The sequence below is a fragment of the Lathamus discolor genome, chromosome 1, assembly GCF_037157495.1.
Source record: "Lathamus discolor isolate bLatDis1 chromosome 1, bLatDis1.hap1, whole genome shotgun sequence".
Classification (NCBI taxonomy): Eukaryota; Metazoa; Chordata; class Aves; order Psittaciformes; family Psittacidae; genus Lathamus; species Lathamus discolor.
Genome location: NC_088884.1, coordinates 139,160,525 through 139,228,625, shown reverse-complemented (window position 1 = coordinate 139,228,625; position 68,101 = coordinate 139,160,525). Strand labels below are relative to the sequence as shown.

Genomic DNA, 68,101 nt, shown 5'->3' with positions numbered 1-68,101 from the left:
GGCTTTTAGATTCAAGTGGAGTTCTTTGGTGGATAAAAATGTAGCTGCTGCTTTAAATATGTGTCTTATGAAGAGAAAGTTGGGTACTGAATAATGAATTCTGCCCAAGCCTTTGTCGGACTTTTCCGTATAAATTTCTGATGAATTGGTAGTGCTGCGCTAAAGAAATAGATTAGAAACTGACTGATCCCTTCACAATAGTGACCTCAATTTTGTAGATGCTAAGAATCACAAATCAATCAAACAGTCTTCCTCTTTTTGTTAGAGACAAACATTTTATTTTACTTCTGATTTGTATTTATTTCTTCCCAAGGACCTCTTTAGATTCTAACACCAAATAAGACCATTTTCCCAGAGGTATATTGTGATTTCTCTGCTTGTTAAGAGAAAAAGGTGTAGAGGAGGCATAGCATCAGTTAATTTATTTACAAGTACCTGCTTCTACTGATTAATGTTTGTCTGAATCAGAAGGAATCTGCTTTCAAGTTTTTTCATTAAAAATGTGAAAGCAATTTTGCTAACACCAACTATTCTTTGTCAGGCATGTCACAGCTATTTTACACTCCACAGAAAGCTGAAAACTGTCTTTTTTCTGTCCTTAAATGTAAACCCTGCTGTTGCCCAGCAATGTGATGTTAGCTAGACCTCAGGTCTTCGTATTCCTACAATCCTGGCACTGATATTTGCTAATGACCTTACTCCAAATTTACTGCACTGTAACTCAGAGTAAAATCCAATCTTTTTTGAACTAGCTCCCCTCCCTAAGCACTAGAATGGTGTTTAGGATCATTCTTGGACTTAGGGAGAAAAGTAATTCCCCTTACTGTAAGAACCTGTGGATGGAATTGTACATTCTGTACCAGCTTGGAGGTGAACCTACATGATCAGCACTCCCTATTACTTTAAAATTATAAGCGGGACTGACAGACAGTGTAGATTGTATGGCTTCACCAAAGTTACCAGAATACGCTGATTTACATATAGAGTCATGGAACCATAGAATGGTTTGTGTTGGAATAGGCCTTAAAAGATCATCCAGTTCCAATACCCCTGCCACAGACAGGAACACCTTCCACTGGACCGGGTTGCTCAAAGCCCTGTCCAAGCTGGCCTGGAACACTGCCAGGGATGGGGCAGCCACAGCTTCTCTGTGCAACCTGTTCCAGTGCCTCAGCACCCTCAAAATGAAGAACTTCTTCCTAATGTTTAATATAAATCTCCCTTCTTTCAGCTTGAAGCCATTCCCCTTTGCCCTATCACTACATGACCTTGTAAAAAATCCCTCCCACATTTCTTGTAGGCCCCCTTTAGATACTGGAAGGCTGCTGTAAGGTCTCCCTGATTTTTCTCTGCAGACTGAGAAAGACTGGCAAGAAAAGACTTTGTGTGTTCTTGGCATAGCCTAGCAGCTCACTGGATCCCCTAGATATCTCTTACATCCTCTGAAAAATGAATTATTGTTTTATATGTTGAATTCAGATATATCTTGATCACAGCATCTCTTCGTGCATGCCTAATGGTGCCTGAATGAAATGACCCGGTATGGCAGGGTTACAAGAGTATAATGAGCCATCACCAGTATAAAAATCCTAAGGAGTGGTCCCAGCCTATCCACCAGCCAGACTGATTAGCAAGTGAGAGACAAAAAGAGAGGCAAACCTCCTTTCCTCCTCTGTACAGTTTTCCAAAGTTCACTGACAACCTGTTCAGAAGTTTTAATAATGTTGGGAATTTATTATACTGTGTTTGGTGTACATTTTATGAACAGCTGAAATGGAATCCACCATCACTACCAGGAATGGATATGTTCTCAGTTTTCACAGCAAACAATAAAAGCTCTACCCTAACACCAGTGAATCTAGTGAAAGGATTACTATTGACTTTGATGGGGGATGGACCAGGATTGAAATGAGGTAGAAAATTATTTTCTCTGCTTGCTGTTTATTTGAAATTGATCTAAAGCTGACTTAAAATTAAATAATTAAAATAGTTTATTCAGTCTAATTGCTCTGATGTTATGAAGATATTTGTCTAGGATACAATTAATTGGTATAAAAGAAACATTTTGGACTGACCAAAAATATTCTCTTTCCTTTTCCTTGCTATTTGATTGCAGTTCAAATTCTTTCAGACTGGAATGCAGCTTTACAAAATTCCCCTTGAGAAAAAGGATAAGTGAAATAATACAGGCACTCCTGTGATTAAGGCATTGACCCAGTTCTTTGAGTTTGTATTCAAAAGTATAGAAAATAGCACAATTTCCTTTTCTCCATACTTCTAAGTAATACAAAGCTATGCAATGCTTTTTCAGTGATCCAAGTTAACCAAAACCTGAGACATAGCAGCTTAAGTCAGCTTTTATTCCTGAAATTGAAAACAGCTCAGCCTTGTTGTTTGATTCTTTCTTGTTATCTTATCTACTTTTGCCTATGCCTGCACCAAAACTTCTGTCCAACAGAGATTTATTTTTTTATTATTATTTTTCACAAATGCTGTCCAGATAAGCACATTCTAGGACATTCTGAGGTAAAACAGGGAAAGATTTTCCAGTTCTTCCGAAGTTTTTATGACTGTTGAAACCCTAATTCTCCCTCAGATTTCCAGCAGTCAGGTTGTATTGCTGTTTGCCCAGATGGAATGGGGATTTGTTCTGTCTGCTTTGAACAAATAAGCAGAGTTGTCAGAAAAAAAATTCTCCCAGATAAAACTTTCCACCAGATCTATCAAAAAATCACTTGTGCATCTATTTGCTAAAATAGAGTATGTCCCATCAAGGACAAAGAAGCTACTATAAATAGCCAGTAATAAACAGAATATCAACAGCATATGATGGATTAACTGCTGTAAAGTTGTTGCTGACCATGCACATTGTCTTGTCACACTGGACTGCAGATTAAAAGTATTAGGGCATTCTACTGCAAGAATATTTCTGGAACTCATTGAACTGATTATTACCTGCCAAAACAGACTGACTGACAGACTTACAGTTGTCTGATTATTTTAAACATTACAAACCGCTACTGAAGTAAAGGCCTTCATTGAAAGAGCTCACAGCTACTGAACTAATACCTTGTTGAGGTCACTTGAGCAATTTACCAGGCTCCATCTAACAGGCAGCAGTGTTCTGGATCCAGTTCTGCCAGTCAGGCTGATGCTGCATAGCTGGAACCTATGGCTGTGGACAGTGATTGTGAACTGAAAAGTCAGAAGATCTGCAGGACGTACAGAATTTCACACAAGAAACCAGGACCCATCAAATATTGGGGATGCTGAATAAGAGTCACACAGTAAGCCAGACTTGGAGTCTAGATTTCAGCAATACTGATTTTTGGTAGAGTCAATTTCCTAACAGTTGTTGTGGGACAGAGGAGCAAAGTCTTCCTGCATGCCAGTACACTGTCCAATATACACAGGTGCAAGTGCTGGGTTTAGATCTGGCACAAACACCTCTAGTTCTCTCAGCTGCTTCATACAGGATGCCTCCCTCATGTCAATAAACTGTGCAACACTTTCCCAGTCCTGCTGTAGTTTACATCTCCCATATTTTAAAATGAAGACTCCCAAGCAAGGAATGCAAGTTACCACATTTGTTCATTACCCGTCTTGGCTTTGAGATAACATTTGCATTTTCCACTCTTCAGGTTGCTCCCTGGAGGTTTAAATGAGAATCATCAAAGGTAAAGAGGGACTCTCAAGTCTGGGTTTTTTTTTCCCCTCCCCACACTAAGAAGATGTGGCCACTGGCTAGTTTGGGAAAGGATACTTCACTTAAGTATTTTGTGAGACTTAGCTCCTTGAAAATTACCAGGCACTCAGGTGATGAAGCCTACGTCCTCCTCATGGTATGCTTGTGAAATGTGAAACTATCATTATCCTTGCAGAGATGTTTCATGGCCAAATGCTGAGGGTGGGATTCATCACTAAGCACCTTTGGGATTCAAAGCTCAAATCACTGCCCAGGTTCTCACAGGAAATCCAACAAAGTGCCTAAGTTGAACCTGTGTGGACCAAGTCTTAACCCAGTGTGTTAACCACAATGCCTTTTTTCTCACAGGCTAAACCTTCTTCCCTTAACTCCTTGAAATGCTTAAAAAATGTTGGTAAACACATGTATACAGAATTTATGTATAAACAATATGTGAAGCTTGTAGCTTCACATTATCCAGTTCATTCACATCTGAATGCATGACATCACATGTATTGGGATTTACAGACACACAGGGTATTATTACTGTTGCCATGCATTGTATTTGCATTATGACCTTCCTTAAATGTGCAGCATTATTTTGTTAAGCAGAATGTAAATACCACTGGCACAGCTAGAAAACATTGACATATCCCAAGTACACCAAGTATGCAAACTGTGCAGTAAAGCACACAAAGCCTAACAAGCTCATTAGTACCATACTGCAGTGATTATAGAGCAGAACACCTTCTGTGGTGCACCAGTCAGGCTACAGAGAAGGAAAGCTTTGCAATGTCTTAATGCAGTGTTGTCATCAATTGTGTACTGCTACAGCAGTCATATTTCACTGGCATAAGCTGTTCTGGGAAAGAAGCCCTATTCTCTGCTTGCACCTTGCATAGGTATCATTCTTGAATAGCCATTAGGCGTTACATAATTATATGAGTATGAGTAGAATAATTAGAAACATAAAAATTATGATCTTTGGTCGGGTCAAATCCCCATCCAGCTCAATATCCCTTTTCTGACAGTAGCCAGAAGTATATTTTTAAGAAAAAAAACATGGGAAACCAGTCAAGTATAGAGTGACTCTTTCCTGGGTATGGCCTTTGAGTTTCCAGCAATCAGCAGTATGTAGGTGAAATCTGAAACTAGACTCTGCAGGTGTCCTTTAGCAGTTTGATTTGCATCATAGTCTCTTTTGTAACTTAATGACTCAAAACCAGATAACCAACAGTCTATTGTTAGTGTACCTTTAACATCCGTGCTAGTACACACATATAAATACACACACAAAACAACCATAGGCCGTCTAGTATATGTGACCAACCCTTCAAAGAAAGGTGCAGATCTTTAGCATAACCATTTGAAAGATCTGACAGAAAGGTTAAAGTTTTAAAGGAAAGTCACCTTGTCATATCATGGTGTCAGAATTCTCTCAGACCTTCTTGGAGGCAAAGGATGTTCTAAATGGTCTCTCAGCATTCTTTCCTGAACTGACTTTTTATGTTTCTATGATTATTCAGCTGCTATAACAGAAAGTTCAGTTTTAGTCTGAAATTGGAAAATGTCTTTCATTCTGTTTGATCAAGGAACACATGTAATATTTCAATGGTGGAACCAGAGGAAAGACCTGTAAGGGCTGTGGTCATATGGGGACCATAGCTCTTTGGTAAGCCATAGCTATAGCACAGGAGCTGAACTGCTGCACATGCATACATATCCTGGCTACAAGCAACAGAGGTGTAATCTATCTTAGCAAAAACATCTCTACATTATTCGCCAAACACAGGTTGTGGCTCTGGTGGACAATTACATGGGAATCCTTGCTGCACTGCAGGGTATTCTTGGCAACTGACCATAGCAACTGATCTGAGCCTCCTTTGCAGCAGGACCCAAACAAGTATCAGACCGGTGTACTGGAAAGAGAGAATATAATATATAGGCAGTGATAGTGCTGGAGAAAACTGCAAAGTGCCCTGTGAAATGTATCACTTCAATGTCTGCCCTCAGAAATTCATGTCTCCAGGGTGAACTTCTCTTATGAGAAGTGGTCCATTTTACAAGGCAGGAAGCATTAGGTATGCTCATATCTCAGTCAAAGGATTTCCTACGCAGTGCCAACAGTTATTCAGCAGCACTCATTATGCAGGTGAGATATATCGCAGTGCTGCTACTCTGCAACACTCTGCAAATCTCTATGCACCACGTGCACAATGTCTGAAATATAAGCAAATTTATGCTGCACTCATCCTTTTTGTGGTTATTAGTGTCATTTAGTATCATCTTCCTCCAGCAAATTGACTCACCAAGCAAAATGCACAACTGCACTTTAAAGTGGATCACATTATCACACCTACTTCTTCTGAAGAGCCAAGTTCCATTACTACTTTTCACAAGGAATAACTGCCTAAACTATTTCATATTCTGCAGTGCATCAACAGTGTACTTCATCCATTTGGCTAGCAATTCAGAAGAATGATTGAACAGTAATGCATGAGTATCATATTGTTCTACAATGGAGAGATAAAATCTAGTGCTTACCTTACGCCTCTTTAAATGTTATTCTTTTCTGGAGCCTTTTCATTGGGACATGCAGTTGTATCACCCCTAATCATATCTGGGGTGTCAACAAGGTATTTGCATTAAAAATACTATTTTTACTCTTAAAACATATTAGAGGTTTCTCTCTCAACACTACTGTTTGGATGACACGACCCTAACTGCACAGTTAATTTCACAGTCAGCTGTAGACTAAAAGACCTAATTAAGGCCAAGTGATGATAAGATTTTATTTCAGAAACATTTTCACATTGTTCACTAGCACTCCTTCTTCCTCCGCTTGTGCCTTATTTTCTAGAAGGTAGGTGGAGTATCAAAGAAATAAAAATAAGGATGCAGACTGTTAAATGGCAAGATTATGAATAAAATTACAAACTTGAAACTGGAAACCTGGTTTCTGGTTTCAGGGAGAAGAACAACATTTGGCTAATGTTGTTCTCATTACTCAGGAGAGAGGCTAAGGTTCAAACCAACGGCAACCAGCAATCTACTTAGCTGAAAAGCAAAGCCAGAGCCCAGTCAAACTCCATATCAGACATTTAGAGCTAAGAAGCATCAAGTGCTTGAGCTAGACAAGCTGCAGCCACTCAAGGTCCAGGAATGAGGTTTAAATAAACTAAAAAAAACCCAAAGGAATAATGTAGCCAGGGATCACCTTTTGCAGCCACACACTGGGATAGCTTCTTATGCTTGATTGCTATGGCTGTCTCTAACCAGAATTATAAGTGGTCATCAGTCTCCTGGGAAACTGCCTGGTGGCTTCTTGCACTTTGATTGCTCAGGAGTGCCTGTCAAAAGACTGTCAGGAGAATCACCAAAGTACACTCTCAGGCTTAGATCTCAGTTACTTTCGATAGGACTGACCTTTGTGCCTTTGAAAATCTATCCCTTGTTCTCTGCAAGGCAGCGGCTTCCTATATGGTCTGTCATGTTACAATTGAAAGTGCTTGGTGTTTCTGTGACCTCTTTTCACTCATTACCATTGCACTTAATATTGTGGCAAAATGAGTAATGATTCTTTTTTTGCAATTGCAACTAAAATGCTACCATAGCAGAGGGCATGTGTTGGCCAAGGTCTTTATTATGCAACTGTATGCAGATCACTGTTAATTGCATTGTTCTTCACCATCTTAGTTCAGTGATGCAGCACCAAGGTCACTGGGCATTTTTAAGCTAATGATGAGTCCACAAGTCTAATAAATGTGCTTGGTAATCACAGCAAATGTATCGTCATTGTTGCAGATGTTATTCTTTCTTGGCAAGCACAACTAAAAACCACAACCCTCTGACCTCTTCTAAGAATGCCCCATCAGGAACATCAAGGAGGTGAGATTAAGCAGACAAGTCATGGCCTACAGCTACAAAATCAGTACTTCTAAAAGCACCATTGCAGTTTACTTGGAATAGACATGCAAAAGGCTAAATGAACATGGAATCAGTGAAGGGCAAATTTTGAAAGAGAGCAGATTCTGAAAAAGAGCATATCCATTAGTAATGCCCACACAGGTAGCGATCAATTTCTTATTAGAATGATCTAGGCAGATTGACATTAATTACCCAGTTTAGTTTTGCAGCCATTACACTGCATTAACTCATTATTTGCTGGTGCAGTAGCCTTTTGTTATCTGTCAGGAAACACATTAACCACAGAATGCATCACATGACTGAGCTTTTCCATTATGTGCAGTGATTCTCCATATCAGATGCTGCAATTGCTGATTTCTTTGAAAGCACACACATCACCTCCCAGGCTGCGTCACCAGATTGCTGATGTTACGCCCTCAAAAAGTGGTCATGCAGTGCTCAGAACTTGTTTCAGGTCCAGTGTCCTGTAACCTATGATAGGTGTATATATTTTTATTTTTACATATGTGATTTTTTTTGGCATGAACAAGCCCAAAACAGCCTGATCACTAAATGTGCTTCTGACAATAGAGGAGGAAAAGGAAATTTAAACCAGACACAATTTACTGAATTCTTGCTTCGCTTATATCCATTATTGACATGAATAAAGGTCAGTAATTCAACATTACTCAAAATTCACTTAAGACCATTCACTGAAGAGAAAATGCCAACACGTGAAAATGGCTGTTTAGCAAGAAGCTCAAATAAATGTGGTGGCAAGAGAAGTCTAAGACAAGACACAGAGCTGTCATGTCTCATTCTCAAATAACATAAACAATTCAGTCATTAAATCAGTTTCACTGCTTTTGTGTATAAGCCTTCTGTGCTAAAATCCAGAAAAATATCACACTTTTGTAATGGAGCTGTTTCACCAGGAAGCGTGTCATGTGTCCAGTTCAATGTGTCAGCAGCTTTCAGTCCTCATTTCAATTTACCAACAGTTAAAATACTCAAAGCATGTATTATAACGTTTTAGAGGTGACATGTGACAAGATGACTTTTCATAAATAATGGAACCTTGGTGCTACAAATGTGGCCCTTGGCTTGCCAAGGGGGGCAGGTCTCTGAATGCAACCTGATGTTTTGTCAGCAGCTGCTGTTCAGATAGCCATTTTATTGTCATTGCATACTCCGAACAGTATGCAATGTATGCATACTCCAGTCTCCTCTCACTCAGAATACATTCACTGTCATACCTTCCTGTTCTGTTGCAATAGAACAGCAAAATGTCTAGACCACAGCAGAATGCTGCAAGGTCATTTCTGAAGGTGACCTTGAGTATCTCTGGCACACAACAAGCACAGTGGAAGGCAGGCAAGCACTTGCCACCTATACCTCTCTTAACCCTGCCTGTGTCCAACAATCACCATTTCAAATAACAGGAACTAAATAAGTGCCCATTTTTGTGTATGACTGCACATTCGGAATTGAACTTTCATGTGCATGCTATGAAAAACAGGAAACCAAAGAGAGCTTGTAAACCTTCACTCTCCAAAACCATGACTGTTTTTTTTTTCTTTTTACTTTGAAGCTTATGTTTGAGTCTTATGATTATTTTTTTTTTTTTTAACACTTCAGGGTGGAAAGCATGAATTAAGAATCACTCTGTGACCCATTACTATTTTATACTCCTCTCTTTGGCAAGTTGAAGGTAACAGCTTGCCAGGCTTGTATTTAAACTTTTATAGAATGATGTGAGGTAGTTAAATACAATGGCTCGGGCAAGAGAAAATATAGGAAAGCTGGGTGGTGTTAGGACTGTCCAGAGTCAGAATAAGAGTTTACTACCAAATACGTGATTTGAACTGATCTTATCAAAATAGCATTTATGTTTGAGGAAGTAAGAGTTTGTAATAGTGACCATAATATTTTTAGATTCAGGAAGCACACAGGAATAACATGGCCAAATGCGTCACCATGGTCGTACTGACCTTCAGAAAGGAGAGCTAGGTAAAAATGAAGAATATTGTTTCAAAGAAGTAGAAGAAGGATGGCTGAGAGAGTTAAACCCCACAGGCAGCATAAAGAACCCTGAAGGACACCATACTGGGAGCACATACTGCTTGCTGGAAAACCCTTGCAAACAGGTAAAAGAAATCAGTATGGCTAAACAATAAAGCAAGGAAAGTTACTGGAATTAAAAAGTTAGCATCCAAAATTATGAAGATGCATCTCAGTGTAGAAAGGAAAAAAGTTATAAATTCTGATAGAATAAACATAAAACTGTAATTAGTCTAGCATTTGCTTTGCAAATGTTGTTGCAAAAATTTCAACGTGTTCATTTTCCCTGTAAGTAATTTGACTTGTCTATGACATCAAAAGATAAATTGATGGCTTGATTCATTGGTTCCTCAGCCATTCATATCGCAGATCAGGATGAAAATGGATATAAAATGCTGCAGAATAGAGCCACTTTATACTTTTTTAGTCAGTAGGAATGATAATAAATAGGAAGTGTAGGACAAAAATGTATCTAAATGTTTCCAAACCATCTTTTCTGAAATTCAGAAAAAGTGCAATATGAACCTTTCCCCATTCAGACATGAGAAGGCCACTAGTGCATGATAAATCAAACTGCCTGATTTTGTATAGCCTGGAGTCACTTGACATGTTTCTCTCTGCCTCATTAGTGGCAAATGTACTGCTTGATACGGCAGGGCCAAATCTGTTGCTCTCACAAATGCTGACCTTCCACATTCACACACTTCCTAATTAGGTCCTGCCTAGTTACAGCCACAGTTTGCTCCAGGGTCATGCCTCCAACTTTGCCTCTCTGTGCTGGTGTTCATAGCCTTGCAACAAAGAAATGGGTAAATGCACTATGTATTTATACATATATGCATGTATAAATGAATTGTGATTTTTTAAGGAATTGCCTTATGTCATAGTTTAACCCCAGCTGGCAACTAGGTACCATGCAGCTACTTGCTTATCTTCCTCACCCACATCTGGTGAGATGGAGGGAGGAGAATCAGAAAAAGGTAAAACCCATGGGTTAAGATAAGAACAGTTTAATAATTGAAATAAAGTAAAATATAATTAATAATAGGAAAAAGAGAGAGAGAGGAATAAGACTCAACAAACCCAAGTGATGCACAATGCAATTGTTCACCAACTACTGACTGATACCCAGCCTGACCTGAGCAGTGATCAGTGGCTCCTGGCCAACTGCCCTCAGTTTATATACTTAGCATGATCTATGGTATGGAATATCCCTTTGGCTAATTTGGGTCAGGTGTCCTGTCTGTGCTCCCTCCCAGCTTCTTGTGCCCCTCCTCACTGGCAGACCATGAGACTGAAGTCATTGACTTTGGGTAAGCATTATATGGCAACAACTAAAACATCACTGTGTTATCAGCATTGTTCTCATCCTAAATACAAAACCCAGGATTGTACCAGCTGCTAGGAAGAAAGTTAACTATCTCAGCCAAAACCTGGACAACTAAGTACACATTATATTTTGTTTATTTCTCATGACCCCTAGTCTGAACTAGTTCTGCTGGAGTTCAATAAAATGAATTCCAGTATGGTTTGCATAAGAGTTCTCAAAAAATGAAATATGCCAGCAATGGGAAATATTTTTACCAAAGGCTCTTTCAATTCAGAATCACTAGCTTGAGGACAAACTGATCATCTAATTTGCCTCTGACCTGAAAAGGATCATATTCATCAGGTTTGCCATACTAAGCTTCTGCGTAAGTGCTTGCAGTATCAGAACCCTCTCTCATGGAATCATTGGTCCTCTGTCTAGAGAGACAAATATTTTGTAGGCATTTCATCACAATAATGAATAAATTGGAGGATAATCAATATCATAAAAATATACATCAAGAGGGAAGACACCCTAAACTACTGAGGAAGAAATCTGCATCCATTTACTTGCTTCATATTTCCCTTTATTTCGTCGGTTTCTTTTCCGTAGCCCTTTCTGCAGCTACATTCATTTTCTCTACCACTGTGTACCAGATTTTGTTCTTGTTATGACTGCACACACATCTCCATTTCCTCTTGATGGCTTGGTAGTTCTAATATTATATTTTGAAACATCATCTTGTGCACTCTGTGCTTCATAGCCATTATAAAAATGTTAGGTTCCTGTAAAACTAAAAGCAGTAAATAGATTTTCTGGGGGGCAGATAAAATTGTGGAGATTTGTATTTTGCTTGCTCAAATACAATTCTAACTTGCAGGAAACATTCTTAGGTTTTTTTTTTTTTTTACTTTCTGTGGTGCTTTTCTGCAGTGACAGCAGGTGGTCATTTAGCGGCAATTTTAAAATATAACATTCCTGTAAATTACAAACTATACAATAGAGATTTGGAGAGTAATACATCTGAAAAAAAGCAAACCCAAGATGACATTCCTAGTTTCCTCCCTCTTTTGTAACCTTGGCCAATTCTTCAACATCACAAAGCAGGTCGACTCACTCTTCTGTTAAAAAAAAAGAACAAACCAGCACATAAATTCTGATATTAATTAGTAATCAGATAAGATGACAAGATGGGTTCTTTTAAACAAATAAATGTGTATTTTCACTTGATTTACTAGATCTATAAAATATTTACATAATTGCTTTCCAGTTGCTCTCTAATATACCTATTATATATTAAACACTCTGAACAGATTTTTTTAAATTGTCATTTATTTCATATTTTCAAACTTTTAATACCTTCTCAATACAAATGTTTTTGTTTAAGCTGTAAGACATCCAAAACACCATTACTGCAGTCATGTACCTGTTAACTTGATTTCTTATTTCATTGCCAGCCATTAGGCAAATAAAAGGTAAGTTACATAATCTAATTTTGTTAATGGAACTTAATGCAACTCTAGGCAATCTAAAAATTAGTAAATAACCCCTTGCCCCTCCAAGAACCATAAACAGACTGTAATAAGGTTACCAGAAAATACATCTCAGAAAACTGTTAGAAGTGCAAAAAGTCCATAAAGTAAAGCACATGGATACGCGATAAGAAGCTGCTGTCCTTCCATAGCCAACGCAGAGGTAAAAATTTTGGAGGCTGACAAACTGCACCATCCAATAATAAACAGAGCTAACAAAGTTCCCAGGGTCCCCCTAGGAGAAAAAAATAAAACAACAAAAGAAACATGACAGAGTCCACTTGTTAGTAAATGTAGCATCAAATCTTACCAAACCTGAGTTAGAATCATAGAATAGTTAGGGTTGGAAAGGACCTCCAGATCATCTAGTTCCAACCCCCCTGCCATGGGCAGGGACACCTCACACTAAACCATCCCACACAAGGCTTCATCCAACCTGGCCTTGAACACCACCACGGATGGAGCACTCACAACCCCCCTGGGCAACCGATCCCAGTGCCTCACCACCATAACAGGAAAGAATTTCCTCCTTATATCCAATCTAAACTTCCCCTGTTTAAGTTTGAACCCATTACCCCTTGTCCTCTCACTACAGTCCCTGACGAAGAGTCCCTCCCCAGCATCCCTATAGGTCCCCTTCAGGTACTGGAAGGCTGCTGTGAGGTCTCCACGCAGCCTTCTCTTCTCCAGGCTGAACAGCCCCAACTTCCTCAGCCTAACTTCATACAGGAGGTGCTCCAGTCCCCTGATCATCCTCGTGGCCCTCCTCTGGGCTTGTTCCAGCAGTTCCATGTCCTTTTTATGTTGAGGACAGCAGAACTGCACACAATACTCCAGGTGAGGTCTCACAAGAGCAGAGCAGAGGGGCAGGATCACCTCCTTCGACCTGCTGGTCACACTCCTTTTGATGCAGCCCAGCATACGGTTGGCTTTCTGGGCTGCGAGCGCACACTGCTGGCTCATGTTCATTTTCTCATCGACCAGCACCCCCAAGTCCTTCTCCTCAGGGCCGCTCTGAGTCTCTTCTTTGCCCAGTCTGTAGCTGTGCCTGGGATTGCTCCGACCCAGGTGTAGGACCTTGCAGTTCATGTCTAGGAGCTTGTTACTGGTAAGGTAACAGTCACTGGAAGAACCAAGGACTGACTGACAAATTACCCTACAGACCTACTCTTCCATCAGGCAGCCTGATGACCTGGAGGGGCTGCATTTTTGTAACAGGTGTCCTATGTTTTAAGTGTGCCTTGGATTCTGAGGAGAAGCAATGAGGCTCTTAAAGAATCATACCTCACCTGACCAGGCAGGAAGGTGGTGAGTGCCTTCCAGGAGAAGGCTTAACTGGTCTTTTAAAAAAGGGTGCACAATGAGTAGAAAGTAAGTGATGGAAAAAGAACCACTGGGGAAAAATATTTGGCTCATCCTTGTATCCTTTTCTGCACATTGAAAGGATGGCGGCTTTCCACACTGCCCCTTGGTGACAGCTGGGCACTTCTGAATTTACATTCTGCCACATCTCATATGCCAGGTGGTCTGGGGAACTGATGACTACAGGTCTGTGTTCAAAAGCCAACTAAATTATTCCTGCAGATTATGGAGAGCTCACTATTAAACCTGTAGGAACCGAATCTTGCCAATAAATAATGTTTCACATATGCTTTATTTGTACGCTGTATTTGCAGCCTGCCTCTGTAAAATGCATGAGATCACACACGTAATACACTGCTGAAGCACGTAATGAGATCAGCTCCATTACATTTCTGTCTGTCAATCTCAAGGATTTTGAGAGTGAATGAACCTCTGCCTTGCTAAGGGACTTCCTGGTGCCCCACTCTTCCAAAGTATCAGTGAAACAGAACCGGAAGTGAGAGACAGACTATGTATACTTGCTTAGGTCCATTTATCAGAAATAATCTCCACTAATATTATTATTCTAATTAAATCATGATGAGTAAAGCTCTTCCTATTTAATTGACTTAGCTCACTCAATGCAATCATATCACATAAAATAGTTAATTTCTTGGCAACCCAGATTCCAGGCCAATAAAGTACTTGGTGTTGTCAGCGGTTGGAACTTTGGGGAAGGAAAGAGAAAATTGATTTTAAGGTTACTCAGCACCTCGTTGCAACTTCAGCCCATTAAAGATAAAACATTAAAGACCATGTGATTTAATATCCTTAATTTAAATGTTCTTCAAGTCTATACAGTGGCATTCAGGGAAATTACATTGGGCTCTGTGAACCAAGTTCCTGGCCTCTGTTTCAAGTGAAGATGCTAAGATGATCACCTAAACAGCCAGAAATTCAGAGCTGGTATGGATGGCGTTTTGAGCAGGAACTGATACTGGCAGAAGGCTGTGATGCAACAAGAAAATACTTTGCGATGACAATTTTCAGCTAGTATGATGATTCTTTAGGGAACTATCACAAGCTAGTACAGCTTAAAGCTGTAGCTGCTCTGCCTTGTATTGAAGTCCAATTGTCCCTCATGGGCTGTTCCAGGACTGGCAGTGAGCAGGATGGAAAGGTGTCATAAAATCATATTGCAGCCAAGAGATACCTCTGTGTGCTTATAAATTCAGCCTTGACTTAACAGCATGTTACTGCCAAAAGGAATGGTTTGGCTTTTTCAGAGAGCTTGTGTCTGGCATGTCCATGAGGGTCAAATACTCAGGCAAAAGGCAGATGTCATTCTCACAGTGACCAAGAGGACTTGGGGTGTGCTAATGTGCAACTGAATTGGGGACAAATGTGAGTGGACCCTCTCTACTCTCTCTTCACAACCTGCAGGTGTGGTCAACATCACCAAATGGGTCCTTTGCATCAGGTGGGTTTGAAAATTTTTTTCTCCACTTTTACACTCATTTCCTTCACTGTTTATCTAAGGAAATGTCTTGACCACTCTGTTCAGGGATTTGATAGTAAAGAATTGTGTATTTTTCCAGGAAAAAGAGCCTGCTGATGTTTCTCCCGTAAAGATGACCTAATCAGCTTCGGCTCAGGCATGATATCAGCAAACAAATCTGGTTCCACACAAGTTTGCGTGGGAGAACTGGTTTTCTTTTCAGTACTATTCAACATCCAAAACACTCCCTATTTTGCTATATTCAGTTACAGTGAAAAAACTAATCATAAAATTGAAAATTGCTGGATTAGTATGTATCTTTGTGATAGATGTGTGCATTATATTACAAATATTTTCTATGAAAACAAACATTTAAGTTCTTTATACTTTGGGTTAACATTTAAGTTCTTTATACTTTGAAATAAACAGAAATAACATTTTTGTAAATATTTTTAAAAATCATTAATGTATTTCTGTCTTTATAATTTTAATAAGTTTTAAAATTAAAAATAATGAAATGTATGTTGGATTTTAAAGTTGCCACTTTATTTTAACAGCACATTTGTAATAGCTAACCTGGGTACTTGCTCTGTTCGAGCAGTTTCATATAGTGAATGAGAAAGCACTGCAGAATTCTGTATACAGGCACTTAAGTTATCAATTAATTTCAGAAATAATGGTTTAATTTTGTAAAGGCTTTCACAGTACAGGATTTACAGATTTTCACAAGATGTGATTTCTGTAAATTCAAAGCATTCTACAAATGTATGGCATGTGCTTGGGGATTCCTTGTACAGATAACAGTACCCTGCACAGTTTTAACAGCTGGCTTGTAGTTCACCCCATCTGTCCTATAATTATGTATCTGGACCTTTTATTAGGGTGTATTTTTAAACAGGTTAATCAAGAAAATATGGGAAGTGTAGAACAGAAAATAAATGGCTTCTTGAGTGTTACTACTGTTCATCTCAGCAAGGACAGCTCAGAAACACTTCTATACTTGAAATATGGTCTGGTTAACTCATCAGCTCCATAGAAACACACAGCAAGAACTAACCTTGTTGTGCCAAAATCTTCATCCCAATATATAATTTCCTTTAAAAATAATATATACATATATAAAATTGCTGCTTTTCCAAAGAAAACAAGCAGGGATTTTCTTATTTATCAACTGCCAAGCCCCATCCATTACAGACTGGAGAGTTAAAAATGTGAGTGAACAACAAAGACTAAGGAGGGGAGCCATTATTAAAAATGTGTTAACAACATATAAAAACACTACTGAACGCCTTCAGGCAAGATCTGGAGCTTCCTTGTACTTTGCTGAATGTGAACCAGGAGGTAAACACGGTCTGTATCTCAAAAGGCTTACCAAATGAGGAGGAAGGAGAGGTTTGCATACAAATTTCCTATTCATAGGCATATTACTGAACACCTACCCACAGACACACAGATACATACACCACCACACATTTGTTTTTTTTTCAAAGTTTCCAGTTATTTTCAGGTTTGCAATTACACCACAACTGTACCTCAAGTGTATGACTCTGCTAAATATTAAACGCTTGTTCTAATGCTTCGAATCGTTAAGGGTTGCTTGATTATTTCATTCTGTCACGCAGAAGTTAGTCTACAGAAGGAAAGGAAGCATAAGGATGGGAGCCTGATACTATGAACAAAAAAAGAAACAGGAGAAACAGCTATATAAAACCAAAGTTCAGCAGTTGCTTTTAAAATTGATACCTGAGTTTGGCTGCTGTTGGCTCTGCAAAACAAAAAACACATCTGAGGCTGCTGCAGAAATCAAAGGCACTTTCAATCCAAGTGGTAAGAAGTGGAATTAAGTACTCATATTAAAATGAATATACATCACCCCTCTCAAATACAGTCCAGTTTTGTCCATTTCACTCACACACATGAATAAAATTGTGGTTTTTGTTACAGCTTTGGAAGTCAAAATTCACCACCTACCCATGTTTTGCATAACACTAGCCTTCTGACATACTGTCAGATATATATGTGTATATATATATAATTCCTGGTGCTATAGAATGTTACTTACTGTAGTGGGAAGATGACTGCGGAAGAGGACAGGATCACCATGGGCAACAGACAGTAGCCCAAAACACTTGCAACACAGCCATGCGAGACTCCAGAGGCGCTCATCAGGTTCAGCAGGGCATGCATAGCAAGGCACCCAATGGCACTGATGCCATACACATAGCCAAAATGAACTTTTCCTGCCTGGAATAAATATGAGTAAGCATGAAGTGTCAGAAGTGAGTAAGTGGTAGGAGAAGACAGAATGCAAGCACTAGGTTTGTTATTTTTTCTCATTGACACTCTGTCTGCTTCACCTACATCAGTTCAACTGTAAATGATAGCTGATCCTGTTGGCTGATTTTTGCATCAAAAATTTACAAGGTACAACTGTGAGAGTGTGCTTGTTGCTATCTTAAAATTATAAGGCTGATTCTCAGTCTTACTCTCATTGGGCTCTGAACAGGACAGGAATTGGTTGGGGAGACTTGGAAAGGTTTAATTGGTAACAAACTGAGAAGAAATTATGGAAAGTACATTTCAGTGTACATCTTTCCAATAGGTGTACATGGGGCTGTGGAAAAGTCTCCTAAGTAAAATGATGACCCGACTTAGTTGATAGGCTAAATTTTATTACAAACCTCCCACGTCAGGCAGGCCTGTGATAAAACTAGTAAAACTTTGCTGAAAGTGTGCTGGTTTTCAGAGTGAATATGTCCATTCGTCCCCTTGACTACCATGGGGTAGTCTACTCTTGACACATCTCTGTAGTAAGATCAATACAACAGGTTCATTTTAACATAAACCTGAGTAGTAACTGTCAGCTTGTGTTCTATTTTGTTCCAGTGAATGAAAAAAAAAGTAAAACAACTGTGGTTTTTCTTACAGATTTTGTTCCTTTATGTGAATTTAGTGCCTGTGAAAGGTACCAGCCTGACAGCCTGAAGCCTGATGTTTTCTAATTTATACACAAAGCTAGTACAACAGGCAACAATGGCCACAGCACCACCAACTTCTTCATCTCCTGCTATCATTTTGAAGGATCACCTACAGGCATGAAGGCATTGTTCACTCCCAAAAATGAACACTCACAAAACACTGTTAAATATATTTTCTCTCTCTTCAAGCTTCTAACAAATTAAATACCGAATGTTGGCTATGCAATACTGCCATCTCCACATCTGTAGCTTTGGAATAAACATTCATAAATCAGAAATAAACAGTGATTTGAATGAAGATGTTTTGTTTGCTTTGTCTTGGAACTTTACGTCTTAATGATAAAATGGATTTGTGAAGGAGAAAGCTAAATCTGGCACTCATCCCTTAGCTCAGGACCATCGGATAAACTTTTCAAATGAAGGGCCACAATGCTTCACTTTCCTGACATATAATAATATGTATGTACACACTTAAACCACAGGTGTGCTCGTGCATACACACACGTCTACATATAGCACATATTATATACTACATATGATAAACCACATGAGAATCAAAACTAATACAGGGTCTCAGTTTCCTAATCTTTTTGTAGCTTATGGTTGGATTCCTTTGTGATGGATAAGGTGGAATCATTACTGAAGGTTTTTTCATGGTTTGTACTATTTGCAAGTATCTCTTTCATGATGATTAAGGAGGATTGAGAAGACCTCCCACTTTACTTATCCATACATTTTAAGAAAATCTGGGGGAAATCAACTTTGAGGACCCTTCTTCTCTGCCACTTCTTCCTGTATCCGTTAGAGTGGAAGCTATCACTGTATGCCAGCAGTAGTTGAGGTGGACAGATAGAAAGCAATGAAGTGGAGAGAGCCTGATCCAGTGCTGACATAGCCTGAAAGTCCTAATGTTGCAGGTTGATGACAGCTCACCAGGTCTAGTGGGAGAGCAGCACACGCTTATGTGAAAGGCAGCCTCAGCTAATAAGACCTGTCTCTGTACCAGCACTGTTACCCTGTTTTCAGCTTGACCTGGCTCACTGCCGAGCTCTCCTCTGATTCCAGTCCTCCAGGTTAGGTCAGGTTCAGCCAGGTTGGCTATATTCTCACAATGTCCTGAGTGTTGGCCTGTTCCCCACTGTGTTCCACCATAAAGGCATAATTTATTCCTGAACTAACAGGGTAAGAAATCTTCCTGGTTTTGTACAGAGGAGTGCTTCACTGGCATTTGCATACTACTGGTATAAAATAATTAGGAAAAATTGACTCATCAAATAAAATTAATTATCGCTAGAGATAGCGTGGGAGAGCAGTACCAGTTTAGATTATTACCAATTACATTCAATCATTAATGATTTGTAACAATTTAAACATCCACAATGGTTTGGGGCAGCCTTTACTATAGAATAAATAAGAAAAGCTCTCTCAGACAGTTGCAACAACTACTGCAAGCTGATATTTTAGACTCTTTCAGTGTATTTAATTATTCCACACAGCACTGTTTAGCAGCTTAGTTTAAGAAACTACTGAGAGAGATGAAGGGAGCACTAACACTAGCACCTAGCTGAAATCTCTACTTGGTAAAATGCTTGATTTGTGGTGCAGAGGAATGAGAGAGTAAAAAGCAATCAGCTGAACATATCATCTCCAATTCTAGTCTTCCTTAACATATGTAAATATATTGACTCACACACATGGGAATACTCCCAGTTCACAGCGATGTTAGCAAAACCAGAATCAGGCTTGATTAGTCTGACAGGCTTTGATGAATGGAAAGAGCTAAATTTGTCCTCAGAAGGAACAAGGTTAAAAGAAAGTCAGAATTTTGTGCATTTGTTTGCATTTGCCTAGAGTGGGGGTACTACTGCCTAGAGTGGAGGTACTACTATCCTTAGGATTGGGAAGTCTGATTTCATGTAAGTGACTGCGTAAAATGGAAAGCAGCTGAGATTCAGACTTCTGCTTACTTTCAAGCTGTTGTTTCTCTATCTGCAGTGGAGCTGCCCTGTTTCAGCATGAGGAAGATCAAGTCCTGCTGTCAGGCTAACAACCCGTTCCTCTTTTTCTCTGTCCTTTGAAAGAACAGTTGCCATTTGAAGAATGTCTTTGCATATTTTTCTGTAGTTAAAAGCTGAAATTGAATAAAATTTATAAATTATTTTTGGAAACAAGTTCTCAACCAATTTATGTTCCTGGTGCAATTAGAAGAGAACTATTCAGGCACAAAAGGGTATCATGCTTACACAGCTGAAGAGCCACTTTAGCATCCAAATACATCTGAGATAAAATGAACAGGCCCATGGAAATCCCACAGACTTATTGCTGTGAAGTTGTAGCCCTAAAACACTGTATCAGAGGAGTTCTGCTGGCCTAAAACTGGAGCACTGAAAATAGTTGTTTTTCTAATGACACTCAAACTGATTAATATCCCAGAATAAATATGGCAATTAGTTTATTTCAATAATAGTGCTTTGATCTTCATTATAATTGTGGGCTATTCAGGGAGCAAAATCAATAACAGCCATTTTTCTTTTTTTTAGCTTTCCTTCCATTTTCCCAATTATAATAAATTCAACACTTTCTCCTTTTATTCCCCTCATACCTCTATTTCTTTACATGGAAAATAGCCTGTCTTCTCTAGCTTCCCACCATCTTTTCCTCTTATTCCATTTCCTCCTGCCTCTTCCACCCTTTAAAAAGACTTTTATTTTTATGGGGACATAAATAATAAAGATACTTGCCATTTATATTGCAGTTTGCACATTCAAGGTACTGCACTGACATTACAAATTGAGTAAGAACTTGCAGGAATCTTCTGATTCAGCACTATTTGTCACAGAGGAGATGGAGAATTAGAGCCTCATTTCTCTCACCTCAGCTGCAGAGTAGTAAAGACCTTCCAGAATGGTCCCACCTTATCCCTGACTGATGAATTGCTGCCGACAATCAGAGCTGTACTTCAGCAGCACTGGGGAGCCCCTGTTGTCAGTGATAAATAGATGAATTTGGAGGACTGTACAATCCCCATTCAACTTTCCTCCTGTAGGAAAGCTATACTCATAAAAAAGAAAGAGGTTAAACAGGCTACCATATTTTGTTTAACAGATGATGTAGAAAAATAATGTAAACTAAGAAAGGACTAGAAAAATTTATAGTAAGGTATTAGAAATTTGAGGTGGAGAGGAAAAGACTGTTTCCATTACCTTTCTCAAATTAGTCTAGTTACATTAAGGTTATTATTAAATTTTTATATATCTCTGAACTCCCCAAAATGACACTGAGAGAAAACAATTTCAAAACAGTAGCAGGAATGTTATAAAAAATGGGCTGGTCTGCTATGCCTTTTTATTCACTCTTTTAAAACCTCCTTGATAGGTCCTTACCTAGTGCACAGTTCCTGCTTCAGGGGTCCAGAGCTTCCCCAAGCTAAACACTGCACAGATCTGTGCTTTGTTCATACTAAATCATACCCCAAAATATGGTGTAGTATTTTCTTTCCACTGGAAGTAATATGTCATTTCACCTGTACTTTGTTCATACTAAATCCTACCCCAAAATATGGTGTAGTATTTTCTTTCCACTGGAAGTAATATGTCATTTCACCTGTACTTTGTTCATACTAAATCCTATCCCAAAATATGGTGTAGTATTTTCTTTCCACTGGAAGTAATATGTCATTTCACCTGTTCTACATCTACATTACATTTAAATTTTATGCAGGTACTTTCAAAGCAAGGAGATTTTTTAATATGTAATCTCAGAACAAACGGCAGCAAATGACTCATTTTATGCCAGTACTACATCTTCTGCAACTTCACATGCATTATCACCTAGTCATTAGCTTGTTAGGAGAGAAATCCCTTAAGATTTCTATCACATCCTACCAGCAGCAATGTTGCTCCAAGGGCCAAACAGAAAACCATAGGTCCGGTGAGGTCTGTCTCGTTCATGATGCTGCCATCTGCAGGCTTCATTGGATTTAGAACTGTTAGTGTTTTTTGCCATATATGCTTAAAATTGATCCCAAGCTCTGCAATCAGAAATTCCAGGGTTGTTAATTGCTCCCAAGAAAACAACACTTTTACAGAAACTCATTAGATACCACAAGACCCCAGACAAGCAATCAAATTAATTGTTTTAATGAAGATAATATTGTAGGATGACATTGTATGTATTAGGCACAGGATGTCCCTGATATATACACAGTATATTTGAGAGTCAGTTCTGATTCTAAATTGAAATATTACTTTATAAAATCCAATTCTAGGCAGTGAACAAAAAAAAAAAAAAAAAAGAAAGAAAATAAAATACCCTCAGCATTTTATTTTTGAGTTAATATTTTTTTTCCTTGTACTTAAAACACATGTATCTAATACCTCACTAACTGAAATGTTGAAAAATATGCTAATTAACAGTAACTGCAGAACTCAAGATACTCTAGAAGGCTGAGGACAGAGATATATATACTTTAATTCTAGAAAATCTGACAAGAGATGTGTCTGAAGACTGAACTGCCAGAGGCACTTAAAAATTACATTTGTCCCTTCAAGGCAAGTTAATAATACTTTGTAGAGTGCTGTATAAGCTTTTTTTTTTTTTTTTTTTTTCATTTTAAAAGTAATTACTGAGGACCTCTAGAAAAGGAACAAAATTGTTCACCATTAAAGTTAACAGAAATTCTGCCATTAATTTTACTGGGGCAAAGATGTCTCTTATAACTTCGGCAGGAACACTTCAGCCTGCAAGAGAAACATCTTCCCTGAGATACTCCAGTAAGGGAAAAGTTGGGTTCAAAACTGGGTGCCAGAATTATTGAGACTGACAATGTGTCAGATTGTTTGGAAAGCCAAGTCTTTACATTATTCCACTGATCCATCATCTGGAGCTGAGCCAAACCATTATATAAAAAAAGTTATTTTGCATTAAAATTGGTCAGATTTATGTGGTACACAGATAGGAACACCTCTGAAGCCCAGCAGATAAGAAGCAGTTGTATTTCAAAATCCTTTTCACAGGGTAAGCTGCATGTGGAATTTAATGCTTGGAGGTCTGAGAGGTAGAAATCTAGCAGTTATCTGCATCAGACAGTGTGATCTTGCTGATTTTAACACAGTAGTGGTGTCTTTTCAGATGTAAAAACTCCACTTGCTTTCCAGGATGCAAAAGCAAGCTGAATATGCTCTTTCTACATTATGCTAAAATAATCACAAACAGGTTCTCCAATTGTTTTTTAATGTAGCACGAGTAGCATTATGATGGTTCAATCATCAGAAAGAATGATTCTGTTTGTATAGTTAAATGATCAACTAATGGAAGATGAAAGCAGCTTTCTCAATTTCTTTCCCTCTGAAACAAGTTATTTAGCATCTTAAAACTATTAAAACTATTACATTTATTACTAGATATGCAAAAAGGATTATTATCAGTATTTATTAATTATAGATGTTCTGATATGTTTGCAGGATAAACACAGCATGGAAAAAATACTTGGGAATGTGGATGCAAATCTTACTGTTATGCTGTCATCTAGTGGTAGTAAAGTATATGCTATACACGGCATCGGGCTGCATAAATCCAGTGTGAATTCAGATGAGAAAACATAAGTTTGGGGGCCAGTGGCTGTTGTCTGAAGCTCACATAGCCAGGCAAGGATGCTTTGCTGCAGTTTCCTTAGAGGTAAAGAAAACTATAGGCACTCCCAGGAACCATGCACATTGTCCATGGTTTTATTTTTACCTTCTAGCAAAGGAGGTTCCTCATCAAATCCGTCAGCGTAACTAAGATGGGAGAGAGTGTTGGGATTGTACGTTGGCTGCAAAATCTGACCTGTGTAATTCTGAGAGGACGGAAGCATTTCTGATGGGGCAAAAGCACCAGCGGGAGGTTGCTCTCCTGTCTGGCTCCTAAGACAAGAAGCAAGTCACAGGAAACCAAGTAACTGCAATGACCAGCTTCACAACAGCTTAGAGCTGCTCACCATTTACTATGGTTTAAATCTGAAGCTATCTTCAATCTGGGGAACCTGGGAACAGTATCCATTGTGTGTAGTGAGTGCTGAGCTGCTGACCATGACTTTGATTCCCTTCACTGCAACTCCCTTTGAAACCAGGCAGGGCTGCTTGCCGGTTTGTGGCACATTGCAGCCTATTGCACCCACTTCTGTGCTCACCCAGCTCAGACAATGGCACAGTGCAGGTGCCTAGACTGAGGAGAGGGGAAAGGGAATTTAGGAGCTGTGAGGGCACCCACAAATCGAGGCACTCCTGACTTTTCCACTAAGCAGCCTGGTGACAATCCTCATATATGTCTATACAGCTAATGAAAGAGCCATATATAAATATAATTTTTTTTCTGGAATCTGAGAAGATCACAGAATTTCTAGCAATATGTGCCATAAAATCCACATTAATAACATGAAGCTCAGTCACTCCAATTAGGTAAACAACCTGTAACATCTGTACATATAAAAGTAGCACAAAACCTAGCCTCCTACTGCAGTCCTGTCAAAATCTCCTTAAGGGCAAAACTTTCAGAAATTCTTCCCTCAGTTTCCCTCTTCTATGAGCAGAAGTCACCAATAGGTTTAAAAAATGTAAGAAAATAATGAAATAAGATTCCTCCTGTCTTTCTACTGCTATGGTTTGTATTTCTCCACTAAAACTTCCACTATACTGATTATGCAACCCTTTTTAGCATACTTACTTTCTGCTTCCACAGACGTTTTTGTTAGACCCATAATTGTTGTCACCTTCTTCCTGGTCATCTATGGTATAATTGGACTGGTAAAAGTCGATCTGAAACTGCTCAAAATCTGACATTCTGGTTGGAAAAAATATTGTAAATATCAATAAAATGGGTTTTGCAACAAGCCAATATCTATGTTTTAACTGTCCTAAATTTAAATGAAAATAGCAGGCTTAAAGACACAAACTCAAATGAATCTTTCTGTAGAAACTCAAGATGATTTGGAAGTGACAAAAAAAGGACTCTCTACTTTTTTTGTTCTAACAAAAGAAATTAGTCTTCTCTTACTCCTAATTATTATATATTAATTTAAAAGTGGTGTACAAGACCTTCTCTACTGTTACTGTTACCAAAAAAAAAAAAGTAATTTTGAAAGAATATATATATATCAAGTAAACTATTGCTTTAAACAGTCCTTTTTCCTACCTAAAAAAAATGTGGCCACATCTGAATTCTTAGAAATTGGTATTTTTTTAAACTATTTTGCATTTTTAAAACCAATACTAATTTCAGCAATTTATGTTTTGCAATATTATATATGACTATCATAAAACAATAGAAAAATACAAATATATCCACAGAATTCAAGGTTTCTGTTTAAAGACACTGCAGTTAGCATATTAAGAGTAGCAGAGAAACATTCTCACTGGTTAGCTAATGCCTTTGAAAAGGACAGCATACTGAATAGTAAAGAAAAAGTAAATAAATAGTAAATAGTAAAGAATAATTAAGAAAAAATGTTGCAGCATGTGTTTTATTCCTGCTGACCCATAGTTTAACCCTGTAGCTATAGACTGATTAGACTAAGAAAGGAGCAACTGTTTTTCTAACTGTTTGAATTTTAGCCACACTGGGCCCATTTCACATATCCTATATGTAGGCAGGACTGGTTGTCTGAATCATACATAAGCAATATAAGAAATGAAGCACATTGGTTCTGTGATGCATTACGTACCTTTTGGAATTGTAGACTGTTTCAGATTGCAAAGATATTTTATCAATTCTTAGATTTGGTCTACGTGCTTCTTATGTTATTAGCATGGCTAAGTATAAATCCAGAAAACAGCTTCAAAATTGGCAGGTCTACCTTCTGTGCTCTGAGCAATGTCCCTGCACATTGCAGGGGAGTTGGGCTAGCCCAAGCTATTCTTTGATTCTATGAGTAAGAGTACTCACAAGGACTGACCCTGTTTCACTTCAGTATTGCTTTTATACTGAGCCACAGCTGGAAAAGACATTACACCTGCTCAGAGCAGTGCATGGGTTCAGGGAGTTCCCAGACCACTGATGGGGTGAGGCTGGGGGGTGCTCTGGGGATTGCCTGGTCAAACCCCCTGCCAGTGCAGGATCACTGACAACAGACTGCTCTGGGCCATGTCCCACCACGTTCTGAAGAGTCTGGCTTTGTCACCGTTACTCCCTCCTATCAGCTGGTTATATTCATTGATTGATGAAATCCCCCTGAGCTCTCTCCTCCCAGTTAACATTCTTTAATGATTTGGGGAATGCTCTGACCAGGACTTGCCTGTAAATGCATAGGTACATGCATGTGTTCCACCGCTTGGATGGCATTTATGTAGTTAAACTCCTGAGACTGATAACCATAATCGTATCCAATTTACTCAGATCTTCATGTAAGATATTAAACTCTCCTAACATTTCCTTTTTTTTTCACTTTAGCCCTCTTTTCCAACTTTCCAAATGCTATTGGCAAAAACTGCTTTTCACCTCACACTTACTCTCACTGTTATCTCTATATTTATCAAGCACATGCTTCTTGTAGGAAAGATCTGTGCAAATCTCTTTATAAGTTAAAAGATATAAAGATTAGTATTTCATAAGGAACTTTGAAATACTGGAAAATAAAGTTTCTAATTATTTTTCCCATAATAAGACTTATCTTTGGGGACATAATTCCTGCATTTACCTAGAGTATTCAAAGTAGAATTTATTTTGATGTTATTTTCTCAACAACTGGCCAATCATACAGTATTTCCAAATTTAGAAGAGAAATAATTTTTACACTGTAAATATGAATTAATAGAAATTAATTGTACTAAGCTATTTACTGTAGTTTTATTTGGATTTGCACACCAGTTACACATTTGTTCAATAAAGATTTTACATAGAATATCTTTTACAAAACTTTAGTTGGCTCCTCTACCCCAACAGTTCAAATCCAGAAAGTCTTTAATGTTCTTTGCTGTCACTATAAGGACTGAAATAATTACTTAACTAGATATGCTACAAATTGTATAATGGAGTTCAGAGAGATAAATTTATTTTCCATTTATTTTGGAGTTAAGGTTACTTACTTTTTAAGATATTTGATGAAAACTCCAGTCTGTTGAAGTTACATGTGGGAGAACACCTAAAATATCCTCTTGCTTCAAGCAGGGATGATCTTGGTGCTATTTATAAGGTTCTAAATTTGATCTTTGAACAGATGCATATGAAGGAAAAAAAAACCCACAACCTGTCAGTATCATGGCCAGCATTTGACAAGTGCTAACAATAAGCAGAAAAGGATAGGAATCTTCAATGCAAGCAGAACAAAATGAACAAATTTTGGTTCATATGTATATTTCAGCTCAATAATCTATATTGTAGTTTAGCGTTTCCTTCTTAGGTAGGTATTTATGAAGTTCTTGGTGGACCTTCATGAGCTGAGCTGTTAGATATTGAAAAGTTTTAACAATGTGTAGTAATACTTGTTAAATTAGTACGGTAAATTCATTTACTTGGGTACATTTCTAGCAGATGCTCCTGCACTGTGCGCCACAGGATACATGCAGCCTTAGGGCTATTTGCTGGAACTGCAAAGAGAGCTTTTGATTGATCACACATCTCCTGAGGAAAACGTGATGCTCCCTTGGACAGCAACACCTGAAGGAGGGAGACTAAAGGCAGCAGGGACCCATTCTCTAGGCACATCTTCCTGTACCATTGCTTCTTCAGGACCTCTTGTCCATTTGCAGTCTCCTGCAGTGCAGCACATGCCATGACAGTACCAGGACAAGTCTTCTAAAAGACAGGGAACCCTGCTTTGATTTTTGAGGGCCTTTATTGAACATGTAGGCATCAGATTAACAGTTATTTTTTTTCATGCAATGCTCAGCATGGTATCTCTTTCATTACCTGACCTGTTATGATTAAAACATTAGGAACCTCTGTTCTATAGTCCTGGCTGCTGGAAAACTTGTAGCACAGTATGGGTTTTGAAACAGCATTTAAACTTCAAAGGCAGCATTTCTTTAATATCAGATACTTAAACAGTTCTAACAGGTACTGCCTTTTTCACTTCTTTATTGGAAATCTTCCAATTGGGCTGGTTAATCTAAGGAATGGGATATTAAATGGTATGTATTATCAGGTCATTAATCTATGCCTCAGGTGCAGATTAGATTCTGTGAGGCTGAAGACCAAATTTCTTAAATTTCACTTGGAGAAACATTTAATTAAAACTGCTCAAATCAATATTTTTAAATTCTGCATCTAAAAATTTTTGAAGAACTGGTCAAAAACTTTCAACATTGTTGAGATGCAAAACAGCAGGAAAGTTGGAAAAGACCAAAACTAAGTAAATATGCCATTTTGTAAAAGGCTAAATGAGATGCCCTGAGTAATTATTGGACTGTCACCATGCGATTAATCCTAGCAAATTATGGGCTCAAATAATAAATAACAGAATCAATTAATCCAATCAACATAGGCTTTTGGAAACTAGCTCATTTCAAACTAATTTATTTTCTAACAAGGTTTATAGTTGGGAAAGGTAACTACTGATGACCTACATTTATACAAGGCATTTTACTTGATTTTGCTTCAATAAATATACACCCATCACTGCTTAATGGGACAACCATTATACTGATTAAAGAAGTGCTATCAGATGTGTCTCAAATGTAATTGTAAATTAGGGGAAGATTTCTAATGGTGCCTTACAGGACAGAAGCTTTACAAACCTCATCTAGCAGACCTTTTGAAGAAAAATCTACCAACCAGAGCCAGTCACAGGGTGGTTTGACCAGAATCTGTTAGGACAAAACAGCAAATAACAAAAAGATCCTTAAAGCTATTAGTCAATGGTAAAATAAAACTCAGAGCAGAAAAGCTCCAAAATTCTTGCAGTGACAGCAGTGGCTGACCCGAAGGGCAGTTTCTAAACAGTGCTAGCAAGTTTCCTGTAATAAGACATCTAATAATCAGATCATATATTATACTGTAGTTTAAGTAGGGAATTTATTCCATAATGCTCCATGACCTTTGTTTATCCAGGGTTCAAAACTAGATAGCTGTATTGGGTCTGGTTGAGATGGAGTTCACTTTCCCCATAGCAGCCCTTCTTATGCTGTACTTTGTACTGGTAGCTAGAAAGGTGTTGATGACACATCAGGGCTTTGGCTCCTGCTGAGCGGTGCTTGCTCAGCATCAAGGCTGTATCTCCAACATTCCCATCACCAGTAGGCTACGGGTGGGAAAGGTATTGGGAGGGAACATCACCAGGAAAGCTGATCCAAACTGAGCAAAGGGATACTCCATACTATATGGTGTCTGCTCAGCTAAGAGAAAAGGAGGGCATGGAGCATAATTTTCACCATTTTTGACAAAATGGGGTAATAATGAAAATATTTTTAAAAATTCTGGTACACCTTTTTAAAAAAGCACAAAATTAAACAAGGTAAGATAGAAAAGACTATAGAATTCTGGCTGTAGAATCATCTATGTAACGCTATATTTATTACTCAAACTGATGAGGACGGCAAGTCCATTACAATAATTAGTCAATTATTCTATAGTTCTTTCAAATGTAAAAATTAATCACATTAAGGATTAATTCAGTAAGCCTTCAGCTTAATTACTTACATTTACAGTTCCCATTAGTAATTTTAGAAGTCAGACATCTTTAAAATATGTTACTAAAGAAGAGAGGAAAATTTATTTGCAAAGAAATATACCATTTGCCACTTCTACAAAATATTTTTTATGAAATTAATTATTTAAAATATATAAAATGTCTACTAAATGAATTTTATGCATACAGACCTCAGACACATCTACTAGAACACTAATTCTTTCCTATAACAGGTCTTCATAGGGTGGGTAAAAGGTGGAAAAAAAAAGTGAAATCCAAAACTATTGATATTTTCGGGTTTTTTTATGCTGAACAAGTTTGTTAGACTTGGACAAAAAAAGTAATAACTTATGGGTTCCTGCATGAATAGTTGTACATATCAATGCCCAATTGCAGTCAAAACCACAATTTTACTGCTAGAAATTAGTAGGAAAGGCAAAGACAGTAAAAGAGAGAACATCATTGTACCATGAAATAAATCTGGGATCCACGGACAACTTGAATACCGTGAGCAGTTCTAGGCCCCCTACCTCAGAAAGTGTTCACCAGAATGGTGACTTGCTGTGAGAAGGGCAGAAGAGGTGTGTATGGAACAGGTTTCACATGAAGAACAACCAGGTCAGAGAGGAGTCTTTGTGCTGGAAAACTATTGAGTAGTAGTGGTTTAAAAACTTGAGTGACATGGACTGGTGGGTAGGGATAAACTCTTGACTCTTTCTTCTGGAAGAAGAACAAAAGCAAGTGTTAGTATTAGGTTCAAAGCAAAGAAATAAAACATTCATAGGTGACAGACCTATAGAACTCCTCATCAAAGGAAGTTATGCATGTTGAATATTTACATGGATCTGAAACAAGTCTATGAAAGATAAATCCACCAAGACTTACTAAATGCATAGGAACAGTATGCAGCTCAAGAAGTCCATAAATTAGAATCAGCAGAAACCCAGGAAAATGTTTGGAGGAAGCATTCATTTTCTTCCCCTTACATTCAATCACTGTCATTGCTGAAGAGACTTTGTGTCTTGACTTATATATGACCATTGATATTCTTTATGTTTGTGAAGGAGGAAAGCACCCAAAAGAATACAGATTCAAAAATAAGGGCAGAAACTCACTGCATAAGATCATAACATCCTTAATTTTATGTGAGATGGATTTATTGACTTCCAACAGTTACCAAAACTCCAGCTATGTATTGCTTTAACTATATGTTTCCTTCCACACAGCTTTTTACTTCTGATTGGAGCCCTTGTTCTCCTGTCTCTGTTCTAAGTTAGCCACCTTTCATCTTCTGACTCATATGTATCTTCCCCATTCAGCTTTTTCTGCTGGACACTGGTTTTGTAGGGCTTTTGCTCAATAGACTGTGAAGTGTTTTATGCAGGAAGTAGGTATCATTGCTGTTACACAATTGAAAAGGGAGTTTAAGAAATCTAATTAAACTCATTAAGCCAGAATACAGCTGGGAATGAAATTTTAAACTTCTGAGACCTAGGATGGAATTTTTTCTACTATTGTAATGTTGGTTCTGTGGCAACAGAACCTTATATTAGACTATCAACAAGCTTTAAAATAAGCTGTAACATTATTTAAACAAACAATGAAGACATTCAGCAGGAGAATCGTGTTGCATATGTACTTTTCACAGGCCTTTCAGCAGAATAACAAAACTGCAACACTGCATCCTGTGTAATCACAATGACTCTTCCTAAATTAGACTGGGAACAGGAGAAGTGGAAACATTTGAGCAACAAAGTTTCTTCTGTGCAAAAGGCACAAAGTTTCTAAGGACAAACTATAATTAGTCTTTTAGACTAGGCACACTCAGGCTGTTACAGCTGCAAAGGTTTCAAAGGAGCAGCTACAGCATTTTGTGTCGATAATCTATGGATCACAACTTGCCTAGAGGGAATATTAGCTCCAGAAGGTGAGTTTTACTTCTTGGAAAAACACATAGATTAACTTGGAATCCTTAAACGGCTTCTCAGGCAAAACTTCACCTTCCTTTCTGCGCCCAGAGTAATTATGTACAGAGGAGTATTGGCTTGCAGCTGGTAAAGAGCAGGAAAAGGTGTTGGTGATTTGTAAAACATGTAATAGATCTCTAGATATATATACTGCTTTGCTCGTATTATTTTAAATATATAGGTGTTGCATATGACAGAACATTAAGAGAAAAGCATACAGTAAAAGTTTTTGTTGACTGCTGCAATTTTGCTTCCACAAGAGGCAAGGAAAGGGGAAAAGAAATACATTGAAATCTTGGAAATAAACCTAAATCACCAGAGACAGCCTTTACTAATAACTAATCTGGGCCTCCTAATGAATTTCTATTCAGCTGAGTATATCCTGACCTTGCCAAAAGTCAGACAGATGCTACACAGATCCTGCAAGTTACTAATAGGAAGAAAAAGGATAGCATCACAGGGTCTATTCCCTTGAGCAGCAAAATCTGCTGTTGCAGATGAGCCCTTCCTGGGCCCAACCCAATTTGAATAGGAAAAAGATATATGAGACACATTTGTATACAAACAAATTCCACACAGTAACAGAATGCTGGATGCCAAATGGTGTGACAGGGATCTGTGAATTCAGGATTCATCCCAGCTGAGATCATTCAGGGTGCAGGCTTGTCGTGACACAGTGTGTACACTCATTCATAATCCAAGCAAAGGATTACTGCCACAGCTCATGCTGTAATTAAAGACCTTATATAAAGACCTTGTTGCTTATAAATTTGTAAAATCTTAAGTATTTGAGCTTAGACTCTCCATGCTTTTTATTTTCATGGTGAAAACTGAGTGAATACTTGCAATTTTCCAAAGATAATTTTAAAAATGATGGTTTATGAAGGAAAAAGTGTTTGATCAAGTATAAAAATGAATGAGCAGTATTAATTCAAATTACATCTGTAAACAGAATCTCACTCTCAATGCTTTTAAACTTCCCAGACTTCACAGTTAATATTTTCTTAGCCTATGTTTTATGTGTTGTTACTCTATATCACAGTAGCCATTATTAGAGATGGATACAGAAACAAGATAAAATTTATCAGCTAAAAGCCAAAAGCAGAAGTTCAACAAAGACCCAGGGTAATTTTTTTCCTATCAACATGGAGAAGATCCACAGCAGAAAAAAAACCCCAATAAAAATCAATACTACAACTATAGGTATATAAGTATCAGAGCCAAAATTATAATGGATGAATTGCTTTTGGAAGTGCTTATTAAAATCATCACTGTCTACTACTAATGTTGTTTTAGCATTAAGTTAAATAAGGAGGAAAAAAGCCCCAAATGTGTTTTGCTAGGATAACTACGAAAAGAAAAAAATGTGAAAGTTTTTTAGCCAGGTTTACTACAGTGCTTGCTGTATATCAGTTTACTCCTTTAAAAACTCCGTTCTGAGAGATGAAAATGAAAAGCCTGTCATGAATTGTACTGTTGCACAGCTCTTACTTATTGCTACAGATTGAAGTACCCAGAAATATATAATGTAATATTCAGAGACATTCATTTATCTTGCTGGACAAGTCATACAACATAGATATTTCTAGCTATTGGGAAAGTGATATACACAAAAAAATTAAGCACAATGGTACAAAAGGCATGTATCCTTCTATTGTCGTTGAAAATAAAAAGCAGGGATACAACTGTCATTCAAAAGATACCGTATTTTAAAAATCAAATCTCAAAGCTGCCCTTTTGAAATACATTCAATACTTGTGTCCAGTGTGAACAATCCTTTCTTTTCTGCTCAGAAACACTTTCTTTACTTGCAACTTTTTTTAGGCAATAACTATCAAAAAGATTTTAATTGTCCCTTCTCCACAGTTGGATGGACCTAGCTTTCTAACACAGACAATTAATGAGAGAGAAAAGCAATTAAATTTGGGATTAATGACCTTGGCCTGATGTATGTCTGGAGAGAACTGAATAGAACTAGTAAGGAATGTGGATTGTGCTCTTCCAGATATGGTTCATATGCCCTGATGAATACTGCTTTCATCCTCAGGACCGATTGTCAATATATTGGGACCTCATGTTTAAACAACAAAGTGCTAAATTGCCTTTTATGTTTCCGGAAAGTAAGACCTTAAGAAGAGATAGTGAGCCAATGGAGCTAAAGAGGATATAATGAACAGCAAGAAAAATGATGAAAAGGGTGGAGGCAGAGATTCCTTAGTCTGGAGAGAAGGCAAAGGGAGGCATGATTGAGGGCAAGGGGAATGCACTGGAGGCCTGGGCCAAAATTTCATGCTCCCAGGAAACAGCACCTCCTGCTACTGCTGCTGAAGGAAACATGGGCAAACCTTTCATCTCACCCAGTGAGGTGTTTCTTATGTTCTTCCTGCTTTCAGCTACTGTTGCAAGCCATCCTAAAACTATACATTTGATCAATGGAAAGATAAAGGTTAGTCAGGCTTATCAAGTTATGTAAGGTTTTGTTCTATGAAGTGTATGTGGAAATTAAAGTGAGGCTAGTTTTTTGTGGATAATGAAATTAGTCATATTAAGTTGTATATATCCTCTTTGATTTTCTCTATTTTAAGAAAGTATTGCATTCCCACAAGTATTTGTGGTTAATGCAATTGTGACTCCAACTGGTTTTTATAACTACCAAATACAAAGGAAGAGTTAACTTCAGGTAGCAGTTGAGCAGCAGAATGGAATAGATCCAACCACAGAAGATGAAAGACTTTGGGGTGGGGAGAAATGGGGATGTGACAATATGCCACAGCATTCCACACTTCATGTGGCACACAGAGATTTTGTTCCTACAGCACACAGTCAAGGAATCCTGAAACGGGGACAGATAGCAGACATGTGTCTTGGAAGTAAGCCTAATGAACCAGAAGCTGCAGCAGACAGTAACTGACTTGTTTACAGTGACACCAAAGGAGATACCTATTTCCCTGGTGAGCTTAATAACACCAAATTTGCTCAGACTTCAAATGCAAATTGGGCCAAAAGGTCAATGCCTTAGAGAAACTTAAAAGATACCAAACACTCAAAAGGCTGAAGTAGCTCAGAAATTGACTTTTGAATGAGGAGATGGACAAGGAGCACACTTTGATTTTAAAGGTTCTATGCTATTCAAAATGTCTATAGTTAGCAGGTACTCACTCTCACATACTTCTAGTACCTGAAAGGTATTGCTGCTTTAGGGACTTACCCACTTTTTGCCTGACTAATATTTTAAAATAAATATATTTATTTATTTCATCTTGACATACAGGCAGAATTGTTTTGTTTGTTTAGTTGGTTTTATAAGTAATTTTTCTCTCTTTTTTGCTGCTTTCTATTAATCATCAAATCACTTGTTTTCCAAGCAGCTATTGTAATTGTATATATGTAAAATAACATACAAAGAAGTGAATTTTGTCTTGAAAGTCAGCTCATACTGACTTATGTTGGCTGAATGCCCTATGAAAAAGCGGAATCAAAGCCACTGATTTGGAAAAAAGTCAGGCCAAATTGTAAGTAATCTAGAAAAGCCATATACTGTCTGTAAACAAGAAGATGAGAACTACAGGTACTTGGTAAGAGTTGTTTGGCAGAGTTAAATATTATTAAGTCCTGACTCTTTAATGTTTTCAGGAATCAAATCCATTTCCTCAGACAAAAAACTTTCAAACATATTGATCCATTAAATGATACACTTATCAGATGAAAAATAATATTTGTTATACAGGACAGTTAATTTCTATGAAAATCCAATCCAGCAATATTTATATGTGTATGTCACACAATAATGAGGGTTGAATTCTTTACATTCTAATAACAATACCAGAAAATATTGCAGAATTAAATTTTAAAATAGTTGTATCCAGAAAATTTGCATACAAAACTTTTAAAAGTGCTAGCTGACAAGCTGTGTGCACCATTAACATGGCTTTTCAGCAACTCTGTCAGTTCCAGAACAGTGGTAGAGAGCAAACATGTTACAGCTTTTAAAGAGAGCAATTACAGACTTGTCAGCTGGGTGTCAATCATATGCAAAATAGTGGAATGGATGCTAGAGGACTATAATTAAGAATTAAAGAAGGAGAACATAATTAATGCCACTCAGCCTGGATTTGTGAAAAATATATCCCATCAAAGTAACTTGATTTCTTTGTTAAAATAAAGTTATAAGACAGGTTGACAGAGGTGATGGATAACACTCTCAATATAAACCATGTAGATTTCTATACAGTATGTGAGTTTGATAACATGCAATATTTGACTATGAAATTACAACAAAAAAAAAAAAACATTTACACTGCACATCAAATGGATTTGTATACTTGTTAGGTCTCAAATGTACAGTAAGAGGAAATGCTTATCATCACATACTTCTGTTTCTAGTGGAAGTCTAGCAGAGTGTTTCCTTGCTTGTATGTATTTTAACAATTCTGTTTAACAGTGGGTAAATAAATAAATTCTAATAGTCTTTAAAATAACACAGAGATTGAGAATTATTTAGATAATGAGAAGGGTAAGTTACTGATTCAAAGGAATCTGAATTGTATTTTATGGTTGGTATAATCAAATCTGGTATTTATGATGTGGCCAAAGGTAGTTACCCATCGAGGAACAAAGAAAGCAGTGTCTTCTTAAATGGTGGCAACATCAGCTTCAGAAACTTTATAGCAAAAGCATAAATAGGTCAATAATGAGAAAAGGAAGGCTATGCTACTAGCCTTTCCTCATTAAAAAATCATTAGTAGAGAACAATGCAAATATGATAGGAAAATGGATTACCTGGGGGAAAAAGCCAAAAAAAAAAAACCCCAAACAAACAAAACCCAAACCAGAAATGCAATTCCTTCAGTCAAAACCTCAGAGAACCTAGCCTGGCTTACAAAGAAAAGCTTAATGGAGGCCTACTGATCAGGCAAGAACTTATACAGAAGAGAAACTTTCATTATGGTCTTTTCAATCCTGGCAACAGTCAGCAGATAATAGAATAATTCAGAATAGAAATAAATCCACCTTTTTAAGGATTTAAAACTAGGCAGCTGTTAAGAGTGATTGTCCCATGTGGCAAAAGATTCTGCATCACTGACAGCCTTCTAAATCAAGACTCCTTGATTCTTATTAATAATGATATTCTAGTGCAAAGAAGAATGAAATCCAGAAAGTCTTAGAAACTTTATTATGTATAGGTGAAAAATAAAGTACATCCTCTTTTTTTCTTTTTTTTTTGACTTTTTATCCAGATGAATGTGACACTTTTTCAGTATTTTGAAATGGCTAGACTGAATGTTAGTTCAAATGACTTTATTAAATGTATATCTATTCAACATGCTATAATATATTGTTTACAAAGTATCCTCTAAAATTTAGAACATTCGTGCAAAATACATGGGTGAAAGCGCACTTCAAAATACCACATTGGTAGAAAGAAAATATTTCATTAGAAATAAAACTCCTCTAATCAGTGATTTTTATTGTTTAAGCATTTTTCTCAATATGCAGTTTGTTAAGATGATGGAACCTATTAAACATGTTTGAACTATTTTGTAAACACCAATCAAGCTAATAGGAATCCATCTAATATTGATTTAGCCTTCTCAAGAAAATCTTAAAACAGGAAATTTTCCACTAGACTGGTAAACTCATGGAAAGCTGCTAATCACAGTCTATATTGCAAGAACTTATTACAGGGGAGAGGAAGGGGAAGAAATATTCTTGATTACTCCTCATTAAAATACATCGGAATTACAAACCTAGTGAAGTAAACAGAATATAATTCTAAAATATTGTCTTTCTACTAAGTAGAACATAGAAGGTGAATACCTTAAATGACAAAGATTTCCAATATAAAGAAAAATAGCAATTATCTGTTATGTATTTTATTATATACTCTTTTTCCTCTGTAGGCCTAGAAGCATGTAATTTGGCATCACAATAAAAATGGAAACATTCTCGTTTTTTCTTTTTATTAGACAGACTATAATAATCTCAGATTATGTTCTTTCACAGACTGAATCACTGCTTTTTCACTTGGTTGCTGCTGTGGCTTTTGAAGAAAGTAAAGATGTTGATGACCTTTTCTGCTTTATTTTTAAGGCAAGAAATACACGTGTCTTCTACTTTTGTCAGCTTGGCTACAATAGAAATTTTTGGTCATAATCATCACAAAGTGCAAAGAATAAAAGCTTAAGCTGCATTTTCAAGAGAAGAACTTGACATACTATGGAAATGTGAGAACTCAATGTGAGAAATGTGAGAAATTCACTGTCACCCTGAAGAGGCTAAATATGAACTCCAATCACTGTTGTCCCTTTAGAATCATAGAACCAAGTAGGTGGGAAAAGACCTTTAAGATTATCAAGTCCCACCATTACCCCAGGACTGCCAAGACCACCACTAAACCACTAGACCACTGAGGGCCTAACCTACATGGTTTTTGAACACTTCCAAGGACAGTGGAAAGGAAGAAAGGAAGGAAAGAAGGAAGAAAGGAAAAGGATTTACTAGTTTTTGTCTGCCCAAAACCAATAAGGGCCTGTCAAACTCATATAGATAACCTGAGGAAAACTGCATGACTCATCTTCTGGTTAACATCAGGCAGACCAGGTAAGTTAATTCATGTGCTCAGGCACCTCACGCTACCACATAGACATATATTTAGAAGATGAGTGTTAGTGACCTCTCCTATAATATATTTAGTTTAGGAGTTTCAAGGCTGAAATTCATTAGCCTTGGTTTTGTTTGCTTGTTTGCCTAGTGTCTTTATTTCAGGGTAAATTTTGTCCCTGTAATTCAATACATTCAATGTAAAGCCTGTGAATTTGGCTTAGGAGAATACCTTATACAGAGAGGCAAAATTCCTGCTTATCTTTATAATAAATACCTTTATAAAAATTATCTTTAGAGAATTTATTCTCTTTTTACCTCTGCTGGCAGCAGCACTTCCCAGTGACAGGAAAGGCTTTTGTAACAGCTATTCCATTTGCACAGTAACTACTGGTAGACAATAGAAATCTGTGATTTCGTTTACCCAGCTTCTGTTACAGAAACAAATGAAATAAGGAAATATGCTCTCCCCTTCAGCCTCCCCCCCTCCCCTCTTTTTTTTTTTTTTTTTTTTTTTTTTCCCCAGCACTGCATGAAATCTTGTTCTGGTTTTGTTTCTACAGTCTCACAGTGCTAGCAAAAATTGCTTCCAAATGAGGTGCACTGCTGATTGAAGAGCGAGCGATATACTCTCTGCTATGCTTTGCTTCACTGATTACCGACCTGCTCAGCCTTGTGCTTGCATGGATATATATTACACTAAGAAATCTTAGTTGCATTTTAGCAGCTTAAATTTTACCATGGGGGAAATGCTTCTTTACCATGCATATTATTCAGTGCATTGTAGTATGCTATTCCATTCTGTGCAACTGTCACACAGTTACATAGTTAAGAAGTTGTGCAGATGACTAAGATCACTGACTGTATAAATGCTTACTTTTGCAATTTTGTCAGTTTATGGGAAAACATACAGCTCCTGTTAAAACTCAGGCTATGACACCATGTCAGTTAGGGAACATACTTGCTTGTGTTGAACACACCTTCCAGGAAATAATATATAGCACTGGCTGATTTGCAATTATGACAGAATTTCATTAATTCTTCAGCTGAAATAATTATTGATAGGACATTCGATGCTGCATTCATGACTAGCCATAAATATTTGGGAATCAGACAAGAAATTAATTCGTTTTCATGTTTTCAGTATGAATCTGTGAATATTTGATTTTACCATTTTATGTGGTTGGCTTCAACACTACTCAATATAGCTAACGATAGGTACATTCAATTTAACCTCATTATAACTAATGGCTTTAGAAGTACAGGAAATGTTAACCGTGTACATACATCCATCACATTTGGACACCTAAATGAATCACTTGAAAATTCATGATTATGCTACTGATTTGCTGTCCCATAAATACTTTTATATTCTGTTGATCTGGACATCTTTCCATAATTGTTCTGTGAGTTCTACTGCATACGGAGGTTAAAGCACAGTGATCGAAAATATATTTGCTTCATATATTTATCCAAAGTGAAAAGTGAAGTTAAAGACAGATGGCTTTATCTTTTTTACTGTGCTCTATCCCAATGGACCACCGATCTGAATTTACAGTCAATGTATTGTGTTCACATGACTGGAAGTCGTAATTGAAACACAGTTCCATTCCTGCTTTTCTTCATGTCAGAATTCTAAACCATGTGGACCTGCCAATAGCTTGACATTAAGGACTGGTGTCTCCCCGCATGGACCAGCACCAACTCCATAGGTGTTCACTCCATGCCAACAGGACAAGGACGAATTCCAGCATGAAGACACAGCAGACAGGTTCATTCAGTAACCCTCTTGAATGCTGGCTGTATTCAGCCAGCTTGGTGGGGAGCCAGTGCAAATACAAGTCTGAGTTCTTTAGAGACTAGATATGGAGGGCAAGCGCAACCTTCAGGCCACCTTTATTCGGTTTGTAGTGACTTTTGCTTCCGCAGCTGTTTTTGTGAGGATGCTCTGCGCATGTCGTGACGCCCAACACGCTGCTACCGCAATCGCGCGGCTCAGCTCCCTCTGCAGGTGCTTTCTGGAACCGCCCACAGGTGCTCCCTATAGGCACCGCCAGCGGCGGTTGCACCTGCGCATGCTCTGTGCAGCCTGCCACCTCACCGCCGCTCACACAGCGCCTCCCCGCCTCTGCCACGGCCACCGGGCGGGCACCCACGCCACGCGCTGGAACGGCGCGGGCCTATGGCCGCTTCCGCAGGCCGGGGGAGCACTTCCGGCGCGGGGAGGTGCGTTTAGCGGCGCGACCGCTCGAGTGCGCGTCGTGGCGTAGGACGCTGCCTGTTCCCGCGCTGGGGGCGTGAGGAGGAGAGGGGCGGAGGCGGGCTGCGTCCCCCCAGCGTCCCCCCAGCGTCCCCCCAGCGTCCCCCCAGCGTCCCCCCAGCGTCCCCCCAGCGTCCCCCCAGCGTCCCCCCAGCGTCCCCCCAGCGTCCCCCCAGCGTCCCCCCAGCGTCCCCCCAGCGTCCCCCCAGCGTCCCCCCAGCGTCCCTGCGCACTGTGAGCGGGCCGGGCCGGGCCAGCCCCGAGCGCCATGGCCCTTGCCGGCAGGACGGCCATACGGTGGGCCCGGCTGCGGAGCCCTTGCCCGTGTGCAGCCCCTCTGTGCCTGCCGCCCCGGCTGCCAGCGGGACCGGCGGCGTGCGAGCGTCTGTACAGCTGCCCCGGCAAGGTGAGTCCGCAGGGCTGGGGGGGCTCGTTCCGCCAGCCCGGGCTTGACTGCAGTGAGCTCCCTAAGGCGGGCGGCGGGCCGTCGTGTAGGAGGGACCTTTCCAGACAGGCGGTGTCACCCTGGAGATAGGGGCGTTTGCGGGGGGCAAGACTTGCCGCTCCAACCCGAGGCACTCTGCAAGGGACACTGGAGGGAATGCTGTGTAGTGCCGTGTAGTGATGCTAGCAAAGAACTCCGGGCCTGTTTTCTGTCTTGTCCCGGGGATACATGCATAGCCTGTGTAAGAGAGATGGGCTCTGTGTATCTGAGTTTTTAGGTGAAGTGTAACTGATTGCTTTGGGGGAGGTCTCCTGGCTCCTGAAGCTGAAAACTTTGAAAGGCAAAAAACCCCATTTTTCTTCAGAATGCTTGGAATGAGCAGGTGTAACAAAAAGGGAAGTCTTTTAGCGTTGGATCTTTCTGTGTGTGAACCAAGGAAGTCAGGCTGGTTTTCTGCATTTTGTTTTTTAATTTAGCCAAGATAAGTGTTACCTGTAGTTTCCTTTTCCACAAAGTCTGCTTGCTCCTTATGATGAGGTCATTGATACCTGAGCTGCTAGGCAATGTAACTGTATTCTTATCATGTTTATAAAGAATGATGTCCATAATGGTCCTTTGAATCCGGTTTTCTTAATCCTTAACAGTTTCACAAACTTGAAACTGCTTTAAATTTTCCAACTCCCTATATTCTTAAGAACATAGTACCTTTTACAACGCTTGCTGTTTCACAGCATACTTGCTGATTATTCAGAGCAGCAAATGATATATGTATGTATGAGTAAAGTGAAATCCTAGTATTTTAGACACTGATGACAATTTTTGTATCTCTATTCAATCTATACCTCTTAGGGAGAAAAGAGTTAATTCTTTTCTAAAGGCCAGGTCATATTGTACATAGAGACTGTAACCATGGTTTGTGAAAATAAATTTCTGTTTTTCAGGAAAAATTAGATATGTCGACATACCCTGTTGAAAACATTAGAAACTTCAGTATTATAGCTCACGTAGATCATGGCAAAAGTACACTGGCAGACAGATTGTTGGAAATTACAGGTAAGTGTTCTCACTTATACTAACTTTTCTTGACATGTAAGATGATGGGTAAGATTCTGTAGCTTTAATTATTACTGAAATTTCTAATATCTTTGTTCTTCTAGTGCCAGGTAGCTAGTACTTTTGGGCTGTCAGTCGTGTAGTGCTACAGATATGAATATGAAGGAAGTGTGTAATGCACTCAAGGAAGTATGTATTTTAAAAAGAGACTGAAAAGGAGTGTACTTTCTTGTTGAAGATGCTATTCCAGTTATTCCTGACCAGTGTTCCATTACATCAGTACATGGCAAGATTATGATATTTACTACCAGTGTTTGGAGTGGGCAGAAGGGGTACCCTGGTACTCTGGATAGAGTAGTTTTCAAGTGTTCTTGAAACAGAGAGGAAATTCAGCTGCTTGTACTTAGGTGAAAGTAATCCTATGCCCTCTTGTGAATGAACTGTAAACAGCTGCCTTTCACGGTGGTGCTACTCACTGGTGTACTGAAGCTGATACTTAGAAGATGCAGCATTGTAAGCTTTAGAAATGCACACCCCTATGTTGGTTTAGATTTAGTGAGTAGAATGACTGTCAGTAAGCGTAAATTCCATGGATTCCTAGCAGCCATATATATATTTGCTTTTTCCTTCACTCTTAAGTATTAAGAAAGATGTGTTACTTTCATTTCCAGAGGTATTTATTTTGTTCTCATTGGAATGCTTCTTGGACTTCAGTGTTTTTATTTCTCTGTTGTTGTTGAGGATAAGGAAAACTACCCCTTTTAAAATGAAAGTGAGAAACAGAAGTGCTAAGAGATTTCTGAAACTAAGTGATTCTTAAACTAGGCTTTCCTTGGAAGAGAGAAACAGAGGTTGCCATTGAGGGTTCTCTAAGCTATAAAGCAATTGCTGTATCTCTGAAGAGGAGATTAATTTTGGAGAGTCTTGCTTTTTCTCATTTAAGGGGTGAACAAAACAAAACATGGCAGATGAGCTTTGAATAAAAGTAACTACTTACGATTACCTCCTATGTGTCACTATGGGCAGTTTTACGTGATGCCTGTGATAGAATGGAGTTTTGAATTCAGGTCTGTTGAGCTCTACGATAATGCTCTTACACTTGGCAGTGGTGAGAACTGTGGGCCATGCAGCTGCTCTCCAATGATAGGAAGTGAAATTGCTTTAGCCATCAAAATTATTTAGCACCAGATGGAATTTCTGTTACTTCTTAATCTCTGATGTTTTGTATCCTGCTTATTAAGGAAAGTATTTTATATAAAAACATAGAATCATAGAATCATAGAATAGTTAGGGTTGTAAAGGACCTCAAGATCATCTAGTTCCAACCCCCCTGCCATAGGCAGAGACACCTCACACTAAACCATGCCACCCAAGGCTCTGTTCAACCTGGCCTTGAACACTGCCAGGGATGGAGCATTCACAGCTTCCCTGGGCAACCCATTCCAGTGCCTCACCACCCTAACAGGAAAGAATTTCCTCCTTATATCCAATCTAAACTTCCCCTGTTTTAAGTTTGAACCCGTTACCCCTTGTCCTGTCACTACAGTCCCTGACGAAGAGTCCCTCCCCAGCATCCCTATAGGCCCCCTTCAGGTACTGGAAGGCTGCTATGAGGTCTCCACGCAGCCTTCTCTTCTCCAGGCTGAACACCCCCAACTTCCTCAACCTATCTTCATACGGGAGGTGCTCCAGTCCCCTGATCATCCTCATGGCCCTCCTCGGGGCTTGTTCCAGCAGTTCCATGTCCTTTTTATGTTGAGGACAGCAGAACTGCACACAATACTCCAGGTGAGGTCTCACAAGAGCAGAGTAGAGGGGCAGGATCACCTCTTTCGACCTGCTGGTCACGTTCCTTTTGATGCAGCCCAGGATACAGTTGGCTTTCTGGGCTGTGAGCGCGCACTGCCGGCCCATGTTCATTTTCTCATCAACCAGCACCCCCAAGTCCTTCTCCCCAGGGCCGCTCTGAATCTCTTCTCTGCCCAGCCTGTAGCTGTGCCTGGGATTGCTCTGACCCAGGTGTAGGACCTTGCACTTGTCATGGTTGAACTTCGTAAGGTTGGCATCAGCCCACCTTACAAGCGTGTCAAGGTCCCTCTGGATGGCATCCCTTCCCTCCAGCATATCAACCGGACCACACAGTTGGAAAGCACCTTAAGATTGTCTAGTTCCAGCCCCGCTTCCATGGGCAGGGACACCTCACACTAAACCATGCCACCCAAGGCTCTGTTTAACCTGGCCTTGAACACTGCCAGGGATGGAGCATTCACAGCTTCCCTGGGCAACCCATTCCAGTGCCTCACCACCCTTACTGTAAAGAATTTCTTCCTTATATCCAATCTAAACTTCCTCTGTTTTGACAAGTTTTTAAGTTTTAGCCCCATTACCACTTGTCCTATCATTACAGTCCCTAACGAGGAGTCCCTGTCCAGCATCCTTGTAGGCCCCCTTCAGATATTGAAAGGCTGCTATGAGGTCTCCATGCAGCCTTCTCTTCTCCAGGCTGAACAGCCCCAGCTCTCTCAGCCTGTCTTCATACAGGAGGTGCTCCAGCCCCCTGATCATCCTCGTGGCCCTCCTCTGGACTTGTTCCAACAGTTCCATGTCCTTTTTATGTTGAGGACACCAGAACTGCACACAATACTCCAACTGAGCTCTCATGAGAGCAGAGTAGAGGGGCAAGATCATCTTCGAGCTGCTGGTCACGCTCCTTTTGACGCAGCCCAGGATACAGTTGGCTTTCTGGCTGCGAACGCACACTGAAGACGGCTCGCGTTCATTTTCTCATTGACCAACACCCCGAAGTCCTTCTCTGCAGTGCTGCTCTCAATCTCTTCTCTAATATATAACTTTATATGCAAAAAAAAAAATTCGTAAGTGTTAAAGAGTTGAGGCATAATTTTATTTTTAAATAAAAATCTAAGTTTAGCCTAATCAGATGGACAAAATTCTTCTGCACCTGCAAGTCCCATGTTCTTCTCATTAATAACACTTTCAAGAATTACTTATTTTAAGAGCTTATCTACTGAATGAGGCAAGAAAACTGTTGTGGTGGTGGTGTTTTTTGTTTGTTTTTTTTTTTTTTATTTTAGGAACAATTGCTAAAACTCCCCGTAATAAGCAAGTGCTGGATAAACTGCAAGTTGAACGTGAAAGAGGAATTACAGTTAAAGCACAATCTGCATCTCTCTTTTACAGTCATGAAGGAGTAAACTACCTCTTAAATCTTATTGACACGCCAGTAAGTTAAGTATAAACAGTGTTTAAGTCGCACAAAACTAAATGTCTTTCTATTTAAAAGTAGGAGATAGGTGGCTTCTTGTGTTTGTTCGGTTTGTTTTTTTTTTTTTTTTTTTTTGTAAGACCTGTGAACATATATACAAATGAAAATATCATAATATAGAAATCTTTGCAAAAGACTCTAGAAATACTCGAAATTGTAAGAATTTTTTTTTCTCCACAGGGCCATGTAGATTTCAGCTATGAAGTATCACGGTCACTGTCTGCCTGCCAAGGTGTCATACTTGTAGTGGATGCAAATGAGGTGGAGTTCTTAATTTTTGTTTTCCACTTAGAATTTCAGTAATTTCTTTAAGTAAGCTATAGAGAAAGTCTATCTCCACAGAATTGTTTGTGGCAGGAAAAGTGTTAAGAGTTTTAAAAATCTAGAGACTAATACTTGCGTGTTTATAGACACAGCAGTAAAAGCAGAGGATTAGTGAAGAATCAGATCCTACTTTTTTACGGTGTATGAAATTTGCAAATGTCAGGCTGGAGATAATGATAATGTTATTGTTAAAATGCTATTTTAATAACATGTTATCATTTATTAAAGATAACATCCCTTTGTCTTAGCCCATTTGTGAATAGTTGTGAACAAAGAATCTACTGTTTGAGGTACCTGTTATAATCTTGGCTATTCAGAAATAGCATACACAAAATATGTACGCGGTGCATAATGTATGCATAATACTGTGTTATCTATAAATAATTCCATATAAGTGGTCACACATACAGCATTATTAGTTTGTCTACTTATATGCAGATTATGTGAAATGATAATTAGGAATGTTGTTTTCTTTCTCACCAACGTGTGTAATCAATAACCTTGACTTACTTTGCATCCCCCAAATGGGTAGAAGGAATCTTAAATTGTATAGTATCCCTAAAAGAAACAACAAACCCTACTACCAAAACTCAGGAAGATTCCATTTTAAACTTTTATAATGCTTATTTTCTAGGGTATTCAGGCTCAGACAGTGGCAAACTTCTATCTTGCTTTTGAAGCACAGCTTGCAATAATTCCTGTCATAAATAAGGTAATAAATGTTTTAGTTTCGTATTAATTAGTTGGATTGTTTGTGTAGAGTATTGAAATGTATCTTCAAATAGAACTGCATAATGAAAAATAACTACAGTGTAGTAAGAAATTTGTGTATTTACTCCCTTTAATATTTTATAGTAATTGCTGTGAACTAAAGCTTCCTTGACTTGTATATTTGAAATTTACAGTGCTGGATCATATGGAAGATATGTTTGTTGTTTTTCAGATTGACTTGAAGCATGCAGACCCTGAAAGAGTTGAAAAACAAATTGAGAAGCTGTTTGATATCCCTATAGATGAATGTGTGAGGGTAAGATCTCTTAAAGTTTTAGAACATTTATAACATGGTGTTACATTTTACAACATTGTACAATTACATCTACTTGGTAGCTAATGAAAGACAAGTACATGTAGGAAATCAACAGGATGCCATCTGTCTGCCTGTTTTTTACATACATGGATTTCTTTAAAGTTTGTCTCTTGGAAGAGTGGAGAACATACATCTCTGTTACAAAAACTAGTATGTCTTGATGAATTACATCAGATAGGTTTTACATTATTTTTCATTATGGTCCATAAATTGTTTTAATTTGTAACATGGCAGTAGTTGCTGTTCAGGAGAGAAAAAAATTGTTCCAGAATAATTTATAATCAAAGAATCATTTCAGAGTACTAGCATTCTATAGTGTGCTTCAGTATGGTTTTTATGGATAGAAGTATTATCTGTGGCCACTAAAACTAAGTAAACATAACGCTGATACTGAGTAAGTGTAAGATACATCTTATAAAATTGTTGTTGGATTTGTTTTAGATTTCTGCTAAACAAGGAACAAATGTTGAAAAAGTTCTCCAGAAGATCATTGAGAAGATTCCACCGTAAGTCTTGATTTAATTATGAAACTTTGCAAGGTTAATTAGGAAACCATGAGTTGCATTTAAACAGTATTGGTAGTAGTTCTGCACTTAATCTGATTTAAAGTCAATACTTTTATAAAGAGATGTGGGAGAAATCTAATGTTGGTTTTTGACAAACCTGGTTGTCTCCTATGACAAAGTAACCTGCTCAGTTGATGTGGGACCAAAAGTGGGTGTTGTCTGCCTAGGTTTGTCCAAGGCTCTTCATAGAGTTTCACAGGCTCTCCTAGAGAAAATGATACATAATGGTCTAGACAAGTGGTCTGTGCAGTGGGTGGGGAACTGGTTGCACCCAGGGAGTGGTGTCAAACAGCTCCTTTTCAAATTGGCAACCTGTCCCTAATGAGGACTACCAGGGATTGATATTGCGCCCCAGCGCTGTTTAGTGTCTTCATAAATTATTAGGAAGGTGTGATCAAGTGTACTCTGACCAAGTTTGCTGATGATAACAAACTGAGTGGGGGGAGTGGACGCTTTGGAAGGGAGAGCCACCCTCCAGGAAGATGTGGATAACAAGAACCTCACGAAGCTCAACAAAGACAAGTTGAAGGTCTTCCACCTGATAAAACATAATCCAAGAGTGCAGCACAGGCATACACTGCAGTACAAGTTACTCCCAGGGAGTTTCCAATTGGATATAAGAGGAAGATTTTTCACAATGAGAACAATCAGCCAATGGAATAATCTCAAGAAAGTGGTGGATTCCCCAACACTGGACACTTCTAAGATTCAGCTGGACAGGGGGCTGGGCCATGTTGTATAGACTGTTCTCCCAGAAAGATTGGACCAGATGATCCTTGAGGACCCTTCCAATGGGGTATTCTATGATTTTACGAAATTTTTTTGGGGGTGTGGGAGTGCTTGCTCATTCAATGTTTTAAAAACACGATATGTAATATATGGGTTTATATTTTTTTCTTTTGTGACAGACCCCAGTGTAATACTGCTGATCCTTTGAAAGCCTTAGTATTTGACTCCACTTTTGACCACTACCGAGGTGTCGTAGCTAACATTGCACTCTTTGGTGGGGAGATTCAGAAAGGGCATAAAATTGTGTCTGCACACACAAAGAAGAGATATGAAGTTAATGAAGTTGGAATTCTGACTCCAAATGAACAGCCGACACATAAGCTGTAAGTAAAAATTTTTTAGCGTGGAACAAATCATAAATTCGTCTAAGATATAAAATTCTGCATTTCTGGTTGTGTTTGGTTTTTTGGGTTGTTTTTTTTTTGTTTGTTTTTTGCTTTGAGTGGCTGGGAGATGTCTGGGATTTTAGTTCTTTGGTGGTGGGTTTTGGTTTGTTCTGTTTTTGGTTTTTTTTTTTATGATTACTTGTAATCTAATGCATTCTGAGGCAGAAATTTTAGGGACTGTTTTCTGGATGATTCTAGGGGGAAGAAGCCATTCTGTCATCTATAGTATAAGGAACACCTGGGCAGCTAGGTTTTTTCAAGACTTCGCATTTGATACTGTTATTCAGGTGTCCAATTTATTTCTAGGAACTACCTTGTTTGAGAGTGGAAGGGAATGGGCTCCATCTTAGTTATTGCTTCAGCATATTTTGAGGGTGAAAAACCTTAAAATCCATGAATACAACAGCTTCCAGAAACTGGCTTCTCATGGCAGCAGTGGGAATTAAAACAGGTACTTAGAATTAGTGGAGAAGTTTTATCTGTTTGCATCCAAGTATGTGTTAATTACTTTCTTGGGAGATTCTCAGTGAACCTATGTTACTGTGTCTGGTGGATTGAACCCAGCCAGCAACTAAGCTCCCAGACAGCAACTAAGCTCCCAGCCAGCAACTAAGCTCCCAGCCAGCCGTTTGCTTACTCCCCCAACCCAAGTGGGATGGGGAAGAGAGTTGAAGAAGGAGCAAAAGTGAGGAGAAACTCGTAGGTTGAGATAAAGACAGTTTAATAAGTGAATGAAAAAGAAAAAAAAGAAGATAAAAACAAGTGATGCAAAGGCAGTCAGTAACTTACCACCTCCCACAAGCAGGCTGATGCCCTTCTATTCTGCAAGTAACGGCTACTTTGGAAAAACTACACTGATGTTACATGGCCTGGAATATCTCTTTGGTCAGTTTGAGTCTGCTGTCCTGGCTGTGTCACATCCCAGTCTCTTGCCCACCCCTACCCTATTTGCTGTGAGGGGTGGAGTGAGAAACAGAGAACACCTTCATGCTGTGCAAACAGTACTCAGCAGTAGGTAAAACATTGGTATATTATCAACACCATTTTAGTCCCAAATCAAAAACACGGTGCTGCTCTGAAGTTAACTCCATCCCATCAAAAACCAGTATTCTCTGTTTTTTTTATCTACCATGGATTCCTTTCCTAATAGCATTACGTGCTGATGGAAGGCATTGTGTATTGTTTCTCCCTCTTAGTATCTGAAACTTGCTGTGGTGACACCAGAGAACTGTTCTGGTTTCTGTGTCTTAGATCTGTGAGAAACTCCTTCTAGCTCCAGCTTTTAAACTGGGAGTAACACAAAATTAAAAATCTAGAACTACAGATATGCTGTTTAACTGAAACAGAAATAGAGCTACATGAGAAAGTTCACAACTCAGAGGAGAAATAGCTTAACTCTGGCTTCTGGACTGTGTATGGGCTTTTATGGGGGTAATTTATTAAAATTTCTGGCTGGGCTAAGTCAAGTAGGAAAAATAGTGGAAATACTAATAATGGCAAGAACCATGTCCATATAACACCAATTCTATTTAGATATGCTGGACAGGTGGGCTATGTGATTGCTGGAATGAAAGAAGTAACAGAAGCCCAAATAGGAGATACGCTGTTTTTGTATAAACAACCAGTGGAGCCTTTGCCTGGCTTTAAGTCAGCGAAACCAATGGTTTTTGCAGGTAAGAAGTAAACTGATAGGAAGTGGAATTACTTTTTTTCCAGTAACAAAAGTAAGAGAGCCATTAGAGCTTTTAAAATAATATATGTGAATATTTAGAGCTGTGAGGAATAAAATAGAAATAAAATTAAATAGAAATTTAGCTTAAGTTAAGCTACAGAGGCACGTCATAGCTTTGTGTAATTTTCCCTGTGATTTAACAGTATCGATAATAGTTGTAGACTGGGTTTATACGAATACAAGTCTAACATATATTTTTAGTAGTGATTATTGGTTTTAATGACAGGAAACTCTTGGTAAGCTGGAAAAGAAACTTTGCAGCTTAGAAAATAGTAAATTTTGGGGAATTCTTTATCGTGATAATCAGGTTTCCATAATAATTGGGATTTTAGTCTTTTAAAACTTAGCAGCTGTTTTATTTTTGTTAAACATAATAAACTGCCAAAGGTAATACTGAGAATGATTCTGTAAAATATTTGACTTTTTAAGCTTGAATAGTTCTGAAGAGCTGTTGCCACCAGCTTCAGTAACCACTACAAATGCTATGGAGGATGGCTTTAGAAAGAAACAAATTCTATAGAACGCTTTCTGGGCTTGTGAAGGAATGTGCAAAACTCACTTGAACTGTCTCACGGAGATTAGGTCACCTGTCAGTGAATGTAGAAAGGGGTAATCCTATAAATAATATTTTGGTGTACGTATGTGTTGCTGCTTGGTGTAGAGTAATCTACACTTTCTGAACACATGGTGATGTGAAGTGATACAGTAGAACCTATTCCAGGCAGTAATTGCACAAACAGCTGGCTTCATTAATTAAAAAAAAAAAAACCCACAACATTTGCAACTTTGAAATGGCACTTTTTTTTTATTTTTACCTTTGAAGGAATGTCGGTCTGCTTATTGAGTTATGCTTAAACTGTATGTTTACACTGCATCCCTGCAAAACAATGTTATACTCAGTTGTGCATTTTACACAACTGTGAAGGATTAGATGAGTAGAGTGGCTGTACCATTACGGTTTGAATGTTAATTGTGAGGTAATCTAAAACTTTATTGAATTTTAACTAATTAAAAAAAACCCTTATGTTGTTTTTCACATTTAATAACAGAACAGACAGTGAGCTATTTCTGATTTTATTACTGTGTTCACTGTAAGATGCATATTTGAAAGGTAAGTACACACAAAAATAAAGCTATCACATCACTTCTACCTGATATGTTTTGACAGGAATGTATCCTGTAGATCAAACAGAATATAATAATCTCAAAAGTGCTTTGGAAAAGCTGACATTGAATGACTCCAGTGTAACTATTCATCGTGACAGTAGCCTTGCCTTAGGAGCTGGATGGAGGTTAGGCTTTTATACTGCTTTCATGCTTGGAACTGTTTTTAATTGAGAATGGCGGTTTAAATCAACTGAAGGTAGAACTAAAATGAATTAAAGAATAGGAGCTTTAATTCAAATTCATTATAGGTAAATATCAAAAGCATTTGATTTTCTTGCATTATTTGTGCAGAGTGTGAAATTTGTTGTGTTTGATAGTTTTTGTTTTCCAAGACTCATACAATTGAATGGTAGGATCATTTGGAAGTTGTTTGCTGTGCCTGATACTGCCAGGCTAGCAATGTAAACAAGCTTAGAGGTTAAAAAAAACCTGCAGACAAAACAAACCACCGTAACATTCCAGAGGATATACAAATACTTTTACCAACAGGATATTTTTTTCCAGGTTGGGTTTCCTTGGTCTTTTACATATGGAAGTCTTTAATCAGCGTTTGGAGCAAGAGTATAACATGTCTGTTATTTTGACTGCACCTACAGTTCCATATAAAGCTATTCTTTCCTCAGCAAAGTTGATAAAGGTATGCTAAATTTATTATAGCTTTGTGTAAAGAGCAGCTTAAAAGCCTCCTGTAATAAACATTTACACGTTTTGGTTTTGTTTTTTTTTTTTCCCTAAATGTAGTCTAGTACTTTATTTTAGGGTAAACATTAGAAACACCAGTATTTAACTTTAAAAGGGCTTTTTTTAGTGGAAATTGATGTTTGGTTTTTTTTTTCTTAAGAATGCTAACTTTCCTTCCTCCTTCTACTTCAAGCATTCTCTTTTTATGTCTTACATCTGCCCTTGAAAATGGGAATATAGGACACATTTCTTGCTTGTTCTTTTAAGTGCATACTGACTGGGCTGAGTTTAAAGCAGGTGAAATAATCTTTTAAGTCTTTACCCATCAGAAAACAGTATTTTTAGGAACAGCTTATAATTCTACTGTAGACTGGCAGGGGCTGGTGAAAACAAGTCAGTCTCTGATTACAGTGAACAGGCATCTGCGTACTTCACTGAACTGGGTACAAATAAAACCCCTGTGTTTTAAGAGAGACAAAGAGATAAGGGCTTATGAGCACCGGCTGACAGAGGAGGCTGCAAATAGGACTGGCTCATTATCCAACATGTACTTTTAAACACTGCATAAAATCTGTAAATTAGTAACAGGTCATATGTGAAAGGTTGCTGTACTTGGAAGCTGTAATGCGTAGACCCTTTTTCTCTCAGGTTATTTTGGTTTCTTGCTCAGGCAGTGTAGCAGCTATGAATGAAGCAGTTGACACTTTCGGTGCACAGATGATTCTGGATTGCTGATGTGGGATTATTTTCAGATGGTACTGGAAGTGTAGGTGCTTGTCTGTGGAAGCAGTATAATCACTTGCTTTGGTGGGGAAATTGTATGTACACACTAAGAAAGATGACCTTCCTTTTATTCTTACTTTGGAAGGATAACTCCAGCCCATATCAGGATGATGAACTGGAAAGAACAGGTCACGAAAGCATTCAGACAGGAATAAAAAACTTAAGTGCACTTAAGCCTGTAAGGGAGCCTGAACCCAAAGTTCTACTTGGAGAAGAATGTTCTCTTCACCAAACTCCAGAATACTTAGAGCAGGTCTTTTGTTGAACCTGTGCTTTACACCTTACAGAACCAGGATGGAGTAAGAAGGAAGATCCTTGCTTTACAGGCAAGAGAAAGCTGGAAAAGATGGTCAGAAAGGCCTTTTTTTTTTTTAATTTCTATGGATAATCCTAGGTTGTAGTCCCAGTGCTAAGCACTTCTATTTGAAATTCATTGAATAAAATGCCTAAAACACCCCACCATTTCCCAAAAGTCATTCCTATAATCTTCCTGTATAATATTTAATGATATGTTGATCAAGGACTTCTGTATGTGGTACAGAAATCTCTTCTAAAATTGTGCTTGGTATAAGTTTGGGTTACATAATCCACAAGTGTTTCCAAACTAGTGAAACATTTTTTAGCATTTTTTCTTAGTCTCCTTTGCTATTCAGTTAATTTATTTGTAAAATCACAGTATGTTTGTTTGTTTCCAGGAGCACGGTAAAGCAGAGATTACTATTATCAACCCTGCTCAGTTTCCTGATAAAATTTCAGTATCAGAATATTTGGAGCCAACTGTTCTTGGTACTATTGTAACACCTCAGGAATATATTGGGAAAATAATTGTTTTGTGTCAGGTTGGTATATAGTTTTAGTTTTGTCATTTGCATTTTATGTTTTTCGTGTTACACTTAAAGTGAAGACACTAGATGCTGGATAATAGTACAGTAATTACTAAATGCTTTTGAAAGATGTATTAAAAAGAATTCCTGGCAGGAAAGATGAGCCTGCAAGTCCTATTTTGTAATACTCCAGTATGTGTGAAATCTAATTTCAGTGAGATTTTGTGGACAAATAATTATACATTTAAAAGGCAGCAATAAACAGAAGCTGTTAATATTTTCAGAAATTCAGCTTTTGGAGAGGATAGACTTGTGTCATATGTGCAGTTAAGCTACAACCACTTAATTTATTATGGTGCTGCAATCTCTTTTAGGACTTTAGCGAACTACCATTAAGAAAGTTACTTTCGGGCTTGAAGTACTGGAGTTCTCTTGTGTAACTGAATAGTTGTTTATTTTAATTTACTTTGTATTTATTTGTGCAAATTTTGGTCAAGGGGAACTGAAATGATTTTTATTTATCTAGGATCGTAGGGCAGTCCAGAAGGATATGTTGTACATTGATGAACACAGGGTTATGCTAAAATACCTCTTTCCACTGAATGAAATTGTGTTGGATTTTTATGATGCTCTTAAGTCTCTGTCTTCTGGTTATGCAAGGTAACTACCTCCCTCTGTTCCCCCCTCTTCTTCACCCCCCACCCTGGATCCTGAGGGAGGGAATGAGAAAAGATTTGAGAAGAATATATGGAAAGGCACAAGTGAAGAATATTGTGGTGCTGCACATCTAGTCTTGCTTCACCTTTAATGGATTAGATTCACTGTGAAAATGGATGGAAGTAAGTCTGAGAAACATTGAAAGTGCATCACTACCCAATAATAATTTTCTTCAGTGATGCATGTATTTTTCAAGCATGCCCTCTACAGCGGCACTCACTTATCTACATGAATAAGGTCTGGATAGTTCTTACTTGTCTTGAAGTGACAATGAGCATTTTCTATCGCAGGAATCACTGAAACTGTACTTCTGACTGTATTCATTGTCTCTTGGAAAAGAATGCTGATTCTTTAAAGCCAGTAAAACCAACATACTGTATTTAAAACAAACAACATTTACTTTACTTACATGCTTTTGTTATGGGAATAAAGTAAATCATTTGTATTTTGAGACAGAATGTTCTGTGGTGGGTGGATTCTCGGAATTCAAAGGCTAGAACAATGTTCAGCTGTCTGTGAAGGGCCTTGTGAGTTTAATGGAAGGGAAGCATTGCATGGCATTATGCCTCCATGGCTTCATGCCAGAGGAGGCTCTTACAAACGTGGTGTGTAGAGATGTGGTTAGTAAGATACATTTTGACAGGAACTGGTATACCTAATTACATGATTCATTTTATAAGAATAAAACGTATTTTATCAAGACTGAATTTAGTTTGTGTAAAAATGAGAGGGAAGATGTGTTTTGCCCAAGTTTAGATACCTGTTTGCAGTAGAAGCATAAGCAAAAATGGAGTCAAGGACAGGTAGAAGAAACGAGGGAATGAAGATCTTGAATTTTCTCTCAGGATCTAACTGTCCAACAAAGTGAAAACCAACCTGTTTATCAGGAAGCTATCTCATGGGTAGAATTATGCTGTGTTTCCTTTGATTTGGGTGTGACAGTGTTGTATTGTGTTACTTTTTGATTTTTATTTCCTAATTGACTCCCTAATTTTGTTACTGTATTTAATGCTTTCAGTAATCATACCTGTTATTTACACAACTATGGTTTATTAAACCTATTAAGATAGAAGTACTTTCAAATACTCTCAAAGGATTTTCTTTTTCCCCTCTGTTCTGGTATTTCAGATCTGACTAAATTAGTGGTACTGGCATTCTGCGCATTTGTACTTCCATACAAGACGCAGATATATAAGATACACATCTCCTTCATTTTAAGAATTTTTGCAAACTGATACACAGACAGCAAGGCCCATACCCGCCAAAAGATAAATATGGTTTGGAAAGGAAGAAAAAACCTTAGTTGTCAGAATGATAATTGGGGTCGTATAAATAGTCTCTGAAATGAGAGAATGAAAACAGTCCAGGGTGTTAGTGTTTGATTTCTGTGACATGAAAGATATATACTGTTCAAAAGCTGTGTTGAAGAGTTTCCAGCTGATAGAAAATAAGTATTTGAAGACACTCTTTAAGTGATTGCATTAAGCATGTTGAATTTTAAATTCATTTACCTTGCTCAGTAGGCTGGAAGAGTGGATGTCTTCTGTTGCATTGGAGATGAGATCTATCTGCAGTAAATTTCTAGTCCAGTCTTGCATAATGAAGACATACTAAGGGACTGTTAAAAACTGTGCTTCTATTTTATTAAAAAGTTCAAGTGTTTTATTAAGTAATGTGTCTTTAACTTAAAATTCATGGAAAAAAAGAGTGCGGAATATATTTTTTACAAAATCTTCAGTAACTTTTAAACTGTTTTCATTTAGTTTTGATTATGAAGATGCAGGATACCAGGCAGCAGACCTCATCAAAATGGATATTCTTCTAAATGGAAATCCAGTTGAAGAACTGGCAACTATCATACACAGGTAGGTTCACTGGATTCTCCATTCCAAATAAATAAAGACTTCCAATTAATACACAGTGTTTTCATTGTATGTTAATAGGACACAATGATCTTAAGGGTATTTTCCAACCTAAATGATTCTAAATGACTGACATATATGTATTACTATTAGATGACAAATACAAATGAAAACAGAGGATTTTGACACATTGCCACTTTTGGAAATGATCTGAAAAAGAGGGGCATTTTGTAATAGAAAAATAGAATCACAGAAAGTGAGAAACAGAAGTGCTAAGGGATCTTCATAACTATAAATGATTCTGAAACTAGGCTTTCCTTGGAAGAGAGAAACAGAGGTTGCCACTGAGGATTCTCTAAGGTAAGCTATAAAGCAATTGCTGTATTTCTGAAGAGGAGATTAATTTTTGAGAGTCTTGCTTTTTCTCATTTAAGGGGTGAACAAAACAAAAAATGTCAGACAAGCTTTTGATAAAAGTAACTATTTATGATTACCTCCTATGTGTCACTATGGGCAGTTTTACGTGATGCCTGTGATAGAATGGAGTTTTGAATTCAGGTCTGTTGAGCTCTATGATAATGCTCTTACACTTGGCAGTGGTGAGAACTGTGGGCCATGCAGCTGCTCTCCAATGATAGGAAGTGAAATTGCTTTAACCATCAAAATTATTTAGCACCAGATGGAATTTCTGTTACTTCTTAATCTCTGATGTTTTATATCCTGCTTATTAAGGAAAGTATTCTATATAAAATCATAGAATCATAGAATAGTTAGGGTAGGAAAGGACCTTAAGATTATCTAGTTCCAGCCCCCCTTCCATAGGCAGGGACACCTCACACTAAACCATGCCACCCAAGGCTCTGTTCAACCTGGCCTTGAACACTGCCAGGGATGGAGCATTCACAGCTTCCCTGGGCAACCCATTCCAGTGCCTCACCACCTTTACTGTAAAGAATTTCTTCCTTATATCCAATCTAAACTTCCCCTGTTTAAGTTTGAACCTGGTTACCCCTTGTCCTGTCACTGCAGTCCCTGACAAAGAGTCCCTCCCCAGCATCCCTATAGGACCCTATGAGGTCTCCACGCAGCCTTCTCTTCTCCAGGCTGAACAGCCCCAACTTTCCCAGCCTGTCTTCATACAGGAGGTGCTCCAGCCCCCTGATCATCCTCGTGGCCCTCCTCTGGACTTGTTCCAACAGTTCCATGTCCTTTTTATGTTGAGGACACCAGAACTGCACACAATACGCCAGGTGAGGTCTCATGAGAGCAGAGTAGAGGGGCAGGATCACCTCTTTCGACCTGCTGGTCACGTTCCTTTTGATGCAGCCCAGGATACAGTTGGCTTTCTGGGCTGCGAGCGTAAAAAATAAGGGAATACATACCATAATTAAAAAATTCTACTTCCCTTTGTCAATTTCAGTGCTAAATACTATATTTTTGTGGTAATGCAGGTGTTAATGGTTTGTGTAATTTAGGTGTAATCAGGGTGTTTATTGTAAATATTATAAATTTATTTGAAGAATTTCTATTAATCCAGTCCTATCACCTGTTTGTATGAAGCAGATGATACATAGTGACCACTCACTAAATGTAAAATTTTGATCTGATCAGTTTTATCTTTTGAGTTACAAAGAGGAAAACCTCTACTCAAATCCTTTTATCAGTTTGGTCTGTGGGTATATTTTGAGGGGTGTATGACTTTCTGAAAACACCGGTGACTTTCTTTTTCAGTGATAAGGCATATGCTACTGGTAAGCTCTTGTGTGAACGTTTAAAAGATGCTATACCTAGACAGTTGTTTGAAATAGCCATTCAGGCTGCTATTGGCAAGAGGATCATTGCAAGAGAAACGTAAGTGACGCCCATCTGTTTCCCTCCTTCCCCCCCCTTTTTTTTTATCTTATTTTAATATAACCTAAAATACGGACTTTTAAGTGTCTCACCTAAATATCTTTGTACATTACAGTACTTTACTGTAAACTCCTGTTTTTCTTGTATATGCTGCTGGCACCTCTTGGGGGCAGGGGAAAGAAAGGCAGTTGAGCTGTGACTATGCCTAAGGACTTTGTATAAATTTAATTGGGGAGGAAAAAAATAAAAGTATTTTAAATTGCCTATGGTCTGCATTGCAGTTAGTGGGTAGAGTACAACTGGCACCACCCATGTGCCCACTTCCTCTTTGGCAATGGAAAAAGTTTCTTTCTACTGAAAAAAACCCCAGCTAGTTCTGGAATAATTTCATCCCTGGGAGAGTTAGCAATAAAAAAAAAAAGAAGAACTGAACTGTACTGTTCCAAAGGAAGTATTGCAAGCTGAACATAATGGCACATTTTTGCTGTTGCTGTTTAAACAGGATTTAAATTGGGGCAAAGACCCAAGCAGGGGTGCTGTAAGAATTTGTGTGTATGTATCTCTAAATATGTAACACTAACTGTGAATCATAGCAGAAATCCTGTATGAAAAGGCAAGACTAATTTTTATGAACATACTACACACACTAAGGAATATTTTCTAGAATTGAGAAATGTGAAGTCAGTCTTCTGCTTAGAACTTCATCTTCTGTACACAAAATACCATAATTTCAGTGCATCTTACAAAACTTGCAGAAAAGCAACAGAATTTTGATGACTCAGTGTTTAGCTCCACGTACAGATGTCCTAATGTGTTAATGTATTTATGTTGTTTAACAGGCTGAAAGCTTACAGAAAAAATGTTGTGGCAAAATGTGTAAGTATTTTTTCATTTTTTTTTTTATGTTTCTAATCTTTATAAACCTAAGAGTCCTGCTAATGTGATAGGCCTTTCTTGTAGAATCCCACCAAAGACACATTCTGCTTGTGCTCTTAAGTGTCAGCGGTGTATTAAGGGATATAGGAGTAATGGCTTTTTCAAGATTACACAAAGCTGTAGTAAAACTGTGATGCTTCTTACTTGCTTGTGTTTAGCTTTCTAACATGTTAGAAAAAAATAAAGTGTGCCTTTCTCACAATTGTTACAGAATTCTTCTGATAGGCATGTACGTGGGATGGTGTTTGTTCAACACTGAATTAATTTCAGTTAATTTATCTAGTACCTAAGCACCTAGGCTAGTCAAGATGCCCCAGTGTATCTGAGCCTGGCAAGCTGCTGCTCTTTGGAGGGAATCTGGATATCCAGAGGTTTTGTCTAATGTCAGCCAGGGTTATGTGAATGCACGTGTTTAGGTAACCGAATTCAACCCTCAGCTGTCCAAATAAATATGCTCACTTGCTCATTTGTTCTTTTTAACGAGTGGCCTGTCGGAACTACTTGGGAGCATAAAGTAACCTTTTGTCATAATATAACTAGATTTTCTGGCCCTCTTTAAGCCCTTGAGTTTAGCATTTCTGAAGTAGACTGTACTTGCATTCTGCTTAATCTCACTACAATATTTTTCCTTTTCATAGTATGGTGGAGACATTACAAGAAGAATGAAGCTTTTAAAGAGGCAGGCAGAAGGGAAGAAGCTGATGAGAAAAATTGGGAATGTAGAAGTACCGCGAGATGCCTTTATACGTGTTTTAAAGAGAGAACCTGACAAGTAGAGATCAGTGACATGCAGCTGATTCTTCTCTCAACATTTTGTAGACAGTAGCATAATAAGCTAATGTATCACTGTGAGAGGGAACATACTTGACTTTAAATGGTGTAAATTAAGTATATGGGGGAACATAAATTGAGAGGACTTAAAATGTACAGGTATTTGTAGATTATTATGAAAGTTATTTAATTTGACTTGACTGAATCAAAGTTTGCGTTGTATTGTTTTCATATTTTTTAACATGCAATTTTAATAGTTTTGGTTTTCTGCATTGCAAGTCTGAGAAAACAGGAACAATGTGGCAAAAAGTTTATAAAAATAATTAAAAGGTACATATAGACAACCACTGCCTCTTTTTCATTATTATCAAAAAAAAGTCTGAACTGTTGCCACAAAAATATCAAGCTACTTCCTATTTTACTTTCTAAAGTTGCTATTGTCAGGAAATCATGATGATGCTGGGAAATAACATCAGGAAAAATTAATGGTAACTTTTTTTAATGTACCACACTATTTATTTTAAACTTGTTGTGTCAGTTTACCATTAATACAGCTTTGCTGCACTAGTCTCTGAAGAAGTGTCAAGTTTTAATATATTAAAGCACATGATTTGTAACTGCTCCACCAGTACAATCACCAGGAAAGGCTGTTCTTAAATTTAGACTTGTAACTACAATTTGATACTGACTAATCATAAGCCAGTTCTTTTATTTCGGCCTGAATACAAGGATGAATTGTGAAAATCCTTGGAGGGATGGAATTAGAATAGGACAATTCAGAAGTTTCCTTTCAACTTAAGTTATTTGCAAGTCTGCAGAAAGGAGGAAAGGAATCCTAATAATGTAGTGGTTTGTTGTTTGCCTGGTGTGTTGAGGTCATGATTTTTCATTTTTATTTGAAGCTGTTTCAGCTGTGCTAAAAAAAAAAATCAAAAATCCAATGATCTGGATGTGAACAAGGTATCCTGATCTCTAATAAGGGTATATAAGCTACTGCTGCTACTACTGATCCTGAAGAAAGATGCTTATGTGGGTAAAGGCTCTCTAACATTATTATTCCTCCCCAAAAAATGCTAGCAGGAATGCTAGCTTAAAAAAGATAGAGAAGATTTTTAAGTAAGTACAAATACAGTAACAGGCAGTAAAAGCAAAGGAACTAAAAGCAGTAGTATTCCCCCCTCTTTTCCTTTTAATAGACCTAAAAGAGAGAAAACTACTGACTTTAGCCTGAGGAATAAGGCAGGACTACAGGTAACCTAGAGAGTATCCAAACATAAAATCTTTCATAAAGACACTAAGTATGACACATCAGATATGTTAACTAATTAAATGAAAGTGACATGCATAGATAAAGCTGCCTTGAGCATGAGAATGGAAGAACTCAGCCTTTTAGCCTTACTCTAGGCATCTGAAGCAGAAAAAAAATACATATTTGTAGTCTGGTTTTGAGAGGATTTGTACATGATGCCAGGTTTGAGAGTAAGGACTTAAATGAACTGGTAATTTAGCTTTTGACAAAAAAAAACATTCTATTTAGTCATGTGGGGCAGATGTGACAGGCTGTTAGAATTTACTCGTTTGCCCAAGATCCAGTAACTTAAGACTTACTTACTTACAAACTTGAATGCTTTTGCCACTTGGGTTTTAACGATAGACTGCAGGGTAACAGGTAAAACTTAATCTAACTTACAGGATTGACTTATTTTTAGTAGTTGACAAATTTGGAAGATGCTGTCACTGAAGAACTGGTATTCCATAAGAAAGTAACTGAAGTATCTTAAGGTCTGAAATGATAAAACCAGGGTAGTAGCATAAAAAAAAATAAATACAAACAAACAAGCACAGAAACCCCCCCAGCAAAACAAACACTGAAGCAGTGAGGTCACAGAGCCTACAACAGAATTCTGTTTAACAACAGAAACAAACTGGAGAAATGAAGACTATTCACGGAAAGAGGCAGAAGCAGCCTTAATTCTACTCAAATGAGTACAGGTACTATGGTACCAGTATATAAGTGGGCCTGTGCTTCACAGAAGTTACAGTAATTACAAAAGGAAAAGAGATGCCCATTCAGTGGTCTCCTATGTCTTGAGAGAGCACAAAAGACAAGTTGGAACAGTTGCCTAGGATGGCAGATGACTGAAAGGTTCTTTGGAATAAAAAACAAAAACAAGTTGCAAGGAAGAAAAGCTTTTACAAGTAGAGGGTTTTAAAAGCTATGGACTTACTTACACTCATATTTAACCCTAAATTACATTGTTTCCTCAACATTCCCAATTTTGGCACAAGGTGGATCATACTTGAATTTCTTTAATAGCAACCTAAACTCGAAATTAGTTGTAGTCTCACTTCTTGTAACACAGATGTTAATTATACAAAGTCTTAACTGTGAACACTAAGAATGACAAACCTAACAATGCATGTTGTGCGTTATATGCCACATCTAACAGCATTCTTCTGAAACACAGTCTTTTAAAGTCAGTTACTCCTACCCCACAATATTGCACCATGCTTCAAGAATGCAAGTGCGAAAGTTGAATCTTAAACCTGAAAGCCTCTTTTAAATCTGTGCTTGTTCAATCTACTGTTAAGAACTGAAACACTAGACCTGGCTTCCTACACTGGACTCTTCCATCCTTTTGTAATTTTACAGAATCATAAAACAGTCCAGGCTTGAAGGGACCTTAAAAGACCCTTCATAGGAAAGGTGAGTCTGGGTGAGATTCCCTAGCACCCTGTCCAAGCACATCTTGAAAACCCTCCAGCACTCTGACACGTCCCTGAGGATGTAAGCTGGGTTGTAAAAGGCCACCATCTAGGCGAAAAGTTAAACTGTTGAAGCGATGCTTTGTTTCACCTTTTCCCAGTAAGTACTTTACCCAAGAGCCTGCTTCCTCTATCTCCTCCTTAAGGTGGAAGGCAGCACAAAATTCCTAACCTCTCCCTGAAACCCTGATGTATTTATTCATGTCTGAATGTATATTCAAAACAAAACAATTCTGAAATTAAAGATTTAAGTTTTACTTATATTCAAAGTAGGAAATAACATTCCTTATAAGAGCTTAATGTTTATGATGATACAATGAGAGGTAACTTGCAAAGTGATTAACAGTTAACTTCAAATGATCAGGTATTGAACTTGCAGACATATTCCTGTAAACTGACCTCTTTTCAGGCATTTAATAGTAACATCAATAGTACAATTAAACAGGTACCTCCAAGAAGGAACATTTCTTCATGTATAAAGCTCAATTACCAAAAATATAAAAATGCTAAAGTAATTTGAAATACATGAGAGGAAAAAGTGCTGTGGCAGAAGTTTAGTATTTTTATCTGTGGAATAAGTTATAATTTTCAAGAATTTAGTGCAGTTTTAGGCACTGTTTCTGTATTTTTATTTGCCTGAATTGTAAAACAGGACTTGAGATGCCCCAAAACTGTTAGATACTTAAGGCAACCAAGTGCAAAAGCTCAGTGTACATTAGATATATGTAAACAGAACATTTCATAGTAGAAATTGTACAACTATTACAAGTCCATAAAGGCCAAAAACATTCTGCCTAGAGACACAAATGAAAAATGTAGTTACACTAATCAAGCCAAAAACTACAAATGCTTGGAAACAAACTATCATCTTCTCTAACACAAGGCAGATGCATTACATTGCTGTGCTAGAATAAGTGCTCTGCTTTTCTCCCCCTACATAACATGCAGTCTTCCCACAGGTTTTTTCCTTTCCATTTAGTTATGTACCAGTCAACAACAGAGCTCCAAATGTTAAAGCAAAATGCACAACACAGCAAACAGATGGAATGTAAATGTACAAATATTGGACCTTTTAAAAAATACAGTACCTAGGATTCCCCATTTTAAACAGTTTTCAGCATATTGCATAGCAGTGAATTCATCTGCTACCTAAAACTGCTGCTGTTGACCCACATGGAGTTCCTCTTCAACTCTTCTTTCAGTTTTCTTTCATACTGTACAGTGGGTCCACAAGCTTATTGTGCACATGCATTAAACCTTGGGGGGAAAGCAACAATGCCAGCTTTACATTAGTTATACTTTTTCAACATATTCTTCTATCCACATTTTTATTTGGAGTTTGCTTTGAAGTACACATTTTAAATATTCACTGAAGAGAACAATGGCTAAAGTAGTTCAAAAGTTAAAAACTCTGTGTGTGTGTGTATATATATATATATATATTCCTGTATCACTTGAATACTGATGAAAACTTCAGTATAAAATGAGCAGATATGAGAGAATTCTCCATGAAAAGACCCATCAAAAAGTAGATCTGGAACACTTCCAAATGAATACATGAGATCCACCCATCTTTCTTTTGTGTTAAAGATTGCATAACAGCAACATAAAGTTCCCTCAATTTGGCATAAAATTCAAATGTACATATGCTGATACTTTTACAGCTTGAATTACAGTGTTCTAGCATTGCACCATTACTGTCTTTGTAATTAACAGTTTACTTATGGTCCTTGACAAGCAAAAACAAACTGAAAGTATCCAGACTGATAATGCAGATTCAGAACATCAGTTCAACTGCTTTCTATTCTAGCTGGGCTGGGTTTGATCATATACAAGTCATCCATAGTTGTGATTAGAGGAGGTTTTTTTTTTTTTCCCTTCTATTCAGGTACTTGCTTTTTGAAAATGATGACAAGAAGGGCAATAAAAAAAAGTGCTTCTTTCTTTACTTTTTTACAATTTAGTAAAAAAGTCACCTACATCTAGGTAGGTCTGACATTCAGTCTCTGGTATATTTGTAACCTCATTTCACCTGAATGACTAGTAATAGTAACTGATCAGTGTTCACAATCTGCAAAGTGAAAGTCCATTTTAGCACCAAACTAAAGATTAACTTATAAAGTTACAAATGGAAGTCATATGCAACATTAAAAGAGAAATTTTCTTAAAATCTATAAAAGTCTGACAGTAGTGCACATTTTAGTGATTATGGCGATGAGTATTCAAATACCTTTTTGCTACATAATGCATCTGGTAGCAAAGTTAGCATCACTCCAGCAATGTCTAAAATTTGAAGTAACTATACAATCTGAGGCCATTAGTATGTGACCACAGGAAAAGGCATTTTATACAGCATCTATTTCTAATCAGTGTGTGATTACTTGATATAAACCACAGATGTTTCTGATTCCTTACCCACTTTCTGACACATTCAGCCATACTACACAGCCACCTGTAAGTGACTCAAGAACCCAGCTCATGTTGTCTCTGGAGGTAATGACTTAGCTTCAGATATTTGTGCAAAACCCCTCAAACCTCAGAAGGCAGCATAAAAAAAAGTTTCTTAGATTTCATGAAGGATAACTACTGGGTTGATGTACATGGAAAGATGAAATCTAGTATTTTCAGTGAGTATAACAGTGAGAAAATATTAAGTATACATTCAATACAAAAGCCATTTGTACTGAAAGAGTAACAGCTGCACACACTACTCAAGCTACAGCCACATTTTGAACTTGGAAGCATCTTACTTACTACCAGTGTTTTTCCTCTTCTAAAAGAGGGAAATGAAAAGGAGATAATTACACACTTCCTACATGCATGAAAAATGCTTACAAAGTATTGCCTCTGCCATATTTAATGAAGGATATTTAAATCCTGCTAATGAAACTGTTTCAGGAAAGTTAGAAACAAAAGGGTTTCTTAAATGTATGCACTGGTCCTTACTTGACAGATGCCAAAAGAACTATTTCAAAGTCTCACTGTATATTCAAGTATGCTTTGAATAAACAGATTTCTGCATACAGTTTTAAGATGAGCATGCGCAAGTATGGACTATCCATATTTGTGGATATGGACTGACTTTTCTGCTGACTAATTTAGTAAATTCAAGACTCATTTTCTGCTTCATTCTGCAAGGAAGTTTATCTTTTCCTTTACCAGTAAGAACATTTAAGTACACTTGATAATTTTAGGCTCTAGGAGGGTTTTCAGAAAGTTAGAAAAAAGTGAAGGAAAGTAAGAGTTATTACCAGCCAGTGTGGTACTTAATTATAAAATAAAAAAAATAAAAAAAAAAAAAAATTTGAAGTTTCATACAGTACCTTAAGATTTTTTAAATGGTGAAAAAAACGTGGTAAATAACTACCACAATGAGCAGTATTAAGAACTAAGAAGTCTAACCTGAAGATCAAGATTCAAATATAATTCTGAATTCAACTCACACTGATTTCTCCTCCATCTTAAAAGGGAGGAACCTCACTGATTTGAGGGCAGGTAAATTCAAGCAAGTTTAAAGAATCTTGTGAAGAATTCTATTGCTCTGTATTACAGGGTAATTAAATAGAGCGTGACACATAGCACACATTCGTATACTGTAGCCCTTGATGTTTTTAAAGCAGTGTTCAGTGTCATTCATACCTATTAATTCTACATTAGGTTTATATCTTCCTCAAGCGAAGCTACTGTTTATATGAAATACAGGGTAGTGTTTAAAAATTATCCAAAGCAGTTAAAGAAATACTACCTAGCAGTGTGATACAGGTAGAGAACAACACACCCCCCAGTACACAGCAGAGAACAGCATACTGAAAGAATCAAAAATTAACAAGCTGGCCACAGTGATATGAGGATAAAAGTCACAGTAATGACAGAATTGCAATCTACTACATATATGGGCACTGGTGAAGTAATGCTCTAAAATGTAACTTCCTAAATTACAATCTTGATCTCAGATGCCTAAGCTACTGTAGGTATCCATGCCAGTGAGAAAGATAATAGATTTACTCAGTTGCATTTACTGTGCTAATATAGCTAGGAGAAAACTACTTTTCAGCTTCTACAATGAACGTAATTCACATGCAGGAAGTCTCAGTGACTATCAAAAATCTCAATTAATTCTGCCTTAATATGCTTACTGCCAATATGAAAAGCACAGCAGAAAGGTGCAATATATTCAGAGTCAGTAGAGACTGTTAAGCTAATTGCACTGGATGAAAAGTGTCCTCAGGTGGCTTCAAAGTTGGTATCACACATTTTAAGTTTACTAGACAGCACATTACAGCATAGAACAAAAGCAGCATGAAAACAGATCAGGATTCATAAATGTATCACGTTTTCTTTGAGTGAAACTTTCCAGTATATTTAAGACAACTATTCTGGAACACCAGACTGCTGCTGATCTACGAACTGTTAGAGATGACTAAGCTATCATTGCAAATAGGAAGCAAAGGAAATGCTTTTGAAGTAGATTTGTCAGGAACGTAAGGAACGTAAGTTCTGCCTCCTAGCACTTTACCATTCACAAGAAATAAGTTAACAGCATTTTTAATATACAACATTAGACATTAGCTACTGTGTAAAGTGTTAGAAAGCTTACACTTAAAGCAATATAAGTTTTTCTGAAAGATATGTGTAACTTCAGATTTAGTGCTCACCTTTAAAGTACTTTACAGTTTTAACTCTTAGTTCTAAAGTAGCATCTTCATCACATACGAAGATAGTACGAGGGTGTTGCTGGAAAGCAGAAACCGTCCACATATGATTGACTCCTTCTTCAATTGCTTTGTACAAAGCAAACGCCTTATGTGCACCTGTTATAAGAATCATCACCTGCAAAACAAAGGTCTCTTTACTTTCAGTCCCAGTATCAATACCAATTAGTCTTTAAAACAGACACATGCAACTAGAACTAAATAAGTTCTTACTTCTCTAGCATCCATCACTGTACCCACACCAACTGTTAGCGCCATAGTTGGTACTTTAGATAAGTCTCCATCAAAGTATTTAGCATTTGCCAAAATGGTGTCCATTGCTAAAGTCTTTAATCTTGTTCTTGAAGACAAACTTGATCCGGGTTCATTGAATGCAATGTGGCCATCTGGACCAATGCCTTTTCAAAGTTAAAAAAAGTAAATCATTCCAGACCTGTGATTCAACAAATATCCTCAAACACTGTAAATGATTAAAAAAGTTTTAGGACTGAATCTTTCCTTTTGGTTCCCCATTTTTTTTTTTTTACAAAAAAGAAAACAAAAAACATTCAAAACTTATTTGAAATTCAATTATTAGAAACTTGGACACCAGCCATTCTGTTATGGAATTCATACTGTTTTTTTGTTAAT

At 37.9% G+C, this 68,101-nt stretch overlaps 3 protein-coding genes across 12 annotated transcripts in view; 1 reads left to right on the top strand and 2 right to left on the bottom strand.

Annotated features, from left to right (window-relative positions):
• Positions 1 to 12,042: 12,042 nt before the first annotated feature.
• Positions 12,043 to 25,128, bottom strand: YIPF7 (Yip1 domain family member 7). The gene is made up of 6 exons (XM_065665284.1): positions 25,013 to 25,128; positions 24,047 to 24,213; positions 22,195 to 22,340; positions 17,395 to 17,576; positions 12,553 to 12,728; positions 12,043 to 12,082 (listed from the first exon to the last, which is right to left on the bottom strand). The coding sequence occupies exons 1-5, from the start codon at positions 25,126 to 25,128 to the stop codon at positions 12,566 to 12,568; spliced, it is 774 nt and encodes a 257-aa protein (XP_065521356.1). The 3' UTR covers positions 12,043 to 12,082; positions 12,553 to 12,565.
• Positions 25,129 to 40,577: 15,449 nt separating this feature from the next.
• GUF1 (GTP binding elongation factor GUF1) lies at positions 40,578 to 60,337 on the top strand. Of its 9 annotated transcripts, none has more exons than XM_065697981.1 (18): positions 40,588 to 40,818; positions 40,958 to 41,142; positions 42,123 to 42,234; positions 45,327 to 45,475; positions 45,698 to 45,778; positions 46,476 to 46,553; positions 46,785 to 46,868; positions 47,370 to 47,434; positions 48,403 to 48,606; positions 50,203 to 50,342; positions 51,570 to 51,693; positions 52,073 to 52,205; positions 53,728 to 53,871; positions 54,383 to 54,516; positions 56,337 to 56,438; positions 58,167 to 58,286; positions 59,126 to 59,162; positions 59,861 to 60,337. In XM_065697981.1, the coding sequence occupies exons 2-18, from the start codon at positions 41,005 to 41,007 to the stop codon at positions 59,996 to 59,998; spliced, it is 1,983 nt and encodes a 660-aa protein (XP_065554053.1). In that variant the 5' UTR covers positions 40,588 to 40,818; positions 40,958 to 41,004; the 3' UTR covers positions 59,999 to 60,337. The 9 variants fall into 9 exon arrangements, 7 of the variants coding, with proteins under 7 accessions (XP_065554060.1, XP_065554053.1, XP_065554043.1 ...); XM_065697971.1 differs by having other exon boundaries at positions 40,588 to 40,829; XR_010616612.1 differs by lacking the exons at positions 59,126 to 59,162; positions 59,861 to 60,337 and adding an exon at positions 56,747 to 57,685 and having other exon boundaries at positions 40,578 to 40,829; positions 58,167 to 58,252.
• Positions 60,338 to 62,998: 2,661 nt separating this feature from the next.
• GNPDA2 (glucosamine-6-phosphate deaminase 2) overlaps positions 62,999 to 68,101 on the bottom strand; it is a 6,467-nt gene continuing 1,364 nt past the window's right edge. For both annotated transcript variants that reach the window (XM_065698039.1, XM_065698029.1), the window contains 3 exons: positions 67,685 to 67,869; positions 67,415 to 67,589; positions 62,999 to 64,016 (listed from right to left, as the gene is read on the bottom strand). In XM_065698039.1, the coding sequence (XP_065554111.1) occupies positions 63,958 to 64,016; positions 67,415 to 67,589; positions 67,685 to 67,869 (419 nt within the window). In that variant the 3' untranslated portion in view covers positions 62,999 to 63,957. The remainder of the gene's footprint in view (positions 64,017 to 67,414; positions 67,590 to 67,684; positions 67,870 to 68,101) is intronic.

Coding starts and splice junctions, on each gene's coding strand:
- YIPF7 (XM_065665284.1), bottom strand. CDS start 25,128: ATGTCAGATTTTGAGCAGTTTCAGATCGACTTTTACCAGTCCAATTAT. Junction 22,341..24,046: donor GGAACCTCCTTTGCTAGAAG/GTAAAAATAAAA, acceptor TTCTGATTGCAG/AGCTTGGGATCAATTTTAAG. Junction 17,577..22,194: donor TTGGAGCAACATTGCTGCTG/GTAGGATGTGAT, acceptor TATTTATTCCAG/GCAGGAAAAGTTCATTTTGG.
- GUF1 (XM_065697981.1), top strand. CDS start 41,005: ATGGCCCTTGCCGGCAGGACGGCCATACGGTGGGCCCGGCTGCGGAGC. Junction 58,287..59,125: donor AGGATCATTGCAAGAGAAAC/GTAAGTGACGCC, acceptor GTTGTTTAACAG/GCTGAAAGCTTACAGAAAAA. Junction 59,163..59,860: donor AAAATGTTGTGGCAAAATGT/GTAAGTATTTTT, acceptor TCCTTTTCATAG/TATGGTGGAGACATTACAAG.